Below are 51,484 nucleotides of genomic sequence, written 5' to 3'. Positions count from 1 at the left end.
ATTTCTTTTTCCCCGTCTTCCTACCTTGATAGAAGCGCGAACTCTTCTCACTGTAGCATTCCAGCTGGTCTCTTTAAATCTCAGGCCAAATTCATAGATTTTCAGGATAATTTGAAGGTTTTCTAGGTAATTTGGTGGAGACAGGTGACTTGGGGACCCTACTCTTCCGCCGTCTTGCCCCTGCCCCCGTTTTTTTTTTTTTTTGATTCCACATATAAATGAAATCATATCATATTTTTCTTTCCCTGCCTGTCTCATTTCACTTAGTATAATACTGTCTAGGTGTTCCTCTATGTTGTCACAAATGGCAAGATTTCATTCTTTTTTATGACCAAATAATATTCCGTTGTGTATATATACCACATCCTCCTTATCCATTTGTCTATCAATGGACATTTGGGTAGCTTCCTATCTTACCTGTTGTAAGTAATGCTGCAATAAGCAAAGGGGTGCATATACCTTTTTGAACTAGTGTTTTTGTTTTCCTTGAGTAAATACCCTGAAGGAGAATTATTGGATTAGATGGTATTTCTATTTTAAGTTTTTTGAGGATTTTCCATACTGTTTTTGTATAGTGGCTGTGCCAATTTGCATTCCCACCAACAGTGCATGAGGATTCCTTTTTCTTTATATTCCTGCTGGCACTTGTTTTTTCTTGCCTTGTTGATACTAGCCATTGTGGCTGGTGTGAGGTGATACCTCATTGTGATTCTGATTTGTATTTTCTTAATGATCAGTGATATCAAGCATCTTTTTACATCTGTTGGTTATCTGTGCGTCTCCTTTGGAAAAGTGTCTAGGCAGATCCTCTGCCCATTTTTAAATCAGTTTGCTTTATTGATGTTGAGTTCTATCAGTTATTCATGTATTTTGGGTATTAACCCCTTATCTGATATATCATTTACAAATAACTTCTCCCATTCAGTAGGTTGCCTTTTTGTTTTGTTGATGGTTTCCTTCACTGTGCAAAATAATTTAGTTTGATGTATTCCCAGTTGTTCATTTTTGCATTTGTTTCCCTGGTGTGGAGTGATATATCCAGAAAAATATTGCTAAGGTGGATGTGCAAAATATTGCTAAGATTACTACCTGTATTCTCTTGTAGTAGTTTTATGCTTTTAGGTCTTACATTTAGGTCTTTAATCTATTTTGATCATATTTTTGTATGTGATGTAAGAAAGTGGTTCGCTTTCATTTTTTGCTAGTTGTCTTAAAACCATTTATTGAAGAGACTCTTTCCCTGTTGTGTATTTTCACTTCTTTTGTTGAAGATCATTGACCTTATAAACACGAATTTATTTCTGGGCTCTCAAATCTATTTTTCTAAAAAAACTACACATATCCTAACATTCCAGAACCCTAAAGATGAAGTGTTTTTAATAGAGCAAGAGAGATGATTCATTACCTACAAAGGAATAGCAATTGACTGGTAGTATACTTATCAATAGCAACAACAAATATCAGAAGGCTGTGTAAATGTATATATATATTTACAATATATAAAGTAATATATAACATATAACATGTTATGCATATATTATACATGTTATATAAACATATATATAAAATATTATTCGATTTGTATATCTATAAAATGCTTATTCATATTCAATTTTTTACCCAGCAAAATTGTCACTAAAAAATTCCCTATTTGAATTAATGAAATAGAGATATATTTTTGAAAGTACTGAAAAGTTAAGAAAAGGTCAAAATCTAGGAGAAGATAAAATCTGAGAGATAAAACCAGAACTTAAAGCTACTTCTGCTCTGAGGACTTCTGCCATTCCTGAAGAAATCAGTGTGAAATGGAGCAAAATTTGGCAATTTTCTGGTTTGAGGAGACAAAACTCAAAGTCTGGGACTCACTAAAACAGGATCTGATAACTATCCTCCCACACACACATTCTAACCTGGACGTTGGGATGTATTTTCAGGGGGTGGTTGGACTGAAGTTCATCAGTCTTTGTGTTAAAATGGTAGCTCTTAATTTGATTGTACCTACAAAGACCCCATTTCTATAAAAGATCACACAGGTACTTGGGGATTAGGACTTCAAACTATCATTTTAGGGGACACATTTAAATCCAAAACATATATTTTTTGGTTTCTTATCAGGAATTGTAACTATAGTTGTTATTTTAACAATATGTATCTCATCAGGTTGTTATGAGGATTAAATGAAATATCAAGTAATATTCAGAATAATATGACACATTAAGAACTCTGAAGATTTATTATTCTTATTACTAGTGTTATCTTTGGTATGACTTTATATAAAGTTTTGTTCTCCCTCTGTAAGGTGGCAGAAACCATTTTTTGATGTGTGTATTTCAAATATGTAGTGCTTTGCCAAGGTAGGGTAAAAATATTTGTTCAATGAAAAAGTAAAAGTAATTTTATCCTTACAACAAATCTGTGTTGGAAAACTTGTTATGCCTATATTTCAGAGGAGGGAATTGTGGTTCTGAGAGCTGATGAACATTCTACAAGGAAAAGCAATGAGAGAGTAGTACAAGAAGGGTTTGAATGTAAGCCTCCAATGATCTCTTCCCCATATCCATATGATCTGACAGTGAATAGGGATTATTCATTTATAAGAAACACAAGGACCAGGGTGTCTTTCCCAGAGTAAACTGTGTGCTCAGCAACATTCTTTGAATGATCATTCACTCATGAAGTAGTTTTCTTCATTTAGTGTGTCTATCAATCTTATTGTATGCTGACAAGGCTCTTGGCACTTCAACCAGGACCTCCAGGTATCAAGGCAAAGGTGGGGCAGGAAAGTAGTTAGTGAAGGCAGGGAACAAGATTATACTCCACCTACATTCCTGCTCTGATGTCTTCTTCAGCAGTTATGTGTAGGAAAGTGTGAGACCTAGAACCAGACTCCACTTGCTCTCCTTTCTCCAAAATTCCTATACCCTAAGCCCAAAAGATCTTATATTTAGCCTAAGATTCCCTATTGTAAGATGCATCTGGGAAGGTCCACAGGAGAGGTGATTATCTAAGTCCTACTGTGCATCAATTCAGAGGGGTGGCTGTACTGGTGGCAGTCCCACTTGTTCCCAAGGTAACAATGCCAAATGTTGCTATATGGAAGGTGAAGATTGTTAACAGTTGAACTTTCTGCAACTACACTTATATAACAGAGTCTAGACTAAGAAGAGCCATGAAGGTAAAATCTTGGACATGAGACACATGTGTCTCTAAACAGAGCCTCTCCAAGGGATTTTTTTGGGTCCAGACCACTGATGCTTACACTACAGGAGAGGAGCTCACAGGGTAAGTGCTCCCTGGCCCCCTGGTTGCCCATGGTCCATGCTTCTCTGAGATCCATGCTCCTTTGATGGCTGGAGGTGTTCCTCTGTGACCTCTACCACAGAATTATAGGGTTGAGGATAGTTTAGTCTGTTCTTCCACAGATGCATCCATACAAATTTTCCCAAAGAAAATTCTCCTCACACAGTTTTCTTAGCCTTCTTTCTCTAGAGTTTATTTAGATTCCCCAAGAGCCTTTGATCTCTCCTGCCCTTACATTATTGACAATGATGAATTAAGCCTTTTACAATATATTCTCTTGGGAAATAGACCAGAGGGCCTCCAGGGCCCAAGTACTTAACAAGGGCACCAGATCTTGTGAGCAATGGGGAGAAGGGACAATAGTGGAGTCAGAGTTCATAAAACCAGCCTCTAGAGCCCTTGGAGATGCCAGTTCATTGCTTTCTCCAGAAGCCAGAAACAGCAGCAGTGTAGCCTTCTGTAACTGGTGAGTTTCAAGCTGGATCCAGCAGGATGATTGTGAGGAAGGTGATAATAGAGTCTAGGAGCCTAATATGTAAAGGAAATGGAACTCTTTCAATAAGGCCTGGTGTACATGCTGATGCTGCCAAGATGCTTAGACCAAGTAAAAGGCTGAGTGGCAGGGACCACCCTAATGCTCTTATTTCATCAGAGATGGGGCTGAGTCATTTTGTGTTCATCTAGAGTTTGCAAACTTCTATAGACTTAAAGACCCCCACCCATATCATGGCTGGGAGACCAAGGCCCTGTGACTGGGTGGATCAGATTCTTCCTTTCTGCGCTAGTCTAAATTCATCTATAAGCCAAGGTGATTGGTCTGTTTTCTTACCTGGGTTTTGGTCTTCTGTCATAATTTTGTTTATTCAAGGCTTGTTTGACCTTACCAGACTGTCAACCATAGCCAGAGACCATGTTTGTTCAATAGCACTTAGAACAAGTTCAGAGCTTTGTAAATGTCAGTTCCAAGCCACTACAAATGAATGGAACTGGATACTAAATATCAGAGCAATGCTACAGATGGCCAATGAGTCCTCATTTCTTAGATTATGCCTCAGTTTCCCTAAGGAGAATACAGAAAGAGAGGAAGAATAGTCCCAGCTGCTGAGGACTTTACTAAAACAAAGCTGAAAATATATTACCACCTGGGAGAAAATACCAGTGTTATAGGAAGTCTGAAAAGGACACTTCTTCCCTGTATCACTTAAAAGGTCCTTGGTAACATTCCAGACTTCAGTCTCTCTGTCCACTTATGTTTTCTTAAACTAAATCCTGTAGGTCTCCCCACACCTCAGATACATCCTTCTTCTCTACCTGCATGGCCTTCCTTCAGATCTTCATCACTTTTCCTTTAGACTCTTCAGGACTCTCTAGAAGCCTCCCTCTGTTCTGTGTGATGCCCTGTGTCCCATCTACAGCACATCACTTCCTGATTTCAAATACTCTGTGCTTTACAGTGTACATGATCATGCCTACTCTCAGGTGGACCTCACATGGCTGCCTCTGAACACCTCAACCATGTCTCAGGATACTTCTGATTCCCCAAAGAACTTAGGATGTACCAGCCCCTAGCACCTCATTACCAATCATACTGAACATCCACATAGATATTTGTTCTCTTACCATTGCCTACAGGGAGAGTCCTCCTTCCCCAAGGAATGTTGCCTCATTTTTGTATCCTTCTCTGATGCTCTCAGCTTATCGTGTCTCTGGGCTTAACAGTATCTCAGGAAATCATAGCCCTTTTTTCTCCCCATAACAATACTTGATGTTAAATATTATTTTTCTATTTCTTAAATGAGAAATATGTGTATCATGGAGTTTATATCAGGGTCCTTTAATGAGTGTAAGATCCAGGTTTCATTTCTGTTTGAAGCTAACTTTTCAACCATACCAGATTGCTTCTTTAATCTGTGCATTATTTCTTTCCTACTGTTTTAAGATCATCTTTATTACTACAACAATACTATCTTATATGTGTTTGTAAGTCAATTTTCCTCTATTAGTTAGGATACCAGTCTTTGTTTAACACATCATATATATTTGTATGCCTAACATTAAGACCAGGTACAGGGAAGGTACTGACTCTTTTCTTGCTTATTCAAGTAGATCAGGTCACTTTGAGGATACAGAACTTGAGTTTTATGAAATGGACAAGTCTTTTCTGAAAAGGGATATGTTTTCTATGCTTTTTATATCTCTAATTCACATTGAGGGTCATTTTCCTAATCACGTATAAAAATATAGGACAAAGCTGATACATAGTTATCCCTACTTTAGTTTGTTTTTAAAGCCCCATAATGAGTAGAAAGTGTGTGTGTGTGTGTGTGTGTGTGTGTGTGTATTGTTAATCTATATTTGGAAAGTCTCAGTTATTCAGAATGAAAAATCTTAAATCTTATGTTCTCTGGCAGCTAGTCTGATACTTTCTTTCAAGCAATTTATTCTTTTTGAAAATATTTATCAGAAGAACAGGTGAGCAGTATCAGTAGTCCCACCTCTACTGATTATTGCTCCCTGGGCTCCCTATCTTAGTCTGCCCTGACTCCCTGGCTCTTTTCTGCTTCTTTGACTGGGATAGCCCTTACTGTCACTCTTCTTAGTACTTGGCCACTCTGTTCTTTGTTTAGTAGTGAGGGAAATAAGATGGTACCCCCCAAAAGAAATAACTAAATAAAACAGACGAGTTTATAAAGCATAGATTCCATATGGGTAGAATAATTGGATTTTGTCCACAAGGAACCACACATAATGTTGCTTACCAGATAAATGGATCCTGTATAGGTTTGTATACCTGAAATATACTTATTAGCTAGCTCCTAATCTACCTTTGGTGAACCTCCTGGTGTACCTCTCAGTGTTGACAGTTTCTGTCACAAGAATATGAAATTTATAGGCTTTTCTAAAGAATCTAAACCAAAGAAACACTGTAGAACCTCACAAAGAGAAAACACAGCAAATAACCCAGTAAGAATGACAAACACTATGCTTTTAAAAGTGAAATCCTGTTTGGGACTAGAAGATATTACTGCTCTTGGGTGGGGTCAAGGGATGCTCTACCTTTAATCCTATATTTTTAGAGAATGAAAATTAGGAATCCTGATGTCACTTCCTATTTATGTCAATGGAGGAGGGGGTTGGGCTTTTTTAGGACCTTCATGTATTCTGCTAAAACGGAACGCTATTCTTTCCAAATTCTGATAGAAGGTAGGGTTAAGCAATTGCGCTTGTTGATGCTAAATTAATGTATAGTGGCTGAAAGCAGGGACTTTAGAGTCAGACTCTTTTGTCATAGTTCTGGCTTCACCACTTCTTGGTCTAATTTTGATAAAACTAGTTTGCCCTTCTTTGCCCATTCCTTTCAATTATCTGGAAAATTAGGATAATAATATTATTTACTGTTAAGTGTTTTTAAAAAGGAAATGTGATAATGAATATAAACTTTCAGCATATTGTGTAGCAAATGGTAACTGCTGAGTTAAAGGTTAGCAAAGATTGATGTGATGATGATGATGATGATGATGATGATGATTTGAAAACTTCATTGTGACAGAATAAAAGCCCCAATGAAAGCCTGAGTTTTACTATATATAGAACACATACTTTCTATGTTGACATACTTTGTTCTGCATTTTAAGGAACTCTGGACTTTTAGCTTGTTCAGGATACTTTACATGGCACCACCAAGCAACTACTCCACTGCTCCAGTCTCTGAATTCCTCCTCATCTGCTTCCCTAACTACCAGAGTTGGCAGCACTGGCTGTCCCTGCCCCTCAGCCTCCTCTTCCTCCTGGCCATGGGGGCCAATGCCACCCTCTTAATCACTATCCGGCTGGAGGCCTCTCTGCACGAGCCCATGTACTACCTGCTCAGCCTCCTCTCCCTGCTGGACATTGTGCTCTGCCTCACTGTCATCCCCAAGGTCCTGGCCATCTTCTGGTTTGATCTGAGGTCCATCAGCTTCTCTGCCTGCTTCTTCCAGATGTTCATCATGAATTGCTTCCTTGCCATGGAGTCCTGCACATTCATGGTCATGGCCTATGACCGCTATGTGGCCATCTGCCACCCACTGAGGTACCCATCCATCATCACTGACCAATTTGTGGTTAGAGCTACCATATTTATTGTGGTCAGGAATGGCCTCTTTTTTCTTCCTGTTCCAGTACTTTCTTCACGGCTCAGATACTGTGCAGAGAACATCATCAAGAACTGTATATGCACCAACCTGTCTGTGTCCAAACTCTCCTGTGATGACATCACCTTCAATCGGCTCTACCAGTTTGTGGCAGGCTGGACCCTATTGGGCTCTGACCTCATCCTAATTATTCTGTCCTACTCCTTCATCCTGAAAGCTGTGCTAAGGATCAAGGCTGAGGGTGCTACAGCCAAGGCCCTGAGCACGTGTGGTTCCCACTTCATCCTCATTCTCTTCTTCAGCACAGTCTTGTTGGTTCTGGTCATCACTAACCTGGCCAGGAAGAGAATTCCTCCAGATGTCCCCATCCTACTCAACATCCTGCACCACCTCATTCCCCCAGCTCTGAACCCTATTGTTTATGGTGTGAGAACCAACGAGATCAAGCAAGGAATGCAGAAGCTGCTGAGAAGGTTGTAAGAGGTAAAAGGATCATATCCACCTTTGGAATTATTAGTAAAAGTTGGGAATTATTTTTATGCTGGAAAGGAAGTTTTACTATTTAATCCCAGAATGAGTTCTGATTCTTTTTGTCTCAGACAATAATGAAAACATTGTTCTGTGAATCCTTGTTTCCTATTGCTTCAAAGGAAACCTTTCTTTCTTGTATCTGTAGTCACTTGGGAATTTGCCCTGACTGACTCCTTATCTGAGGATCTTGCTAAGTCTTAGCCAAATGGAGCTCGATTGGAGTGGGAGTGTTTGCCCTAAAGAAACAAATTTTATACTTAAAGAGATCTGCCTGTCTCCTGATTTGCAAAGAACATAGATGAATCTCCTGCTTCTTCTTTTAGACATGGCTTTTGTGGAGTGAGGGGTTGATTGGGCTGAAGTAAGGAATTCACCCCAGAATTTTGGTTTTGGGGGTTGAATGCTTCACTCTGAACATACTTGACCATTGTTATGAAGAGTTAATAAACTAAGTATGAAAATTTTTGTTCAGTATCTTGTATGCACACACCTTAATTACATAGACATTAAATGAATAATGATAATACCATTATTATTCCTATATTATTTTAAGCACACTACTTTCCCTGCTGCCCTCTGAGTATGAGGTGGATCATTGTTTCACTCCTCATTTAAGGTATCCACTTCATTTTGTCTTCCTCTAACCCTACAGTCATTTTATTTATTTATTTATTTATTTATTTATTTATTTATTTATTGTAAATTTACTTTTTATTGGTGTTCAATTTGCCAACATATAGAATAACACCCAGTGCTCATCCCATCAAGTGCCCCCCTCAGTGCCCACCACCCAGTCCCCCCCGCCCCCCACCCCCCTCCCCTTCCACCACCCCTAGTTCGTTTCCTAGAGTTAGGAGTTTCTCGTGTTCTGGCTCCCTTTCTGATATTTCCCACTCATTTTTCTCCTTTCCCCTTTATTCCCTTTCACTATTTTTTATATTCCCCAAATGAATGAGACCATATAATGTTTGTCCTTCTCCGATTGACTTATTTCACCAGCAGAATACCCTCTAGTTCCATCCACGTCGAAGCAAATGGTGGGTATTTGTCATTTCTAGTGGCTGAGTAATATTCCATTGTATACATAGACCACATCTTCTTTATCCATTCATCTTTCGATGGACACCGAGGCTCCTTCCACAGTTTGGCTACTGTGGACATTGCTGCTAGAAACATCGGGATGCAGGTGTCCCGGCGTTTCACTGCATCTGTATCTTTGGGGTAAATCCCCAGCAGTGCAATTGCTGGTGCAGCCACTCTGGAAAACTGTGTGGAGGTTCCTCAAAGAGTTAAAAATAGATCTGCCCTACAGTCATTTTATTGTACCTTTCTAGTACCTTTCCTTGAGAAATGTTTATCTATGTCAGGGTTACTTTTGAAACTCCAAAGTGGTGCTCCATAAATCTGTCAGTTGAACTTACTCTATTCATACCTATGCAAGCTGGGTATGCCATGAGGCTATCTATCTACAGGCATACCTTCTGGAACTGCAAAGGATGGCCATGGATGATATGTGGCTATGATACCATCCAGTGCTCACATTTTTGAGGCTCTCTGGCTTCCAATGCACTTGTTCCCCCAAAGTTGCCTCCACATTTCCATCTGGGATAGTCAAAGGAGAAAGACAGGCTCTTATACACCAGGCGTGAAACAGCAGACTGCTTTTACCACACCCAGACAACTGTGTAGTACATTATCTTACTGATTTGTGGCTGCATGATATGCAGATGCTTGATTGGTTTGCAGCTTCTGCCCAGGGCAGGAGAAAGGAATATCACCCTAAGTTTACCTGTAAAATAACCAAAGAAATAAACAGAGCTTATAATTCTATATCACATATTTTTTACAGATCTCATGGAGTCCTCACTTTATTTTTTTTGTAATTTATTTTTTATTTTTTATTGGAGTTCAATTTGCCAACATATACCATAACACCCAGTGCTCATCCTGCCAAGAGCCCCACTCAGTGCCTGTCACCCAGTCACCCCCACCCCCGCCCACTTCCCTTTCCACCACCCCTTGTTTGTTTCCCAGACTTAGGAGACTTTCATGTTCTATCTCCCTTTCTGATATTTCCCACTCATTTTTCTCCCTTTCCCTTTATTCCCTTTCACTATTTTTTATATTCCCCAAATGAATGAGACCATATAATGTTCGTCCTTCTCCGATTAACTTATTTCAGAGTCCTCACTCTAGTTCAATTTCCCTTTTTAGGGTAGAAAGCTTCTGTAATTTCTCTCAGAACAAACTATGACTTGGCACTTCATCTGAGAAAAGCTGTAAAGCTATGATTCTCTACTTTGGAAGTGTTCTCAGTAGAAAAGAGCGATGGAGTCATTCTTTGGTGTCATCACTTTTGTCTGTACTTATCTTTTCTATCATGATTTCATCTTTATGTATTATATTTCCTAATTTAGACTTTCTGAGTGAGGGCTTCTGGTTCTGGCATGTGGATGCTACATAAACCAGACAGTAGCAGGAGCCTGCCTGGGATCTTCTCTTCTGTTCAGGAAGAGGTGCAGGGTTAGAAGAATAAAGTATAGCAGGATTATCTTTCCTGCACGATCCATTTTTGTACAATGGCCATAAAGAAGTGACCCTAGTTTAAGGGTAATATTGAATTCTCATTTAATGATAATTTTTCCAAAAGTACGCTTAAGACCTGAAATAAATTTCTCTCTGTTCTAAGTGAAATACTTATTTTTCAAACATATATGCTTTTTATTTAGAAGTACCCTTCTTTGAAGAAAAGTTTTCCTTAATTCTCTCCTTGTTCACTGCTATTCCCATATTAGATTTTGTCTTCTGTGTTTTCTCTGCTTTGTTCTCCACCTCCCCTCCTGAGAATATGTGCTTTAGGCTCTAGGTTCAGGTGGCTAAATAGCCTTAGCCTCTGTGAGCTGTGGGAAGGCAAGAGACAGGATAGAGCTTAGGGTCATAAAAATAGCCTCTGGAGCCTCTGAAGGTCTGGGGTAGGTGGTGCAGTAAATAGTCATAAATAGCAGCAGTGGAGTACAGCCTCCTCAAACTGGTCAGTCTGCTTAGGAGGCAAGAAAATTATGAAGATGGGAATGATGAAGCATGTAGGCCTTCAGATATTCAATATTCAATAAGAGCAGGGAGAAAGAATTCTCCTGGTAGGACTATAGCAGGCCTGATGCTACAGATTCAGATTCTACTAATTTCTCCAACTCTGATGCATCACTGCTTTCTTTTCTTTTCTTTTTTTTTAAAGTAAGCTCTGTGCCCAGTGTGGAGCCTACCACTGGGCTTGAACTTACAACCCTGAGATCAATATCTGAGCTGAGATCAAGAGTTGGATGCTTAACCAACTGAGCCATTCCAGGTGCCTCTGTATCACTACTTTTATGTAGAAGCAAAGTTTTTCTAGTATAAGCTATACCCTTCCCATTTAGAAAAGCTGAGATCTGGGTGACTGTTCTTGAGTAAATCTGTATCTTCATTATTGCTTATGGCAGCTAGAGACCAGGAGTTGATATTCTCAGCTGCAATCAGGCACCCTACAGAAAATTGCTGGAGAAGCACCAGATGGGATAGAACCAGCAATCCCAGTTGCCTTAATTACTTCTTCTAGGCCTCTCCCTCTCATCCTGCCTTGTCTCCCAATGCTCTTTCTTGCTTCTCTGGCTAGAATAGGTTTTCTATTATTCATGTTAGCATGCTCCCTGGAAGACTGAGTATAGAGTCGATACCTTATTTTTGGTTCATTGATCCAGGAAAAAGAGCATAATGACCAATTGAAAATGAAGCAGATGGGCTTGTAGGAATAGATTTATTTCTTTAAGGTAACTGGAATCTGGCTGTAGGTAAGTTTATGTGGTTTGACTAACAGGATAAATTGTTTTTGTCTGGATTTATGTCTGAAGCTATAGCTATTACCTAATTCTGATTCTACTCTCTGAACTCTACTTTTTTTTGCCACACTTTCTTAATAAAACCTAATTACAGGCCCCAAATCTTATGTGGAAGAACAGTATTCCTATAGACCACATTTAGAGATATCTGGACATTCTGATGTTCTTTGCTGAATAATGACATCGACTCCAAAATAATTAAATCACATTTCTGGTTTAAAGTAGGGGTCAGGGCAAGAGTGATGATCTAACCTGAGTCAAGGAAGTAAGGGTTACTGGAAAGTCCTAGTCTCTGATAGAGGCATCTGTGTTACCTAGGTTGGGAGCTCTGAATGTGTTGATTATCTCTGTCCTTAATGATTCTTATCCTGAAATTTGAAAGATCAATTTACTAAAGAACCTCTAAAGGAAATTTGATGGGGAGTGTTGAAAAGGAAAATAAAAACTGTAAATTTGAGATGACCCAGAGCTAAGTGAATGGAATTTCCATAAATAACCCAAATTATAGATGCCATTTGCAATACAAAAGTGAACTCATGTTAAGCAAAATAGAAAGAGGAATGTTTAGTTTTGCAGAATTCTAGACCTTTGCTGTCCAATACAGTACACATCAAGTTCACATGTGGCTACTGAACATTTGAAATGTGGCTAGTCATAATTAAGATGTGCTGCATGTATAAAATGTACCTGATTTTGAAGACATAATACAAAAACAAGAACAGAATGTAAAATAGCTCTTTAATACTTTTTCATATTGATATATGTTGAAGTGATAATATTGTGGACTTTTGAAGAAAATAACATATTATTAAAATTAATTTCATGTGTTTCCTTTGAATTTTTTAAGGTGGCTACTAGAAATGTAAAATTATGTATATGTCTTGCGGTATCTTTCTGTTGGAATTGCTGCTATAGATTAAATAGCAAATATGGAAACTGATAATGTATTAGGCAAAATAGAGGAACAAATTTATTTCTTCCATTTTCAAAATATGCCTTCAAATATTTACACTTAAATTACCTTCTTACCTCTCAGAAAAGGCAGGAAAGTTGGCTCTAGGCGAGTCTAACCGTCATTAGGATCACCGCCATCGTTGAGAAAAATTAGCTTGTTTTGGGCATCCTTAGAGTGTGGAAAACAAAGTGTCACTGAACATGTCACTCAATATTCTGAGATAAGCCTTAGTATGGCAGCCATATAAAAGGTTACCTCAGAAGTGTCTTAAATACTCAAAACTGGTTAGGGTGTATCAGTCCAGGAACCCATGTGAACCTGCTCATTCTGGGTTTGTGACTGCCAGAGAATCCACGTGGAGTCAGATAAAGACAGCAGTTGTTGCTGTACGTCACTCTTGAGTAGTATTGTTGGACCAAAATTGCTAACTCCTGCAATTTCTTGTTCTTACTCAAACTGCCTGCCCAAGACATTAGAAGACCTTGTTATCTCAAAGTCTATTCTTTTTTTTTTTTTTTAATATTTTTATTTATTTATTTAGGATAGTCACAGAGAGAGAGAGAGAGAGAGGCAGAGACACAGGCAGAGGGAGAAGCAGGCTCCATGCACCGGGAGCCCGACGTGGGATTCGATCCCGGGTCTCCAGGATCGCGCCCTGGGCCAAAGGCAGGCGCCAAACCGCTGCGCCACCCAGGGATCCCTAAAGTCTATTCTTTTTTAGAATTCTCTAAGATGCTATTTCTTATATAAATGGTAGGAACTCTATTGAAGTCTTTAGGTATTTCATGGTGATGCATCTAGTCTTGATTTCTCCTTTGTCTGTGATGTCCTCTCTTGGAAGAAGAACAGGGCCATGAATTTGTGTAGGACCTATGGTTGATATTCTCTAACAGCAGAGCCTACATAGGTGTTTTGGTACAGAAGGAGTACCAGACACTTATTATAATTTTTGAATGGTTCTTTGAAAAATAAGTTACTTCCCCATAGATATTCACATTGTTTGGATGGATTTTTTTCCTGTCTCCTCCTTCAGGGTTTTCTGAAGTGTTAGTCACTGAAGTAATGATCAGAACACTTTACATGGCACCACCCAGCAACTACTCCACTGCTCCAGTCTCTGAATTCTTCCTCATCTGCTTCCCTAACTACCAGAGTTGGCAGCACTGGCTGTCTCTGCCCCTCAGCCTCCTCTTCCTCCTGGCCGTGGGGGCCAACGCCACCCTCTTGATTACTATCCGGCTGGAGGCCTCTCTGCATGAGCCCATGTACTACCTGCTCGGCCTCCTCTCCCTGCTGGACATCGTGCTCTGCCTCACTGTCATCCCCAAGGTCCTGGCCATCTTCTGGTTTGATCTGAGGTCCATCAGCTTCTCTGCCTGCTTCCTCCAGATGTTCATCATGAACAGTTTCCTCCCCATGGAGTCCTGCACATTCATGATCATGGCCTATGACCGCTATGTGGCCATCTGCCACCCATTACGATACTCATCTATCATTACTGACCAATTTGTAGTTAGGGCTGCCATCTTTGTTGTGGCCCGGAATGGCCTTCTTACTATGCCTATCCCCATACTTTCTTCCCGGCTCAGATACTGTGCAGAGAACATCATCAAGAACTGTATCTGTACTAACTTGTCTGTATCCAAACTTTCCTGTGATGACATCACCTTCAATCAACTCTACCAGTTCGTGGCAGGCTGGACCCTACTGGGCTCTGACCTCATCCTAATTATTCTGTCCTACTCCTTCATCCTGAAAGCTGTGCTAAGGATCAAGGCTGAGGGTGCTATGGCCAAAGCTCTAGGCACTTGTGGTTCTCACTTCATCCTCATCCTCTTCTTTAGCACAGTCCTGTTGGTTCTGGTCATCACTAACCTGGCCAGGAAGAGAATTCCCCCAGATGTCCCCATCTTGCTCAACATCTTGCACCACCTCATCCCCCCAGCTCTGAACCCCATTGTTTATGGTGTGAGAACCAAGGATATCAAGCAAGGAATCCAGAAGCTACTTAGAAGATTGTAAGAAGTAAAATGAGTAAGAACTCACCTGTGGAATTGAAATTGATAATGGGGAATAGTTTTCATAATACATAGGAAATTTAAATAGTTACTATAGGAATACGTTTGGAATTTACATTCTCCAAATTTTCATTGATTATGGAGATATTCATATCCTGACTCTTTTTTTTTCTTTTTAACCTGCACTGACTGGAACCTTAGTTTTTTGCATTCTAGAGTTACCTGAAGTTTCCCTTAAGCTCATCTGTGTGAGGGAGAATTGTCAAATCATAATTACAGGAACTTAATTAGAATGATACTGCTTTTCAAATGAAGAAAAATGGTATTCTAGTCACTTTCAGTGCCTCTCAGTTTCCTCAATTGCTTAATACTTAGATATGTATTAGGTCTTTTGGTTCTATCTGCCACAGTTCAAACTGGTTTTGTGTCATGAATGAGTCTCCTCTGGAAATACAGTAGTTGTCTCTAGGACTTTGATTTTTTTTTTTTTTGAAGACTTTGATTCTCATAGTGAGGGAATGACATGTGTCACCCACTGCCTCCTCTAAGCTCTGCCAGATATTGTTTTTTTTTTTTTTCTGCCAGATATTGTTAATGTATTTATCTAATGCCACTTCTCTGGAGTATGAATTTCCTGTAGTTCCTTACTTATTTTTAATGAATTAAACAATTTTCACAAGATGACTCATTTTTGTATGTGTGCACTTTGCTTTAAGCAGAGTGTGTGTCCTGTTTTCAGATGTGCTTTACTAACTCGCGTTTTCATCCTCTCCTATCTGACTTTTTCCATCAGATGTCAGGCACTATCTGCATCCCCACTTCTTCCTGCTTATCTTAGATATACAATTAAATTGACTTATTCATTCTACTTTCATCTCTGCTGTGTCAATATCCTGTGCTGGTGCCAACACAGTGTCCTATGGGATCCAGGCACCTGTATTAGTGGGTTATTTGAACAAGGAAGGTGTGTTTAATTCTTTGCAATTCTCTTCCTGATCATGCTCTGAAAATGGTGGGGACTCAGACAATATTTCCTGGAATTATTTTACATTGGCAACATCCTCTTTTGGATACTGAGAGCTTCCTCCTCAAATATAAGAGCCATTTGAGAATGTCTTCTAACATAGCTGATCTATGATAAAGCTAGTCACACTTGGAGGATTTATAAACTAATTTATCATTACTATAGTATTGTCTTTCACCAAAGTGATAGCTTTAATCCATTCTCTCTTATCTGTTCACAGCTCCAAAGACTGATCCTAACCAAAATATAAACTTCTCAAACAGTATCCTATTCACACATCTTTCCAGTTGTTCCTAGCTCATTATTTTCAAATTATACCCATTGATTTTCTTCTTAAGGACAATGCTCAAGAATCTTCTTCCACAAAGAAAACCATTACCAGTGTCTTCATTTGATAAACTGCAAGTTTACAATGCTTCCCTTTATTCACCCCAGTGGAAGTAATCTGATAATCTTGAGCAACATGCTTATCTTCTGCTGATACTAGATTATGAATTCCTAAGTCTGTTGAGAGTTTTGTTCATCTTCTTGACTTTATATACTTAGGGCTGCCAACACAATTATTTACATATTTTAGTTATTTTTGTTGAACTAAAGTGAATAATTCATACATGCACATTTTGTTTCCTATTTCCTCTGAAAACTTCTTAGAAGAAGGATCAAGTTGTTAATATAATGTATTCTCCAAAGCACTTTGCAAAAAAAAGCCTTACATAACTCACAGTTCAATGTGATTTTATATAGCACAGAACATAAGACTGCTTCTTTTGGAGGAGATACAAATGAGTCTTTATTTGAATCCCAGGTATTCCAATCTGGTCACTGACTAGATGTGTAACTTCTGACCCACTGATCTGAGCTCTCATTTTCTCATTTAAGAAGAGTGGTAACTGACCTTTAATTATATAATTATCTGATTACTGGGTGGCCTACTCTATGGAAAGTTTTTCAACCAGAGACTAAAACATGCTAATAACTTGTAAATGGGAACCCATTTTACTATCTCCTATAAACATTGATTTCTCTCATTCAAAGGAAGATGCTCTTCATTATTTTATACATCACGATGTATTTCAGAAATGTCTGTCCTGCCCTGTGTGTCATTCCTGGTCCCCAGTGCAATTTCTTGATTATTGTGCATCACTGTCTTATAAAATCCTTTTCTTACTTGAAGTTCATGGTGTGCCATGGCATCCTGAGTCATTCCTTGTTCTAAGTCATCTTTTAAAACCTTGGTCCTGCTGCCTCATTTCAGATGTTGGTAGTTGCCTAACAGTCTGGAATGGATCCAGACTAAAGCACTTCTCTTCACGATGAATGATTGTAGGCTTCTCAAGTGAGCCATGAGGAACATGTAATCACAGATTCACCACATGTATTTCTATGATTTTTCATGTTACTATTTCATTTTTTTAATTTAGAAATTGTATTTCCACAATTTTTCATGTTACTGATTCATTTAAAAAGATTTATTAAAGTAAATAAAATTTAATTTTTTTAAAATAACATCTTAAAAAATAAAATAAAATAACATCTTATTTTAATTTTAATTTCATGTTTAAATTTCATTTTTAAAATTTCAAATTTCATTCAAAAATGAAATATGAATTTACAGAAAAAATCAAATTTTCTATAATTTACCTCTTGAAGCACACAATAATATTTGGTAGATTCTCCATATTGGCTGTCATTTCTTTTTTTTTTTTTAATCTTTGGATATCTAGGATTTCATATCTAGAGTGATTTTAGAGTCATCAAATCTAGAATCCTCTTGGAATTTCCACTAAAGATTATTTGATAACTAAACATTCAAGATTTGCTTAATTTAATATGTTGACAAGAAACTATCTTGTAGCACTTTGGATAGAAAACCTTTTTGTTTGGGATTTTAAAAATCCTCTCACTTGTCTGCAATTTTTTTTCCTTGGGCCCATATGGAAACTTTCTGGTAAGTTAAATTTCTAGAATTAGCTTCAGTCATTTTAACAGCATTCCATTTAGGAGCTTGTAGGCTTGATACCTCTCAAAGAGGTATATTGCTCACTGTCTTTCTAAATAATTTCTCATTTCCCTCTAATGTGCTTTCTCCTTTATAAGTTCTATTAGGTTAGTATTTGTTACTCTCTTTGCTTTTCTTTTTTTTTTTTTTTTTTTTTATTGGTGTTCAATTTACTAACATACAGAATAACACCCAGTGCCCGTCACCCATTCACTCCCACCCCCTGCCCTCCTCCCCTTCTACCACCCCTAGTTCGTTTCCCAGAGTTAGCAGTCTTTACGTTCTGTCTCCCTTTCTGATATTTCCCACACATTTCTTCTCCCTTCCCTTATTTTCCCTTTCACTATTATTTATATTCCCCAAATGAATGAGAACATATAATGTTTGTCCTTCTCCGACTGACTTACTTCACTCAGCATAATACCCTCCAGTTCCATCCACGTTGAAGCAAATGGTGGGTATTTGTCATTTCTAATAGCTGAGTAATATTCCATTGTATACATAAACCACATCTTCTTTATCCATTCATCTTTCGTTGGACACCGAGGCTCCTTCCACAGTTTGGCTATAGTGGCCATTGCTGCTAGAAACATCGGGGTGCAGGTGTCCCGGCGTTTCATTGCATTTGTATCTTTGGGGTAAATCCCCAACAGTGCAATTGCTGGGTCGTAGGGCAGGTATATTTTTAACTGTTTGAGGAACCTCCACACAGTTTTCCAGAGTGGCTGCACCAGTTCACATTCCCACCAACAGTGTAAGAGGGTTCCCTTTCCTCCGCATCCTCTCCAACATTTGTTGTTTCCTGCCTTGTTAATTTTCCCCATTCTCACTGGTGTGAGGTGGTATCTCATTGTGGTTTTGATTTGTATTTCCCTGATGGCAAGTGATGCAGAGCATTTTCTCATGTGCGTGTTGGCCATGTCTATGTCTTCCTCTGTGAGATTTCTGTTCATGTCTTTTGCCCATTTCATGATTGGATTGTTTGTTTCTTTGGTGTTGAGTTTAATAAGTTCTTTATAGATCTTGGAAACTAGCCCTTTATCTGATATGTCATTTGCAAATATCTTCTCCCATTCTGTAGGTTGTCTTTGAGTTTTGTTGACTGTATCCTTTGCTGTGCAAAAGCTTCTTATCTTGATGAAGTCCCAATAGTTCATTTTTGCTTTTGTTTCTTTTGCCTTTGTGGATGTATCTTGCAAGAAGTTACTATGGCCGAGTTCAAAAAGGGTGTTGCCTGTGTTCTTCTCTAGGATTTTGATGGAATCTTGTCTCACATTTAGATCTTTCATCCATTTTGAGTTTATCTTTGTGTATGGTGAAAGAGAGTGGTCTAGTTTCATTCTTCTGCATGTGGATGTCCAATTTTCCCAGCACCATTTATTGAAGAGACTGTCTTTCTTCCAATGGATAGTCTTTCCTCCTTTATCGAATATTAGTTGCCCATAAAGTTCAGGGTCCACTTCTGGATTCTCTATTCTGTTCCACTGATCTATGTGTCTGTTTTTGTGCCAGTACCACACTGTCTTGATGACCACAGCTTTGTAGTACAACCTGAAATCTGGCATTGTGATGCCCCCAGATATGGTTTTCTTTTTTAAAATTCCCCTGGCTATTCGGGGTCTTTTCTGATTCCACACAAATCTTAAAATAATTTGTTCTAACTCTCTGAAGAAAGTCCATGGTATTTTGATAGGGATTGCATTAAACGTGTATATTGCCCTGGGTAACATTGACATTTTCACAATATTATTTCTGCCAATCCATGAGCATGGAATATTTTTCCATCTCTTTGTGTCTTCCTCAATTTCTTTCAGAAGTGTTCTATAGTTTTGAGGGTATAGATCCTTTACATCTTTGGTGAGGTTTATTCCTAGGTATCTTATGCTTTTGGGTGCAATTGTAAATGGGATTGACTCCTTAATTTCTCTTTCTTCAGTCTCATTGTTAGTGTATAGAAATGCCACTGACTTCTGGGCATTGATTTTGTATCCTGCCACGCTACCGAATTGCTGTATGAGTTCTAGCAATCTTGGGGTGGAGACTTTTGGGTTTTCTATGTAGAGTATCATGTCATCGGCGAAGAGAGAGAGTTTGACTTCTTCTTTGCCAATTTGAATGCCTTTAATGTCTTTTTGTTGTCTGATTGCTGAGGCTAGGACTTCCAGTACTATGTTGAATAGCAGTGGTGAGAGTGGACATCCCTGTCTTGTTCCTTCTCTTTGCTTTTCTTACCAAGTCAAGCAGAATAACAAACTTGTAAAAGGTGTTTAGCAAATGCATATGTGATAGATTAACAAAATGTGGAATGAAGCATATAATAAAATAGAATGTGGGAGGTAAATTTTATATTGAGGAATATGGTCCTAAATGTCTGGTATCTCTTACAGAGAAATACTCCAATGCATGGGATTTTAAGATGCTTTGGGTGAAGTGGTATAAACCTCTAGTTTTCTCTTTCTTTTCGTATTTAAATGCATACATCTTTCCTTCATCTTTGGAAGTGTGTGGATCTGTATAAGTATGTGTGTAGGCTTAGGAGGATTCTAGATTTGATGACTCTAAAATCACTATAAATATGAAATCCTAGGTATCCAAAGATTAAGAAAAAAGAAATGACAGCCAATGTGGAGAATCTACCAAAAACTATGTTTATGTAGGATGTAATGTATGTTTGTGTAGGATGTAATACTTCAGGGAATGGTGACCATGAGGACAGGAAACTCAAGGCATCTCTATTATCTTTTGATCTACAGGAAAGGCAACATTGCCACTTTAGCAATTTCATGGAGCCCAGCCAAGAACATAAAGCAACAAGAAGTTGAAGAGTCACATGCTGGAAGCAGACTACTAGCTGAATAAGTTATCTACTTAGAGGAAAGTTACACATTACCTTCAAAATATCCATTTAAAGGGTTGGCACAAGATAAGTCAGAGAAAAACAAGCACTGAATGTATCACTTATTTGTGGAATCTAAAAAAAAAAAAATCAAACCTGTATAAAACAGAAAGTAGAATGGTAGTTACCAGGGGATGGAGAGTGAGGGAATAAGATTGATAGTGTTTAAGGGTATAAATTTATAATGAATCATAAATAGCCCATAGAGATCTAGTGTACAGTATAATCAATACAAATAATAATATTGTATTGGTAAATATGGTAAATATGGTAAATATGGTAAATAATTACCATAATTATGTAACATGATAAATATTGCTCCAACAGCATAATGCAATATATAAATGTAGCAAAGTAATACTTTCTATATACCTTAAATTTATGCAATGTTATATGTCAAATTTATTCAATTTAAAAAACGTCTTAGCAGAAGTAATACTTTGTGTTAGGGTTTCCATTCCACCCTGAATATAAAAGAATGAGAATGCACCTCTTAGATATTGGTGTTTGATAACCCAAAGATACAGAGATTATTATGCACCAGACATACACTATTCCATCAGACACATCATTCCACTACACACAATTTTGGTGGAATGCCTTTAAGTTAGCCCAAAAATATGTAAAGTGTAGCTCAGATCTGCATTTAGAAGTGATGCTGAATGGAGAAACCAAGAAAGGAAAATTATTATCCAATTTTGAGATGTGTCAGGGTTTTTTTTTTTTCTGCACCAGATGATGAGTGTTCAAAAATGTCTAAGATTTTGTCATTTTTCCTCATGAACTTTGGTATTATCAAGGAAGATGTCAGTTACATTAAGAACTACAGCTCCAAGTTGAAAGGTAAAGTTGGAAAAGAGATAGCTGTAGAGCTTTAAACATTGATTGGAGAAGAGTTTGTCAACTTGAAGGCATAGGGACAGGGAGATACTGGTGCTCAAGTAATGAGAACAGTGGCCATTCTGATGTCTAACACTGAGTAAAATTGTGTCCAGAGCTGGACTAGCTAAGGCAAGAATAAGATTAGGTTAACCTAAAACCAGAGCCCACATGGAGACATTTGAGGAAAGGGAGAATTTACTTTCCTGAGAGATAATTTGTCATGAGTTAAGACTCCAGTTCTCTCTCCCAAAGCTGTGGTGGAATGGAACAGTGTATAGAAACACCCCTCCATAAGAGGTTAACACTTGGCTTATTATGTTTTTGGAGAAAACATGGCAAAATTAGTAACTCAGGATGATGATGGATGGTCTAGGAATCATCCAAAGAGAACTGAAGTACCAATTTGAGATTTTCTAGGCTCTTCAACATTTCACTTGTTAACCTACAAAATAAAACAGCCAGTTATTTTACCAGCAAAGTGAGTTTATAGCACAGAATTGTAATACATGACATACAAGCTACCCCCAAACCATAGGCAAGCCCAACAAGCAAAGAAGAGGAACATTATTTTACAGAGAAGAAGGAAGAAGTTGGAAGGGGTTGAAAAGTCGATTGGAGAAAAGCAAGAATTCGGGGTTATGACAATTTCTCATTGACTGAGTTGCAGGAGTAGCCAGTTTCTTATCGGAGATTCAATGTACATCTTTCCCTGTTGGGTTCTGTAATCGGCAAGTCTTCCCGTAATCAGTGCTGAATCGTATGGCGCCCCCTTCTGGTCTCTGGTCTCTATTTCTGTGATGTTTCCCTTTATTAATTTTCACATACCAAGCTGTCCTTTTATGGACAACTGGCCACATCTCTCCCTGCCTCAGAAAGCTTAATACTATATTCTGCAGCTCCTACCCTGAAAGGGCCAAGCATTTGCGATATCAGCTCCCAAATGAACAAAATGAGAGATTGAATACAGTTGAAATGAGTTTGGATTCTGCCTCAATACCACTTAGTTTTATCCTGTTGCTCTAGGATTTAGTCTTCCATCAGAGAATTTTCAGAAGGGCACAGGGATGAGGCAAAGCATAAAATTATACTGGTGTAGCTGAACTACTATATTTGTAGAAACACGCAGAATTTGATTTTAAGAGTTATTTTTTTTTAGCCAAAACTCATGGGAGCCACAGAAGGATGTTTAAAGGGGGAAATGGCATGATCTAAATTACATTTTATTCAGATTGTTCTGAAAGAAGCATTGCAGAGGTATTTGAGGAGTTACACTAGTAACTACACTACACTAATTTTAACATTCAGAAGGGATGAATATAAGTCCATCTGGACTTATATTGATATATAGTGGATATCCTATTGATTCATCTAACATTTGTTAAAATGACCGTTTTTCCCAGGGCCCTGAAATTGTTAGTTTGCTTTTCTTATCAGTCAATCAGGCAGGTGGCTATCTATCTATCTATCTATCTATCTATCTATCTATCTATCATCTATGTATCTATCATCTATCATCTATCATGTATCATCTGTCTATCTATCATCTATCTATCTATCTATCTATCTATCTATCTATCTATCTATCATCTATCTATCATCATCATCTATCTATCTATCATCTATCTATCATCTACCTATTTCTGGGCTGTTTAATTAGTTTGTTTGTCTATCTTTGTGCCAATATCACACTGTCTTACTTCTGATAGCTCTGTAATATGTTTTGAAATCTGGCAGCCAATATAAGCCATCCAGGTCATTTTTAAGATTGCTTTATTCAATTCCCACATGAAGCTTTACAGGTTTTACATGTTTTACATTGACTTCTCTCTCTCTCTCTTTTAAAGATTTATTTAAAGATTTTATTTATTTATTCATGAGACACACACACACACAGGCAGAGACACAGAGGGAGAAGCAGGCTTCATGCGGGGAATCCAATATGGGACTCAATCCCGGGACTCCAGGATTACACCCTGAGCCTAAGGCAGACGCTCAACTACTGAGCCACCCAGGAATCCCTACAAATGACTTCTTAAAAAAAAAAAGAGGGAGAAACTGCTGGGAATTTGACTGGGATTGCTTTAACTTTGGGGTAGGGTTGACATCCTTACAGTATTAAATTTTCCAGTCAATAACTACATTTGTATATTTTATTTAGGTTCCAATTTTGTATCTTTCAGTGTAAAGAGTATATAATCTTTGTTAGACTTATTCTTAGATACTATTTTTGTCTGATACTGTTGTGAATGTGTCCTTTTTGTTTTGTTTTCTGTTTGTTGTCATAGCTAATTTGTGTATTGGCTATGTTTTGGGTCATAACGCTAAATTCATGTATTAATTCTAGTATTTTACTTTTGGGTTTTCTAAATCCTCATATGTTTGCAAAATGACAGTTTTACTTTTTTTCTTTGCAATCCTCCTGCTTGCTATTTTTTCCCAGATTTACTGTACTGAAATGAGCCTCCGGTGTTGTGTTGAAGAGAAATGGTGATAGTAGAAATTTTTGCCTTTTATTTTGTCTTTTATTAAAGGAACAGTCTTTATTATTTAACCATTGATTACCATGACTGCTGTAGGTCTTTTGGAAATATGCTTTATCAGATGAAGGAATTCCCTCCTATTTTAACTTGCTAAGATTTTAAAAGGGGTGTTTACTTCGGTCAAATGCTTTTTCTGTTTCCTTTGAGATGATCACATGGATTCATTGTTATTCTGTAAATGTAGCAAGTCACATTAGTTTTCAAATATTATAGTCCACTTGTTTGTGATCACTTTCCATTTTTATATATTCATTGCATTTGATGTGCTGATGATTTTAAAATAATTCTTCTAAAAAAGATTTATTTTAGAAAGAGAAAGAGAGTGTGTGAGCAGGGGAAGGGGCCGAGGGAGAGGGAGCCTGAGATCATGACCTGAGCCAAAATCAAGAGTTGGCTGCTTAAGGAACTGAGCCACTCACATACTCTGTTAAGAACTTTTATATCCATGTTCATGACAGAAATTGTTTTATTTTCTTTTCTGGTAATGGAAATTATTCCCTCCTTCTTTTATTTTTAATCTGTGTATTGTCTGTATAATTGAAGTGGGGTTTTCATAGATATCATATAATTGGTCAGGACTTTTTATTCAAACTCACAATTTTGGCCTTTTAATTGGGTTGTTACTTATTTGCACTTAGTTTTATCATTGATATGGTTGGATTTAAATCTACCATCTTGCTATTTGTTTTCTATACAATTTATCTGTTCTTTGTTCAATGTTTTCTTGTTCTAATGCTTTATATTGGATTATTTCTTACTGTTTCTTCTCTTCTTTTGATTATTAATTATAGCTTTTTGTTTTTTTATTTTAGTTGTTGCTTTAAGTTTTAAGTATACATCAAGTTATCACAGAGTGCCTTAAAGTGATATACCATTTCATATATTCTATAACAATCTTGTAAGAGCTTGCTTATTTATTTACCTGTGTAATTATCATTTCTGGAACTATTTATTTCCTTGTGTGGAACCAGATTTTCATCTACTGTCATTTTCTTTCTGCTGAAAAAGAATTCCTCTAATATTTTTTGTAGTTCAGGGTTCCTGGTAATGAATAATTTCAGCTTTTGTAGGTCTGAAAACATGTTTTTTTCTCTTTAGATTTGAAAGGTATTTTCACTAAATATAGAATTCTAAGTTGACAAAATTTTTTTGGTACTTTAAACACATTGCTGTATCCTCACTTGAATAACTTTTGACAAAAAAATCTGCTGTTATACTTAGCATTTTTCCTTTGTGTGTAATTTGTCTGTTTTCCTATATCTGCTTTTAAGATTTTCTTTTTATCATTGATTTTGAGCCGTTTGATCATGATGTGCCTTCGTGTAGTTTTCTTCAGGTTTCTTGTGTTTGGGAGATCTTTCTGATTTTACCTTAATTATTGCTTTCCTTTTACTTTTTTGATTAGTCCTTTTTTCAGATGTCATTTATTCATTACTTTTTATTCTTTCTTCTTTTCATTCATATGTAATATATTTTATTACATGTAATACATTAAATATGTTAAATGTAATATATAATATACATATATGTATATATATTTGACTATAAATTTCTTTTTATGTACTCTTACTATTCTATAGGGTTGCTTATGTTTTATATTATATCAGTTCAAAATATTTGCTGGGGCAGCCTGGGTGGCTCAGTGGTTTAGCACTGCCTTCAGCCCAGGGCGTGATCCTGGAGACCTGGGATTGAGTCCCATGTCAGGCTCCCTGCATGCAGCCTGCTTCTCCCTCTGCCTGTGTCTCTCTCTCTCTTTCTCTCTCTCTCTCTCACTGTCTCTGTGTCTCTCATGAATAAATAAAATCTTAAAAAAAAACCCAAAATATTTGCCAATTTACATTTTGATTTTTTCTGTTACTTATAGTTATTTAGATATACATTATTATATATGTGTGATGTGCATATTTTCAGATACATTATTATTATTCTTCATGGTTTAATTCCACTGTGGTCAGAGCACATATTCTGAATAATTTCAATATTTTGAAATTTGTTAAGACTTTTTTATGTTTCAGCATTTGGTTGGTTTTGATCATGTTTTATATACACTTAAAAAGAATATTCATACTATTGTTATTGGGTATAATGTTCTGTACATGTCATTTGAGCAAGATTTGTTAATTGCATCATTCTAATGTTTCATATCAGTGTGGGTCTTATTTTTATCAGATGTTCTGTCATGTTTTAGGAAAGGCATGTTGAAATCTAACTTTGTGGATTTATTTCTTGTTTTGTGTTGATTTTTTTGCATTTTTTAATAGAAGTTACAATATTGGTATATTTTCTAATTCATCATTTTAATAACTTCATCATTATAAAATGTCCTTCATTACTTCTGGTAATGCTTCTAGCTTTAATTAGAATAGCTACTGACAATCTCCTGGTTAGTATTTTCATGATATATTTTTCCATTGTTTTGTTTTCAATCAGAGTGTTTATACTTAAAATGTGTCTTTTTGATAAGCAACATGAATATATTTAATCTGATAGTCTTAGTCTTTTACTTGGAATACTCGGTCTATTTACATAAATGCAACTGCATATTGCTTTATAGCTACCATCTTATTATTTGTATATTACTTCACACATTTTAATTTCCTTCTTTAACTTTTTTGTCTTATTTTGGATTAATGAAATTTTTATGCAGTCTTTTTTAGTGTTATTTCAGTGATAATCCCAGAATAAAAACTGATATTCTTGACTTACTACAGTCTATTTAAATATACTGTTTGGAGTGTTCAGGATTCCTTATAGTTGTTTTCCTATAAGTGACATATTTTTCCCTTTGTGAAGATATTTCTAAAAATTAATATAAATTAATGATGAAATAAATCATCATAAAGTACTCATTTTAAAACTATTTTTCTAGAATGCAGCTAATTTGTAAGATGAAGTCATTCCATAAGCCTGTTAATGTTTGTCTTTCTATAGAGTCTTTCAGTTGCATCTTACAAGTCCCTGAGTGATATTCCTTTCTGTTAGAAGTGATACATCTCAGTTTAGGTAACTCTTGGACACCTCAAAAGAAACTATGAGCTAATGACTACTCTATCACTTCCTTTGAGTATAAATGCAAAAATCTCTCTTTTTATATTAGGAAAGTGTGTGTGAATCTGCAGGGAGGCAGGAACCCATGGGAGCAGGATGCCCCAAGCAACTCTTCATGTTTCCAGCCACAGGAGAGTGGTGGCTGTTATAGGGACAACATCTTCATAAAGCTGTCCAGGGCCAAAGTCACAACACTCTTTCCTGTTCCACCAAAGCCATAAGGAGAGGGCTAGTGAGAGTTGGAGAAGCCACACATTACCTGACAGCAGCTGGATGGTCAAATTGCCATCTGGAGCAGACTTTCTCTGTAAGTATTTTTGAGAACAGTACATTAGAAAGCCAAGCATAAGTGATACTTTGAGTTTGGTCTTCAATTTAGTTCACTGTTTATTTAGAAGAATGGTATCATATCCTCCGATGTTAGTATGTGAAGACCCTGCCACACAAAAAAGTGATACATACCTTGCTCTTGACCTTAATGAGCTTTGGTCCTCCTAGGATAAGTGGCTAAGAACTATAGATCCAGGCAGAGAGATAAAACCATGAAAAGGGAACCTATAGAATTCCTCTGTAGGAGGAAGATAACTGTCAAATTAGGAGACCAGAGATTGGCCAGAATTGTGCTCATATAATATAAATAAAGATAATGGGAGAAGCAGCCAATGTGATGTTGAGGCTGAACAGAGCTGAGGCTATGGCTAGCTGAACTGAGGTAGCAGTCTTGGATTAGGGTTCATCTAAGTTAGTGGTTAAGTCAGCTATGACAAGTGAGTGTAGCTTTGTCATTCTCAAAATATTGTTCCTGAAAAAGAAGTATTGGCATTGCCTGGAAACTTGTTAGAAAGGGAAATTCTTGGCTCCTTATCCCCCCAAACTATAAGATTAGTAACTCTGGAGGTTGGTATCAGCAATCTGCATTTCAACTGGCTCTCTAGGTGATCTCATACACACCTACATTTGAGATCCACTGGTCCAGATAAAGAAAAATCCTGATGAGAAGCCCACATTATATATTCAAGAAAAACAAATAAACAGCTCTAATCCTTGATTGGGAGATTTGTGTGTATGTGTGTATGAATGCTTGGGGGCATCCTAACAACATGCCCCCAAATCCATCTGTGAGAGATGGCTTTTCCCCAGAGGAGGGAGAATACAGCAGAGGAGCATGCCTCAGAGGAGAATACAGCAGAACGTGGCAACTTCTTCCCATCAGGGCCTGAGATGATTAAGAAGATACTTGAAGAGAACTGAAGCTCCAGTGTGTGCATCCTGTCCTGGGGCATATTTCAATATTCCTTTAGTTATTCTTATTCTGGAAGCTTCATTTCCTTATTTTTTCTCAACCCAGGAAATAGAGTGGTTTTTATTTCATTATTTTAAGTTATTTTCCAAACCTAGATGCAAGTAACATGCAGGACAGGTATCTTTTGTCTTTATTATTTTCATCCCTAGGTTTTATCACTAATTTTTTTCCCCATTCTGCTTTGTTCAACTTTATACTGAGTGTTAAACAAGACTGCTGGTGGTTCACAGTACAGCAAGATATGGAGATGCGAAATTAAAAAAGTCAAGGGTATTTTAATGCATTCAATAATCTGTTAATCTCATATATCTGATTTGTACTTATTGAGTGCCTATGATGTCAGCAGGTGCATGAAGTGCTTTCCTCTGTGCTATAATAAAAAAGATGAAATTCCATTGCTGACAGATGGAGCACTGACTTTTTTGGAATACAAGTAGGAAATGTCATTTGTATAGGAGAGTTTTATTAATGTTTTAACAGCAGCCTGCTCAGGATATTTAAGGATCATAAAGAAACAATGGAAAGAAGAGGCATGTAACTATGGATACAGGAAAAATAACAAGAAAAAATATTCCTAAGAACTGTAACTTCTTGTCCAGATAGAATGGGAGAGGCAGAAGTTAGTTATCTGAAGGCAAGAGAGTTGATTCTAGGAGTAGGATATCACATATAAAAACAAGAAGTGAGACAAAGTGCAAAGAATGTTCTATTGGTGGCTGAGTCTATGTGTAGAGTTGGAATATATTTGTGAATGGAATTATTCTTTATTCATAGTTATGAATGCTAAGGGCATTGTTTTAACAAAGAATAACTTGTATAATTTAAGTTGTAGACAGATTTTATGTCATTTGAACTGTGGAGAACCTTGATGGCCTAGAACAGAGGCAGTACATCAGTTAGAAGTTACTAAGGAAACAGTCAAACTGTGAATTCATGTCTTTTCTTTCAGCCAGTTTCAGGCCCACCTGCCAGTCATGGTATTATTTCTCAACAACACAGGCACCCAAGTGACTGAATTCCTGATGATCTGCTTCCCAGGATTGCAGGACACACAGCATTGGCTCTCTGTAGTCCTGGCTCCCCTTCTGGTTTTGGCCCTTGGGGCTAACTTTGTGTTGTTACTCACCATCCAGCAGGAGACATCTCTGCATGAACCCATGTACTACCTGCTTGCCATCCTTTCCATGCTGGACATCATCCTTTGCCTCACTGTCATTCCTAAGGTTAGACCCCCCTCTAGATTCACTTCCAGGTACTCAGTCATCTATCTCTGAATAGTATTGTTTTGTTGCTATAAATCCTCCTACCTCTGAAGGCAAATTCTTAATGAGTTGCCCACACTATCACACTGGGTTCATCACAGCTCCCACATATGTCCCTTTCATTCTCAGTGTCCACTTCTTTAAAAGTTTCATTCTTGGGATCCCTGGGTGGCACAGTGGTTTGGCGCCTGCCTTTGGCCCAGGGCGCGATCCTGGAGACCCGGGATCAAATCCCATGTCGGGCTCCCGGTGCATGGAGCCTGCTTCTCCCTCTGCCTGTGTCTCTGCCTCTCTCTCTCTCTCTGTGTGACTATCATAAATAAATTAAAAAAAATTAAAAGTTTCATTCTTCCAAACTGACAGGCCCTCTTTCAATGTCTCAGTCAATGAAATGCCAAGTTTGGACTTTGTTTTTACTTCTAGGGAGAGATTCTTCTTGACTCAGAATGATCCCACCTTTACATCCAAGAAGACTAGAATTTACTTACTAAAATGTAACTGGATGTATATTTACATCATATGCTGAGATAGGAATCATATTTGGAAGAGGTTTCTTTTGTGTATAAAGAGATTGGAGGGTATCCAAATATAAGTATTATACTTACTGAGTTCTGATATTCTTGTGATACATTCAGGTGGGCAGATGTGTTCAGCTGGAATTTGGGTAAGAAATCTGCGGTTGATCAAGAGAAGACAGGCTAGAAATAAGCGTTTTTAAGCAAAAGACATTATCTATAGATAGAGAGAAAAGTGTATAAATCTGGCTTTAATTGGGATACACATAGAAGGTACTTGAAATTAGGATACTGTGCCAGCTGGGATTATGGGGCTATGGTTTGGGGATATAGATGGTTGAAAAAAACATTGGGAGTTTCCCCAAAGTTAGGTACTCTAGAGTGGAAATGGATGCAGTTTTTGAGAATAATGATTCTGGCAGGTCCTGCTCATCTTCTGGTTCAACATGAAGACCATCAGCTTTGCAGGCTGCTTTCTGCAGATGTTCATCATGAATACATTCCTTCCCATGGAGTCCTCCACCTTCCTGGTCATGGCCTATGACCGCTATGTGGCCATTTGTTATCCTCTCCGCTACCCATCCATCATCACTGAAAAATTTGTCACTTATGCAGCTGTCTTCATTGTCTTCCGCAATTTGCTGGCCACACTACCCACACCAGTTCTGGCTGCCAGGCTCAACTACTGTGCCAGCAATGTGGTGGAAAACTGTATCTGTGCCAACATTTCTGTAGCAAAGCTCTCCTGTGGGAATATCCACCTAAACAAGCTCTACCAGTTTGTGAGTGTTTGGTGTCTACTGGGTTCTGACCTGGTGCTCATCTTGCTATCCTACTGCTTCATCTTGAGGGCTGTTATACGTCTGCAGTCAGGAGGTGCAGCCACCAAAGCCCTGAGTACTTGTGGTTCCCATCTCATTCTTATACTTTTCTTCTATACATTGCTACTAGTCTTCATCTTTACAAACAAGGCAAGAAAGAAGGTGCCCTTAGAGGTACCCATTCTTCTTAATGTCTTACACCACCTCATTCCACCAGCTCTGAATCCCATTGTTTATGGAGTACGAACCCAGGAAATCAAACAAGGGATTATCAAGCTACTCAAGTACCAGTTCTGAGAGATATGAGTCAAAGACCAGGGATTATGGAAGTTTGTTTTAGTGTTGGTTTCATTTGAATGCCACAAGGAACATATTTGACATCCATGATGCTATCCTCATCTTGAACTTAAACCTTCTCTAGCCACTATCACAATATTTACCCTTACTAACTCCTTCTCAAATCTTCATTAAACACACATTTGGTAATCCATTGCTTTTTAATTTTAACCCCTTGCCATCATGATCCTTCAATTACTCATTAAATGATTACTTAATACCTTCCACATCCTTCTCAGTCTTTAAATTCTGAGTGCCTATCACATTTAATTCATAGGGCAAAGATGAGACAGTTTATATAGAACATGGGAAATATGGGTATGGTTAGGGGAACCAATGAAAGGAGTAATGGCTTGGATTAAGATGTTGAGTAAAAATTAAAGTTATGGGTCACAATATTTGCTGAGAGTCCACATGTAGTGTATAAAAGATGGAGAGGAGTAAAGGATGACTCCAAGGCTTTTTAAAAGAAGTTAAAAAATTTTTAACTTAAATTCAATTTAGGTAACATATGGTGTATTATTAGTTTTAGGGGTAGTACTTAGTGATTCATCAGTTGCATATAACACCCAGTGCTCATTACATCAAATGCCCTCTTTAATGCACATCACTCAGTTACCCTATTCCCCTACCCATCGCCCTCTAGCAACCCTCAGTTTGTTTCCTACAGTTAAGAGTTTCTTATGGTTTTCCTCCCTCTCTGTTCTTACTTTATTTTTCCTTCACCTCCCCTATGTTCATCAGTTTTGTTTCTTGAATTCCACATATGAGTGAAATCATATAGTATTTGTCTTTCTCTGTCTAATTACTTCATTTAGCATAATGCCCTCTGCTCCCATCCACATCACGGCAAATGGCAAGATTTCATTCTTTTTGATGGCTGAGTAATAGTCCATTGTATATCTATACCACATCTTCTTTATCCATTTATATGTCAGTGGACATCTGGGCTCTTTCCATATTTTTTGAAGTTTTAATTTAAATCCCAGTTAGTTAACATCAGTGGCATATTAGTTTCAGGTGTACAATATACTGGTTCAACACTTCCACTCAACACCTAGGGATCATCACAAGTATACTCCTTAATTTCCATCACCTATTTAACCCATACTCCCACCCATCTCCATTCTGATAACTTCAGTTTATTCTCCATAGTTAAGAGTCTATTTCTCCAACTTTTTGTAAGAGTAGTTGGAAAGTCAGAGTTGCCATTAATCAAGGAACCTGTTTAATGTGTGGTATCAGAAGTTTGGCTTTGGACACTTAACTCTATTTTGATACCAAACTCCTACAAATGACTATACTTTTAAAATAACTATTAAATATCTAAATGGGGAAGTAGAAGTAAGCAATTGAACATATGGCACTGCTCAAGGGCAAGATCTAAGCTAGAGACACATTTTTTTAGTCATAAGAGTGAATAGGTGGTATTTAAATCCAATTTAGATGTGTGATATGAATTATGTCTATGAATTATCCACTTATTTCTATTTTTTTCTTTGAGAAATTTGTTCAAATGCTGGGTACTCTGGATCCATACTTGTTTGCCACTTTCCAGAGACTATAGTCTCATTAAAGTCAGAAACTGTGTTTAATTCTTCTGTGTATCTGGCACATAGTAGGTGCTTTTTAAATTAATAAATAATTTTGACTGTCTCAAAACTTTTGGTCTTAGTGTGTGGCATCTGGATTATGGAGTCTTAATCAAAAAATAATACTATTTGTTGATGAAATTTCATGTGCTGGTTTTAGCAGATAGATATTAAAAGTTTTATCATTTTTATAAGAGTAAAAACATTCATTAACATAATTTAGCAGAGTAATGGACTTCTTATATTCAAAATAGACAATGTTTTAAGGACATAGCAGTAAGCTCCTTGACATCAGTCTTGGCACTGATTTTTTTGGATGATACCAAAAGCAAAAGCACCAAAGCAAAAATAAACTATTCAAACTACATCAAACTAAAAAGCTTCTGCACAGCAAAGGAAGTCATCTACAAAATGAAAAAGCAATCTATCAAATGGGAAAAAATACTTGCAAATCATATATCTGATAAGGGGTTAATATTCAAAATATATAATGAAGGGGAAGTCATCAGAGAGGAAGAGTTTTAACTATAGGAAAAAAACTTGAGTGTTGCTGGGGAGGAAGTGAGTAGGGGGATGGGATAATTGAGTGATGGGCCATTAAGAAGGTATGTGATGTGATGAGCACTGGGTGCTATATGCAACTGATGAATTATTGAACATTACATTAGAAACTAAGGATGTACTAAATATTAGCTAATTGAATGTAAATTAAAAAATAAAAAAAACCCCAAATTTGTAATGAACTCATACAACTCAAAAGCAAAAAGAAAATCTGATTAAATAATGGACAGAGGATCTAATGGACATTTTTCCAAAGAAGACATACAGATGACCAACAGGTACATGAAAAGATGCTCAACATCATTTATCATCAGGGAAATGCAAATTAAAATCCAATAAGATATTACATCACACCCATTAGAATGAATATTATCAAAAATATAAGAAATAAGAAGTATTAGCAAGAATATGAAGAAGAAACACTTATGCATTGTTAGTAGCAATGTAAATTTGTGCAACTCCTATAGAAAACAATATGGAGGTTCCTAAAAAAATTAAAAATAGAACTACCCAATGATCCATCAATTCCACTTCTGGGCAGCATTTGTCTGAAGAAACTGAAAATACTAATTGGAAAAGATACATGTACTACCACGTTCATTGCAGATTTATTTATTTATTTATTTATTTATTTATTTATTTATTTATCTATTTATTTACTTGTTTACTTATTTTTTAATAGGCTCTATGCCCAATATGGGGCTTGAACTCATGACCCTGAGATCATGGGTCCCATGTTCTACTGATTGAGCCAGCCAGGCACCCCTGCAGCATTATTTATAATATTCAAGATATGGAAACAACCTAAATATCCATTGATGGATGAATGGATAAAGAAAATGTGATACACACACACACACACACACACACTGGAATATTAGTCTGCCATAAAAAGGAATGAAATCTTGCCATCTGTGACAATAGGGATGGACCTTGAGGGTATTATGCTAAGTTAAATAAGTCAGATAAAGGCAAGTACTGTATAATATCACTTACATATAAAATCTAAAATAGCACACAAAGAATCCTGAGCTTGTAGAAACAGACAACAGATTGATAGTGGCCAGAAGTGGGGGGCGGGGGTTGGGTGAAATTGGTGAATGGGGTCAAAAGGCATAAAGTTTCAGTTATATAACAAATCATGGGGATGTATAGGTAATAAAACTGTACTGCATATTTGAAAGTTGCTATGAGTGTAGATCTTAAAGTTCTTATCATAAAAAATTTTGTAACTATGTATGGTGATGGATGTTAGGTAGACTGTAGTGACCACTTCACAGTATATGCAAATATCAAATCATTATGTTGTACACCTGAAACTAACATAACGTTATATCAATTATACCTCAATTAAAACATAAATGAAGACATTCATACAGTAGGATGTTATGAAACATATAGTCAATAGAAAGAAAACTTGAAACCTCTCATTGGACAAGCAGAATATGTCCCTGCCCCTGCCACTACAACTGAGATCCCCCAGAATCCCTGGTAAAGTATACAGGGAAAGGAGATTCTTTTAGATTTCTTTTATTTACAGCTATCCCAGTCAGATTTAGTAATCTACTCTTCAGCTCAGATCTGCCTCCTCCAGTCTAAGAGTAATGAGAATGAAATTATGCAATTAATCAATATTTGAAGAAAATGCTTAATGTTGAGCACCATTCCAATAACCTTGCCCAAGATAAAATGTTCTCCCTGTAGTAGCATTCTGTCTGTAGTATCATTATAATAATAGGGTCTAGCCTTTAAATTCCAGCCTCTTTCCTGTATGTCTCTGGTTTGTAGGATTGAGTGCCTGCTTTGGTACTGATGTGAGTTCCCATTTACTAGTTCTGGATTGACCTCTAGTCCTTTGCCAGGTCTTAACTGATAGTCACCTTTTAATATCCATTTGTTCTTTGTCACAGGTCCTGCTACTTGCAGATCTTTCCATTGGCCATTGCCCTGGGTTTCTGCCTTAGCCTCCCTTTGGCTGTATCCCCCCTCCGTGCTAGGATGTCCACTACCTCTTAGACTTCTACCTGTTCTCAGCTTTGGCCTCTTTGCTTACTGTTCCATCTGATTGGAACAGTCTTATAGGTTCAAATGATTAATTTATCAACATTCATAATCTCAGTTCAAAAATGACCAACCTACACAGAGAGTACCTTCTAATTTTTTTTATTAAAAACATTTTTTTTATTGGAGTTCAATTTACCAACATAGCGTAAAACCCAGTGCTCATCCTGCCAAGTGTCCCCCTCAGTACCCATCACCCAGTCACCCCATCCCCCTGCCCACTTCCCTTTCCACTACCTCTTTTTCATTTCCCAGAGTTGGGAGTCTCTCATGTTTTGTCACCCTCACTGATATTTTCACTCATTTTCTCTCCTTTCCCCTTTATTCCCTTTCACTAATTTTTATATTCCCCAAATGAATGAGACCATACAATGTTTGTCCTTCTCTGATTGACTTATTTCACTCAGCATAATACCCTCCAGTTCCATCCACGTTGAAGCAAATGGTGGGTATTTTTCATTTCTAATGGCTGAGTAATATTCCATCGTATACATAGACTACAGCTCCTTTATCCATTCATCTTTCAATGGACACCGAGAGTACCTCCTTAATAGTTACACCCAAAGTGGCCTCCTGCTCCTGCTTCAGGTCACTCTAACACATCATGCCATCTTTTTTTCTTTATAGTGCTTACTGCTTTCTGGAATGATTTATCTATTTAGAATCCTACATCATGATATGCCTGGCATATCAGGTATTGAATACATATTAAGTAAATTAATAACTCATCACAAAATTTGTCTTGCAGGGCCACTGTCATACCCCATGAACATTCTGAAATATTTTCTTAGATCATCTCCAGTGTAAGTTACAAACAATGTCCTGAGATATTTGTCTGATACATCTCCCAGTGACAGGGAAAGAATCTGTGATTCCAAGTAATGTTAAAGTTTCCAACAAATCCTTCATTTATCATTATCTGGATTTGCTCCATGGTTCAGAAAGGTAGATTTCCCAGTGTTTCATTTTGAATGGTAGATTATAAGGCTTTCTACATTTTATGTCTCCTCTAAAAACCTTAAAAAAAATTAAAACTAGTCAATATTAAATACTGATTGTATAAAATTGTGAAATCTCTTCAAGGCAAGATTTCAGCTCAGATAAATAAATATGATGTAATTATTTCCTTTCTGATAAACTCCACTTGAGCAACCATTGCTTATTATCAGGTTAATATTTCTTATTATTCACTAATAAAACTAATTACTAATAACATTTTCCTGGATTTATTTAGGACTCATCTTTAACCTTAGTCCTGTTATTGGATTTTGGGACTGTTTGACATGCAGAGAGCTAAAAATAAGCCTTCCACCATTTTAATCTTTTACCCTACATTCTGAGATTCTATATTCTCTCATTATTTTTAGCACAAAGAAGTCATCATTTGCCCTGATTCCCTGGCCTCCTTTTCTCTTCATGGTAAAGCAGAAATGAATGAGAGACATTTCATTTATTACTATGGCCATTTAAAAATCATTTTATTTATTTATTCATGAGAGACACACAGAGAGAGACAGAGATGGAGGAGGGAGAAACAGGCTCCCTACCGGCAGCCTGATGGAGGACTTGATTCTGGGACCCCAGCATCATGCCCTGAGCCAAAGGCAGATGCTCAAACACTGAGCCACCCAGGGGCCCCTCAACAGTAAAATTTTAGTTGGATATCTAGTCTATATAATAAAGGTGCATTGTGTGAAGGAAATTTTGACCTAATATTCCCTGCAATTATTGTTTATTACTAGGATGAAGTACATGTATTTTCATTTTCAAGCAGGTGCTAATAGGAGTCCATCAGTAGTGAAACCAAAGACCATTAGAAGAAAGATTATTTTCATTACTGAATGGAGGATTAAAGAAACAGACAACATGTGGAGGACCCAACCTTAAATAAATCAGTGATTTGTTAAGTAGTTTATTTCAAGACAAAGGGCCTAGACTTGGGGAACTGTACTGATAGTGGACTGTGAGGCATTTTCATTTTAGGGTCAGAAAGCAGGAACCTATAATTTGGGGTCTATTAGGACTTTCCCGAATTGATATTTCCCCCATCAGTAATTCTAGGAGCATGTGAATCCTAAAGACAAGATGAAGACTCAAATAGTATGACAGATTTTTAAGACTCAGATAGTATGGTTCAAATCTTATGACAGCTTTTTCAGTATGCTTTGTTTATGAAGGGGCATCAAGGTTATAGGATCATGAAGTAAACATACAAAGAGTCCTCCCATTAGGAAAGACCACCAACTTCCTCTGGGCAGGTGAATGCAGGCTGGACCTATACATGTGCATATATAAATGATCTTTCAGGAAGGCTTGGATTTCCACCTGTGAACAAAATTATAAATTATAGTATTTGGAAGTTATTCCTCATACAATGTTTAAATTTCCCATTTAGTTTCAGCTGTCATGAGAGAGTGGGAGGAAGTGTTCATGTCCATGCTTGGAAACAAGACTCAATAGCATGAGTGATGCTTATCTTAAGGCAGATCATGGTTTCATAGACTCTGAGAAGGAGAAATGTATTTTAAAATAACTAGTTCACTGTTTTCATGTAGTAGATGAAGATGCTATAGGGATGCTACTAATTTGTTCCCGGTCACAAATCTTGTATGTGGTTGTGCAAGAACTAGAGTACATAACTTCTAACTCACCATCTCAGGATTTTTCTTTTTTTCAAGTTGCTTACTGTACTTATTCATATATCATTTATTTCCATCTCCTTCTAAGTAGAAGAAAACATTCCTTCAAAGTTATAGGGTCTAGATTGCTTTATATTCTGTCTAAAGAGCTTGTGCATTTCTCAATGACTATAAATTTGTTCTGTGCGTTTTTGTACCCTCGAACTCCAACAAAGTTCCTATACCAGAGCAGATGCCTAGAAAATCTTTGTTCAATTCATAGTAGGTCTTAGTATATTAAAGTTTCATTACTGGAACATCTTCTGATGCTGTGACATATTAGTACACCAAAGCAGAACTCTATAAACATATCACAAAGTGAATCTTTGACCCCCGAAGATGAAGCTTCAAGCACAGATAGTAGTGTAAAGACATGGAAGAAAGGCTTTGTGAGATAACTTCTCTGAAACCCAGCAAATGCCATTTTTCCACATATGAGCACTTCTTGCAAAAACTCTAACCATTTGAGGGTTGCACCAGAAAAGGAAGTTTTTGCTTGGTCAAGGAGAAGAAAGTTATTGGCTCAGTTGGAGGTAACTAAAAGAGATTTACTTATGGACACTAGTTATTTTTCATCATTCAGAGCTGATATTTAAAGACTGTGGTCTTTTTCAACTGGATTATACAACTAGGTTGAAAACAATAATAAATTAATAATATTATAAACAAAGACATTAATATCCACAGTTTATATATATATATACACACACATTTTTAAGATTTATTTATTTATTTTGGACAGAATGAGAGAGAGAGAGAGCATGAGTGCAAGGGAGAGAGCCTGAGGGAGAGGAAGAGAGAGAGAGAATTTTTCAAGTGGACTCCTTGCTGAGCGCAGAGCCTGATGCAGGGCTTGATCTCATGACTGTGAGATTATGACCTGGGCTGATATCAAGAGTCAGATGCTTAACTGACTGAGCCACCAGGTGCCCACACAGTTATATATTTTTTAAAAATGACCTGTATAAAATAGTAAATACAATATTAACTGGGATTCATTTCTTATCTGTAGAATTCATCCTCCTGAGTTCTCACATTTTAGATAAGATAGAACTACAAAGATTGGGGAAAATTTTTAAAAAGTCACAGAGATGCCAGATTTTTCTTAGGGGATTATTAGGGTTCGAAGCAGAGGGATAGAGTCAAGAAATTCTTTCACATTTTAACTTACTTTCCTTAATCTTATGTCTTGACCTATATGGAGCTATGAGTTTCAACCCAAGTTTTCATTAACTGATTTATAACTCATCCCTATATTAGGAATGCAGAGATCCAATTGTCCTCACTACCACCCCTTCTTCAGTAATCTCTGGATTCCTTGCTTGATCTCCTGGGTTCGCACTCCATAAACAATGGGGTTGAGGGCTGCGGGGATGACATTGTGGAGGACATTGAGCAAGACTGGCACATCAGGGGAGACTTTCTTCTTCATCATATGAGTGAGCACGAAGACCAGAAGGACGGTGCTGAAGAAGAGGATAAGGATGAAGTGAGAACCACATGTGCTCAGGGCCTTGGCCATGGCACCCTCTGCCTTGAGTCTCAGCACAGCTCGGAGTATAAGGCTGTAGGAGAGGAAGATGAGGATGAGGTCAGATCCTAGCAGTGTCCAGCCTCCAGCAAATTGGAGAATGCGATTGATGGTGACATCATCACAGGAGAGCTTGGAGACAGACAAATTGGCGCAAATGCAATTCTCAATAATATTTCTCCCACAATAATTGAGTCGAGATGATAGAATGGGGAGAGTCACTGTTACAATCCCATTTCTGGCCAAAATAAAGGCAGCAGCCTTAGCTACAAATCGTTCAGTGATGATTGATGGGTACCTCAGTGGGTGGCAGATGGCCACATAGCGGTCATAGGCCATGACCATAAATGTGCAGGACTCCATGGCATAGAAACAATTAATGATGTACATCTGTAGGAAGCAGGCATCAAAGCTGATGGACTTGAGGTCAAACCAGAAGATGACCAGGACCTTGGGGATGACAGTGAGGCAGAGAACAATGTCCAGGAGGGAGAGGAGGCTGAGCAGGTAGTACATGGGCTGGTGTAGAGAGGCCTCCAGCCAGATGGTGATCAGGAGAACAGCATTGGCCCCCATGGCCACAAGGAACAAGATGCTGAGGGGCAGGGATAACCAGAGCTGCCAAGTGGGGGACCTGACAAAACAATTCAGGAGGAACTCTGAAACCCCAGTGGAGCCATTTCTGTGAGGTGTCATCTTGTGGATTTTGTTTCTATAGATTTTCTTTCGCGATCTAAAAAGTTAGGATCAAAATTAACCTCTGACTGTAATTAAAATGGAAGAGAAAGTCACTTCATTGGAATCAACTTATGGCTCTATTTTGCTTTAACTGGAGATTTTGCATATTACATATAGGAGAAGAAATTAATTTCAATCCTTAACAAATTTTTTCTCACTTCTGGAATATTTCTAATTTCTTAATGAATCAACCTTATAAAATAGAATTAGTAATTTCAGTTAGCTGTGAGGCAGCATCCTTACTTTTGAAAAAATAGGTCCTTTAATTTAAGCAGTGTGAAGGTGGTGAGATTGGCCTTTAGTAATTCCTCTTTGAATCCCTTTACCCAGTTGTCCATATAATGTCCCTAACCTCCACAGCAGGTACTGCTCAGTGTTGTCACTCCTTTCTTCCCATGTACCTTTTATTTATCCTTTATATACAAGAGACACAAAGATTAAGTATTATCCTTGTTCTCAAGGAAATGACAATCTGTTGGGTGTGATAAGAATAGATAAATATAACAACAATACTAAGAATAATAACAGAGCATTATGCAGAATATGAGAGTATAGGTAAATATTAACTTCAGTCACAGGGAAGTCAAGTGTTCCCAGGACTCCCCTCCTGTTGAATTTTAAAGACAAGTCCAAAAAACTCTTGTGAAAAAGAGTTATCTATTGCAACGAGAGATGCCTTCAAAATGTTTAACATCAGCATGTCTAGAGTCTTTAAAATCATGCTGTGTAGGGTCCCTAGATTTGTCCATCTAGTACTGATGTTCTGCCAGGTGTCATCCCATGATTGGAAATTACTCTGCTTCATCAGCGTTTAAATTTCACCATTTTGCATTTGTTTAGCTAGCAGGAAAATACAAACCTCTGCAGTGTATTGAATGGATTTCCAACACTTACCAGGAACTGTGTTAAAATATATTAGCAGCATTATCTCACTTTACTATTAAAACAACTGTGTGAGGTATGCCTTAATATGAATTTACAAATGAGGAAAATGAGGTGAAGAAAGCTTGAGAAAATCAGAAGATCATAGGTAGTAAAACTTTCAATCTAGATGCAAAATTCTATTTCATTTTAAACCCAACTTTTAGTCACCTATACTGTACTACATCTCACCAGCAAAGGATCATTAGTTGGATAGTCTCTCAGAATTCTTCTGAGACCTGGCATGCCATGATAATGTCTTTGGTTCCTCAGTCTCTGTCAAAGGACAAAAATCTGTCCTTCTAAGGTAGCAAAAATTTTTGAAAATTGATTACAACAGTAGAGAGGTAGTTTTGGAATGGGGGCTGAGGAGATAAGAGGATTTTTAACAGAATTATGAATGGAGAACTGAAAATAGTTTTTAGTCATCACAATCCATGTGATATAGCTGTTAAAATGACATGCTTGTTTCCATCTGTATATGTCCTTGCTCCTATAGGTCCAGTCCTGATCACCTTGTTGTTTCTTGGACCTGAACCTTCTTACCAATAGCCTCGGGAACTGCTGGGTCAGAGAACGGTAGTGGGAATTACCCTCCTCTTCCCCAACTCCTCTTTTCATTCCATTTGATGTTCTGCCTTAAAATCAAGGGAATGCTCTCCTTTAAGTGTCTGCCAGGAACCGTGTGTCTCTTCCTGGAGGCAAAAATAATTTTAAGACACATGGAGAGTTTACCTTATCTCCCACTTCTTTTCCTGTTATTAAGGATAGCATATGCTAACAATGTCTACATAAATTTCAGAGTGGTTTTAAAGTTTAAAGTTGTCTCATTTGTGCCAATGAGACACAGTACAAGGAAGATTTGCTGTTATACCAGCCAGTTTTATCACAGCACATGCAAATTTCAGTGTCAAATTCTGACACTACTTCCTCCTGTCAGGACTTGTCTTTTGCACTTCATTTTTTTTATTCCAGCTTCTCCTCTGCTCACATCTTATACAGTAACATTATGGCACTTTCATTCTTAGCACAGCTTCCAATCTCACCTTAGTTAAGCTGGATGAAGGATCCCTGCCTGATTTCTAGAGAGTCCAGCTATATGGAAGCACCCCTGCTGCAGGAAAAGGGGATCCATAAGGAAACCTAGAAGAAGGAGAATTTTAAAAAAATTTTCTGAGTAGTCTTGGAAAGATTATTTCTAGCACTAGGATAGAATTTCTAGAGAGCACAAAGGAAGGATTTTCCATCTTATGGTTCTATTCTCTTTTCTTTCTTTCTTTTTTTTTCTTCCTGTCTCTTTTTCTTCAACCAACAATTTATTCAACAATGAGTATCTACTCACCTCTAGGCTAAACTATTTGGATGTACATAGATACTTTAGTTTCCTTTTTCAATCGTCCTCTGCGATCAGAGACCATCTATGGTGAATAGGACAGAAGCCCCAAAGCTAGTTTTTCTTGCCTCCATGAGGGTCAGACTGAAGAAAGCCAGTTGAAGTTGGAAACTAATGCAGGGAATCAATTTAAGCCCTTTCCCTAGGCTCCAGGATGGAACTGTGTTATGGGATGCTAGAAACACAGCTTTGAAATTTGGAGGGGATGAAAAGGTTGCCTAGCCCCATGGTATTTGGATAAACTTGTGAAATATTCCCACCAGTCTATCCTTTGAATTATGGACTGGATCCAGAGACAGAAAGGAAATTACTTTTTTTTTTTTCCTGGCAGCTTTTTCTAGTATTAGTATTCCAGCTTTTAGAAATTCTTTATCTTGAACTGAGGTAAGTTATCTCCCTCTCCTTGCACTTATACGTATCTTTGTTTTTTGACCTTTGTCATGACATAGGATGAGTTTACTTCTCTCCCTAATGAATGAAGTATATATACACAGATTTCCTCCTGTATGGCTTCTAGATTTACAGACTTCAGATTAAAAACATCAGATTATTTTATTGAAAAAAAGTTCTACTTTTCAGCTATCCCAAGATTGGTTGATATTCCATGGGCAAATTCCAGCTTAAGTATATATCCCTGGTACATGAAGCCCCAGTTGTGGTCAAGGCAGCTAAGAAGGGTCCTTTTGTCACACAGGCTATAATCTCTATTACCTCTGACTACTTAAGCACCCTTGACTCAGGAAAGGACAGGGATACACATCTTGATTGAAAAGATAAGGCCCTGTCTTCTGGCAAATCTTGATGTCTGTGCCCTACGGGTACCTCTCCAGACTTTCTTTCACAGACTCACCTTCAGAGGGTATTGTAGCATGGGTTCTGCCTCCACTGATAATGGAGCTCTGACTAGTAAAGCTGAGACTCTAATAATCCCAGTGGCTTTAGGGATCCACTCTGGGGGAAACTGTCCATCCCTCTTCCCTATAGAGGGAGATGAAAATGAAGATTAGCAATCTCATAAGGCCCGTCTAGAACAAATAGCCATGTAGTTAAGGAAGAGAATGATTGTTTCTACCTGGGAAAAAGAGCCTTTGGGAGCCCATCCCTAGGGGGTGCTATGTTGTATATATCACCTACAGTGGATTATTTCTTTGGATGTCAAAGGCTTACATTTGCACGTGAGCATTCATTTGTGTATGTGTATGCTATCATCTTCCTCCAAGGATGCTCTAAGTTCATCTACACATTTTTGTGCATTTCAGGCACATGCTCAGTGAAGGATTGATATTGTCTGCCTGTATTGTTGAATGGATAATCACGTATAGTGACTTTAACCATGCCATTATAATGATAAAATGGAAATGAAACAAAAATTTTACCTATTGAGAAATGAAATGCATTTTCCAGAGAGGATACCCATGTAAGAGTATTTTTGTTACAATGAAAATGTAATTTGATTTTAACTGAATAATTGTTATGGAACATGAAGTCTTCCTTAATTTTACTTTGGGGCCACTGGTGCCCTGAATTGAGGTACTCACATTCTTTACATTATTGTACATTAGTATTATGACCTTAATTTGGCTTTATGCTAATGTTTTTGTTTATTAATATTAATAATAAAATCTTATTTAATTTTACTTCATCACTTAACTTCCATCTGAATCTCTGCCCCCTCCAAAAGGCACAAACCTTATTTATTTAATATATATTCTTTCTAATTCACTTTTAATATGTTTATTTCTCTACGGGTTATCCAAAAGAAAGTTTTTCTCAGTGTTGATGAGTGTTCAATTTTTACATATTTATTATAAATCTCATCTTGGCTCTTAATTTTTCACTTAATACTTTTTTTTAAAAAAACTTGTCCAAGATACAACATGCAAATATAGTTCATTTCTTTTAATTTTGATAGTATTCTATTGTATGTATGTAACTTTTTATTAATATAGGCAACATTTAGGTTGGGACCTTGTTATTAATACATTAGGAGGGACATTGTCTTTTACCATTTTCTTAACGGACATATGAAAGTTTACCTTTGTTATATACCTAAGAGTAGGATTACGGAATCAGGAGGTTCAAACTTACTTTTCTCTACCTATACCAGATTTCTCTCTAGGATACCTATATGCAATCCTACCAGAATTAGTTTAAGTGTCTTGATTTCTTATATCCATAGCACTGTTAGATATTATCCAATTTTTTCTTTACAGACATGATAGTTGAGGGTAGCCCTCATTGTTTTGATTGATTGATTGATTGATTGATTGATTTATGATAGTCACAGAGAGAGAAAGAGAGAGAGAGAGGCAGAGACACAGGCAGAGGGAGAAGCAGGCTCCATGCACCGGGAGCCGGATGTGGGATTCGATCCCGGGTCTCCAGGATCGCGCCCTGGGCCAAAGGCAGGCGCTAAACCGCTGCGCCACCCAGGGATCCCTTGATTTAGTTTTTATGTTTGCTTAGTGTTTTTATTTGTTATTATTTTTTATTGGTGTTTTTAAAATAAACTTCTTAGTCATTCTGGTTTTCCTCTCTTTGAATTATATACTTTTACTCTTTACTCATTCTTGCTCTCCTTTTTTTGTGATGACTTACAGAACGTTTTATTTAAAAAATTAGGGTTTAGAACATTTAATTCTAGCTTTAGACTTTGCTAATATTCTCTCCTAATCTTTCATATATTTGTCTATTTTTGAACATGATATCTTTTGTTGAGTAGAAATCTTTAGTATTGATATAGGCAACCCTGTCTAGATCTCTCCTGATAGTTTCTACTGTTGGACCCTTGTTTAGGAACTCTTTCTCCATCTCAAGGTCACAAAGTTGTTATCTTTTCCATAAGTTCTTAAGTATTTTATTTTTGTATCCTTATTTATGCTTTATGTTGTCTATCTTGGGGCTGATATTCTGTTGGTTGCTTAGGTATAGTCATTTGGTCATCAAGATACTTGGTTGATAAAATCTGCTATTCTGATTATCTCTGGGCAACTATCCCCACCACTGCCCTGGTGTCTGTCATCTATTTAGGATCAAACAATTAAGGGTTAAATATTTGGCAAACTGATGGTCTTTGGTTATGTTTCATGATGCTAATTCACTCTGATCACTTAGTGTCCAAGCTATACTAGTTATTAAATACTTTTAATTTTTCCTATGTAGATATTCTAAAGTACATAATCACCTTTGCTTTTTGCAAATGGGAAACCCAGTTAACCAACACAATTTACAAAATAATGGATATTTAGTATTGATTAGTAATAGATATTTAACAATACTGATTTGTGTGGTTAACTATGATGTTTGTTACATTCTCATATACAAGAGACTATTGTTCACGTCTAAGTTGGAGTATTTGACTATTTTTGAATCAGTTCTACAATGTTTTTGTTACAATTGTTTGTGAAATATATTAATATCAACAGGATGAATTGGACTTTAATGTTTCCCTAAATTGTTTTAGTCAATGTGAAAAATTAGAATGCATGATTTTTAAAAAGATTTATTTATTTATATTAGAGAGAGAGAGAAAGAGAGAATGCTCTATGGAAGCCATATGTGACCAATTTTTTGGAAGGGTTGTAAAATAAATTTAAATAAATAGATATAACTTTATTCAAATTTTATTCTTGTATGAGTGAATTAATCAGAGTCATTTACTTATTTGTTTGTTTGTTTATTAAGAAATTGGCTCCTATGAGTAAGGAGAGGCTGGCAAATCCAAAATTGGCAGGGTGAGTGGGCAGGCTTGAGACTCAGGAGGGCTAATCTTTCAGTTTGAGTCTGAAGGCCATCTTCTATAGAATCAGAAAAAGCCAGGGTAGATAAGGCAGTCTGCTAGCTAATTCACTCATGTTCAGCACCACACCAGTCTTTTTGTTTTACTTGAGACTTCAACTGATTGGATGAGCCTCACCCATGTTATGGAGAATAATCTGTTTTATTCAAATTCCACTAATTTAAATGTTAATTTCATCCAAAAACACTCTCACAGAAATATCCAGAATAATATGGGACCAAATATCTAGGCATTTCATGACCCAGCCACGCTGACAAAACTAGCCATCATAATCAGTTTTGATAATTTGTGCCACTGAAGAATTTGTCCATTTTGTATAGTTGTCAAATTTATTGTTACAATGTTCACAATTTTCATTTATTATCTTTTTAAAGTCTATTCCATATAACGATGTTCTTTTCCCCTTCCACATATTGGAAATTTGTACCTTTTTTCCCATTTTTCTTTTTTTAAGTGTATACTTAAATTTTTTTTTAATTTGAATTCAATTTAGCTAACATATATTTTATTATTAGTTTCAGGGGTAGAATTTAGTGATTTACCAGTTGCATATAACTTTCAGTGCTCATTACATAAAGTGCCCGCCTTAAAACACATCACCCAGTTACCCAATCCCCTTACCCATCACCCTTGGTTTGTTTCCTATAGTTCAGCATCAAGAGATGGGTTTGTCTCCCTCTCTGTTTTTGTCTTATTTTATTTTTTCTTTGCTTCCCCTACACTCATCTGTTTCTTAAATTCCATATATAAGTAAAATCATATGGTATTTGTCTTTTTCTGAGTGATTTATTTTGCTTAGCCTAATACCCTCTTAGTTCAGGCCATGTTGTTGCAAATGGCAAAGTTTCATTTTTTTGATGGCTGAATAATATTCCATTGTATTTATATACCACATCTTCTTCATTCATTCATTAGTCAATGGACATCTGGGTTATTTTGATATTTTGGCTATTGTGGACATTGCTGCTGTAAACATTGGGGTAAATGTATCATTTCAAATCACTTTGTATCCTTTGAATACATTCCTAGTAGTGCAATTGCTGGGAACCTCTATACCGTTTTACAGAATGACTGCACCAGTTTGCATTCCCACTCACAGTGTAAGAGGGTTCCCCTTTCTCCACATCCTTCACCAACATCTGTTGTTAATAGTTTTTAATAAACTCAGAGTTGTGCGATTATCATCATCATTAATTTAGTAATATTTTATCATTCCAAAAAGAAACCTCATACCCATTACGAGTCATTCTCTATTTTTCCCAAGCCCCCCTTCCCAATCAGCACCTAGGAAACTACTAATATACTATCTGTTTCTAACGATTTTCTTATTATGGACATATATAAGTGAAATCCTGAAACGTGTGGTTCTTTAACATTGGCTTCTTTCAGCCAGCATCTCTTTAAGGTTTTTCCATGTTGTAGTGTGTATCAGTACTTCCATTTATTTTTATTGCTGAATAATATCCTATTGCATGGATATACCACATTTTATTGATCCATTCATTCATCAATTAATGGATATTTGGATTGATTCCATTTTTATCTATTATGTATAATGTTGCTATGAGCATTTGTGTAGCACTTTTGTATAGACATATATACATATATACATACATAGAAATATATGTATATACATATAATATATATTATATGTACAAAAATATATGTATATTATATATTATATATGTATGTATATAACATATAATATATATATAATATGTGTGTGTGTGTGTATATATATATATATATATACACATACACACATATATATATTATTTACCTAGGAATAGAATTGCTGGGTCATATAGTAAATCCATAAAAACTTTTGAGAAATTGACTCTATTCCAAAGTGGCTGCATCATTTTATAACCCCACTGGTAGTGTGTGAGGATTCTTATTTCTTCACATCCTCATTAACCTGCCTTTTTGATTATAGAAATCTTAGAATAAAATAGTATGTCATTATGGTTTTGATTTTCATTTTCAAGATATTGAACATCTTTTCATACTTATTGGTCATTTGTATATCTCCTTTGGAAAAATGCATCTTTTCCCCCATTTATTATTTATTTATTCTCCCATTTATTTAAACCCATTTATTAATTGGGTTGTTTCTTTGTGTTGAGTTGGAAAAATTCTTTTTATTTCCTGGATACAATTCCCTTATCAGATACATAATTTGCAAGTATTTCTCTTATTATGTGGGTTGTGAGTGTGTGTGTGTGTGTATATATATATATATATATATATATATATATATAATGTACAAATAAATAAATATATATAAATAAATATTTATATATACAAATAAATATATTTATATATATATATACAAATAAATATTTATTTATTTATTTGTTTAACAATGTTACATTAGTTTTTGGTATACAACATGGTGATTCAATAATTCTATAGGTTATGCTATACTCACCCCAAGTGTAGCTGCCATCTGTTACCATGCGATGCTATTGTAGTTATCATTGACTATATTCCCTGTTCTGTACCTTTTAGTCCCATGATGTATTCATTCCACAACTGGAAGCCTGTATCTCCTATTCCCCTTCACCTATTTTGTCCACCTTCCCAGCTCTCTCCTTTCATGGCAACCATCAGGTTATTTTCCATATTTATAGATCTGATTCTGCTTTTTGTTTGTTTATTCATTTGTATTGTTTTCTCAGATTTCATGTATAATTGAAATCATATGGTATTTGTCTATATCTGTCTGACTTATTGTATCCTCTGGGTCCATTCATGTCACAAATGGCAAGATCTCATTCTTTTAATGGCTGAGTAATATTCTATTCTCTCTCTATATATATAAATATATAAATACATAAATATTTATATATATATAAAATCACATCTTATTTATCCATTCATTTGTCAATAGACTTTTGGGCTGCTTCCATAGCTTGGCTGTTGTAAATATTGTTGCAGTAAACATAGAAGTACATATATAATTTTCAATTAGTGTCTCATTTGCTTTGGGTAAATACCCAGTAGTGGATTTATTGGATCTATTGGATCATATATTTCTATTTTTAATTTCTTGAGGAATGTCCACACTGTTTTTGATAGTGGTTCTACCAATTTACAATCCCACCACAGAGCATTAAGTTTCCTTTTTCTCCATATTCTTACCAACATTTGTTATTTATTCTTTTTTAAATTAGAACTATTCTGACAGGTGCAAGGTAATCTCTCGCTAGTTTTGATTTGCATTTCCTTTATAATTAGTGATGTTGAGCATCTTTTCATGTGTCTGTTGGCCATCTGTATGCCTTCTTTGGAAAAATGTCTATTCAGGTCCTCTGCTCATGTTTAATTAGATTAATTGTGGGTTTGTTTGTTCATTTGTTTGTTTTTTTGGTATTGAATTGTGTAAGTTCTTTATATATTTTGGAAATTAACCCCTTATTGAATCATTTGCAAATGTCTTCTCTCATTCAGTTGGTTGCTTTTTGTTTTGGTGATGGCATCTTTCACTGTGTGGAAATCTTTTATTTTTCCTTTTGCTCTCTTCCCTAGGATGACGTGTCTAGAAAAATGTTGCTATAGTGAATGTCAAAGAAATTACTGCCTACATTCTCTTCTAGAATTTTTATGGTTTCAGGTCTCACATTTAGGTCTTTAATCAATTTTGGGTTTATTTTTGGGTATAGTGTTAGTAAGTTGTCTGGTTTCATTCTTTTGCATTTGGCTGTCCAGTTTTCCCAGCATCATTTGTTGAAGAAACTGTCTTTTCCTCATTGTATATTTTTGCCTCTTTCGTTATAGGTTAATTGACATATAAGCATGGTTTATTTCTGGGCCCTCTATTTTGTTTATTGATCTATATGTTTGTTTTTGTACCAAAATCATACTATTGGTAGTGTATCTTGAAATTTGTAATTTTGATACCTCTAGCTTTTTTTACCCTCAAAATTGCTTTGACTATTTAGGGTCTTTTTTGTTTCATACAAATTTTAGGATTATTTTTTCTAGTTCTGTGAAAAACATTGTGGATATTTTAATAGGCATTGCATTGAATCTGTAGATCAAGTTGGGTAGTATGCACATTTACACAATATTAATTCTTCTAATCCCTGAGCATGGAATATCTTTCCATTGGTGTGTATTGTCCTCAATTTTTTTCATCAGTGTTTCATAGTTTTTAGGATATATGTCTTTCACTTCCTTGGTTAAGTTTATTCCTAGGTATTTAATTCTTTTTGGTACAATTATAAATGCTATTGTTTTAAAACTATCACTTTTTCTTACTTTGTTATTAGTGTACCAATTTCTGTGTATTAATTTTGTATTCTGTGACTTTACTGAATTCATTTATTATTTCTAATAGTTTTCTGGTCTTAGAGTCTTTAGGGTTTTCTGTGTATATATATTATGTCATCTGCAAATGATGACAGTTTAAATTTTTCCTTACCAATGTAGATGCTTTTAATTTTTTTCTTGTCTGGTTAAGACTTCCAGTACTATGTTGAATAAAAGTGGCAAGATGAACACCCTTCTCTTGTTCCTGGTCTTAGAGGAAAAGCTCTCAGCTTTTTCCTATTAAATATGATGTTAGTTGTGGAGTTTTCACATATGGTCTTTATTATGTTGAAGTATATTCCCTCTAAACACACTTTGTTGAGAGAACAAATGTTGAATTTTGTCAAATGCTTTTTCCGAATCTATTGAGATGATCATACTATTTTTATCCTTCATTTTGTTAATGTGAAGACTCCTAACTCAGAAAGAACTAGGGGTGGTGGAAGGGGAGGAGG

General features: G+C 36.6%; 3 protein-coding genes and 1 pseudogene across 3 annotated transcripts; 3 read left to right on the top strand and 1 right to left on the bottom strand.

The window, feature by feature from the left end:
* The first annotated feature begins 6,921 nt into the window (after positions 1 to 6,921).
* Positions 6,922 to 20,797, top strand: OR56A4B (olfactory receptor family 56 subfamily A member 4B). Its single transcript, XM_038568179.1, has 2 exons — positions 6,922 to 7,916; positions 20,589 to 20,797. The coding sequence occupies exon 1, from the start codon at positions 6,972 to 6,974 to the stop codon at positions 7,911 to 7,913; it is 942 nt and encodes a 313-aa protein (XP_038424107.1). The 5' UTR covers positions 6,922 to 6,971; the 3' UTR covers positions 7,914 to 7,916; positions 20,589 to 20,797.
* On the top strand, positions 13,857 to 14,816 carry OR56A4C (olfactory receptor family 56 subfamily A member 4C). Its single transcript, NM_001388726.1, is given in 1 exon segment — positions 13,857 to 14,816. A coding segment is annotated over 1 exon segment (960 nt).
* OR56A43P (olfactory receptor family 56 subfamily A member 43, pseudogene) lies at positions 30,731 to 31,402 on the top strand (annotated as a pseudogene).
* Positions 39,619 to 40,560, bottom strand: OR56A3 (olfactory receptor family 56 subfamily A member 3). Its single transcript, NM_001388725.1, is given in 1 exon segment — positions 39,619 to 40,560. A coding segment is annotated over 1 exon segment (942 nt).
* Positions 40,561 to 51,484: the final 10,924 nt, after the last annotated feature.

This window comes from Canis lupus, chromosome 21 (genome assembly GCF_011100685.1).
Source record: "Canis lupus familiaris isolate Mischka breed German Shepherd chromosome 21, alternate assembly UU_Cfam_GSD_1.0, whole genome shotgun sequence".
NCBI lineage: Eukaryota > Metazoa > Chordata > Mammalia > Carnivora > Canidae > Canis > Canis lupus.
This window is presented reverse-complemented; position numbering and strand designations above follow the sequence as displayed.

Coding starts and splice junctions, on each gene's coding strand:
- OR56A4B (XM_038568179.1), top strand. CDS start 6,972: ATGGCACCACCAAGCAACTACTCCACTGCTCCAGTCTCTGAATTCCTC.